Source organism: Saccopteryx bilineata, chromosome 3 (genome assembly GCF_036850765.1).
Source record: "Saccopteryx bilineata isolate mSacBil1 chromosome 3, mSacBil1_pri_phased_curated, whole genome shotgun sequence".
NCBI lineage: Eukaryota > Metazoa > Chordata > Mammalia > Chiroptera > Emballonuridae > Saccopteryx > Saccopteryx bilineata.
In genome coordinates this window covers 201,632,389-201,704,477 of record NC_089492.1, presented here as the reverse complement: position 1 = coordinate 201,704,477, position 72,089 = coordinate 201,632,389, and positions in this window count along the sequence as shown.

Genomic DNA, 72,089 nt, shown 5'->3' with positions numbered 1-72,089 from the left:
GAGGGTCCACAACTAAACCTAGTCTCCCATTTCCACACCAGTGGTGAGGATGGTCCAAGAGGAAGAAAAACAGGAGTGCTTGCCTAGATCTCAATCCAGTGGATGCTCTTCCAACACTCACTTCAAAATGACAGCGTATTGGAGACAACAGTCTGTCCATCACGGTAAGCAATCATCCTCAACAACATGCTGTCCTAGGATGTTTTGTGCTCACACGGGATTGGCTCAGGAAAGCACACACAGTGCCCTGTGTGGGCCCTCACCACCACCAGGACTCTGTGGTCTTGGGCCCGTGCCATCCTCCCAGCCTGGGAGTGAACGTGTGTTCAGGGCTAGACGGCAGATACAGCAAAGCTCAGCTGCAAGGAGAGGTCTCTCCACTCAAAGGTTTCCTTTCAGTTAAGGAGCACAGGTTATGGGTCCCTTACCTGATGAAGACCTGTGAGTCCCTGAGAGGAACTTCATTACATTTCTTCAGGCTCCTGTGTTTTGGGAGTGGCGCGCTAGGTGTGTTTGCCAGGCATGGATGTCCTCTCAGCCTCCTGAGAGTATCTGCAGAGGGTGTACCCAGGGTCTGGCCCTGGTTTGTGTACACATTCTTGGGTGATCTTCCAAATGTTAGGAGGTAGGCCAATGGAGGCTGGGAGACACTGAGGAACTGGCCTGAGACCACATAAGCAGAGGCAGCAAAAACCCAGATCTGCTTCACTTCCTACCACTCTTCTCAGCCTCAGGAACAGGTGTCCCAGGAGTCACAGACAAAGACTGGAGAGGACTGAGTGGACAGTGTAAGGGGTCAGGTCAGTAGAGGAGGTCAGGTCACTGACTGTGGACTGAGTTTCATCTAACATCTGCAGAACCTGTGACATCTAGACAATTCTTTGCAAGACCAGACAAGACACAAGGAACCAGGGATGGCAGGGGCCTGTGAAACATCCGGCACCCTCACCCGCCTTTGAAGATTTCCGAAGTCATTGGGTTCCAGCAGATTCCTATTTTCTCATCTCCACTTGCAACACCAGGCCAGCTCCATGGATACTTAACTTCCAGGCGTTCCTTTGGGCTCCCACGAAGAGTTCACGCTCTGAGAACTTTGAAAGGCGGAATGCTAAGAAAACTTAAGAGCAGCAACAAAGACACCTTTGAGAGCCCAATCTTTTAAGTTCGAATGGCTTTGATTTTGTTTGTTTGTTTGTTTGTTTGTTTATGACCGTGTGGACTGTTTCCTTGCATTGATCCTGAGATTAGACCACCAGGTCCCCAGCCCTCAGTCTCACTGACAAGAAAATACCCAGCGTAGGCCCTGGCCGGTTGGCTCAGCGGTAGAGCGTCAGCCTGGCGTGCGGGGGACCCGGGTTCGATTCCCGGCCAGGGCACATAGGAGAAGCGCCCATTTGCTTCTCCACCCCCACCCCTCCTTCCTCTCTGTCTCTCTCTTCCCCTCCTGCAGCCAAGGCTCCATTGGAGCAAAGATGGCCCGGGCACTGGGGATGGCTCCTTGGCCTCTGCCCCAGGCGCTAGAGTGGCTCTGGTCGCGGCAGAGCGACGCCCTGGAGGGGCAGAGCATCGCCCCCTGGTGGGCAGAGCGTCGCCCCTGGTGGGCGTGCTGGGTGGATCCCGGTCGGGCGCATGCGGGAGTCTGTCTGATTGTCTCTCCCCGTTTCCAGCTTCAGGGAAAAAAAAATTAATAAAAAAAAAGGAAATACCCAGCGTAGATGGCCTCTCATCAGGCAGATGACCCAAGTGATGCAGGCCTATAAATAACCATTAACTGTCCCTGTGGGAAAGGCCTGTTTCCCCCTGAGAATGCAAGTCCCAGCATGAAGTGAATAACAGATTGTGATCCTTCCTGTCAAGTGAAGGGTCTTGTTCTACCGGTTTGAAAGAGGATTCATTGTTCAGGCTCCCTTTTCAACTCCAGTAACAGGACAGCTCCGAGGAGGGTGAGTTCAGCAAAGGCGACGTGTGGGTTCATTAGAAGCACCTGGGACAAGCCTGTTCTGCGGAACCACGGGAGACACCTCAGGAAGTTTAGATTCCTCGGTGGTTGGGGGTCACTTGGATTGAGATTAAAAACCTCTTATTCATGGCTTAGTTTGCTGTTCATGTGGTTAATTCATACACTCATGTGACACAGATTACACTTGAAATCACACCATCATCATTTCCCTTCCCTGTGCCTTTTGCTTTTCCAAGGACCTGAAGCCACTTCTGACGTCCTGGATGCCCTTTTAAAAAGAGTCATTAAAAAACACTTGGCACTTCCTTCACGGAGACAGGCCGCAACTAGTCTGCATAGCTCCTGAGTTAATATGAGAGCCACTGCACACTCAGAGTGCATCCGAATGAGTTTCTAGAGCCAAGGCCGTGGCGTGTTTTCTTTGCCTGAGGTGTGCAGTGACAGCAGGAGCCTGTACTGGGCTCTGTCTCTGTGGGCTGCTGCTGTCTGCTCTCCAGGCTGGGGAAGACGAACCAGGTGAGCACGTCCCCTGCCTCAGTAGGTGCAGAGCAGGCTGTGTCCTCCACATGGGAAGGACGCTATCTGCTCATCTGCACAACCAGTGGAGCAACGACTAGCAGGGGCGCCGAGACCCGTGGCCTCGAGTGAGCCACTCCAGCTCCCTGGGCCTCAATCTTTGTATGTCTAAGATGAGGACACGAGGCTCCCTGCCTGCTCACTGCTCAGCAAGGAGAGTGAGATGAATTTATGGGGAAGTGTTTTGAGTGGAGATTGCCATCACTGAGGAGTGTGCACAAGCAGTCACCGCCTGGTCATGCAGGTGCAAACACTCTTCTGTTTGGCAGGAATTATCTCTCCTTTGAGAAAATTTAAAAGTCTGATGGTGACTGCAAGGATGTTGGCTATAGAGCCCACACTGCTGCCTTTGCCCCGCAGTGGCTGTTATCTTCAGTGTGGGTGCAGTAGGGGCTCCTGATTGGTGGTAGGCCCCCTCAAAAGCAGATTTCTTTCACAGGACTTCTTTGTCACGTTCACAGACTCAGCAGACCTCACTAACGACGGCTGTGCTCAGGGGTGGGCTGGGTGAGCACGAAGGTGGCCCACCTAGAGGGCTGCTAGGTGCCAGTGCTGGCCCAGTTACCACAGCAGCCTGGAAGGGAGGCCCCGCTCGTGGTCCCACCATGCAGATGAGGAAATGGTGGCCTCCAGCAAGTATGGACCTTCTTGAGGTCAGAGGGTCAAGGAAAGTGGCTGAGCCCAACATTTGGAGTGCAGAGGTCAAACTATTAACTTCCAGGGACTTGACACCCAGGGAAGCCCCTGGGCTCTGTGCTATGAGCAGAGTGTGCAGGTCCCTGCCTACTTTTAGCTTTGCCCTTTCCCATGGAGGGAGGAGGCGAGTGTTACCAGGACTGCGTGCTGCACAGAGGACCGCACTGTGTTGTCTGGTTTGCACAGGTGAGTCTGGAGCTTTCTCACCCCGCTCTATCCCAGAGAGTCGTGACTGCCCAGGCAGCACGGCGAGGTAACCTCCCTTTTTGTGCCCAGGGCATGCGGGGTATACAGGGGATAAACACTGTGTGGCCATCAGCCAAACAGAGTCGGTGTTTGTGGCCGAGTTCCTCCTCTGTGGCCCTGGCACTCCCCAAAGTCCTCTTGTGTTAGCAGAACCCTGTATATTCCAGGGACCAATAAGGAAAACTATGCCAATGAATCTGAGTATGTGACATTTAAAGGCACCTTTTCGAGGTGTTTCATTATGCATTTCACTACCTAACAGTCTGAATGCCATGTTTTCTCATGCCAAGCACTCCAAAATGATGCCAAAGTATTTAAGATTATGCTGGTATTAAAATAAAAAATACGGCCCTGGCCGGTTGGCTCAGCGGTAGAGCGTCAGCCTGGCGTGCGGGGGACACGGGTTCGATTCCCGGCCAAGGCACACAGGAGAAGCGCCCATTTGCTTCTCCACCCCCATCCCCTCCTTCCTCTCTGTCTCTCTCTTCCCCTCCCGCAGCCAAGGCTCCATTGGAGCAAAGATGGCCTGGGCGCTGGGGATGGCTCCTTGGCCTCTGCCCCAGGTGCTAGAGTGGCTCTGGGCGCGGCAGAGCGACGCCCCGGATGGGCAGAGCATCGCCCCCTGGAGGGGCAGAGCATCGCCCCCTGGTGGGCAGAGCATCGCCCCTGGTGGGCGTGCCGGGTGGATCCCGGTCGGGCGCATGCGGGAGTCTGTCTGACTGTCTCTCCCCGTTTCCAGGTTCATAAAAATACAAATAAAATAAAATAAAATAAAATAAAATAAAATAAAATAAAATAAAATAAAATAAAAAATACATGTAAAGCCTAGAAACTTGTTAATTAGAAAGAGTTATTAAATTCTTAATAACTCTTCAAAATGTCTTCAAATTTTAAGGGAAACGAATTTGAGGTCTGGGTAGAATGAATACAGTTTGGTTTATTTGGACTGCCAGTGTTTTAAGTGTCAACCACCAGGAATGCCAGGAAAAACATTGAAAAATAAAAATACAGCTAATAAAGCAATTAAAATATATTCATTTTAAATATCATGGATCTCAAATGGATAAACAAAAGAGGCATACAATGGGATACTACTCAGCTAAAAGGAAGGGAATTCTGACACATGCTGCTCCATGGATGAACCTTGAAGATATCATGCTAAGTTAAAAAAGCCAGACACGAATGGACATACATTGTATGATGACACTTACATGAAGTCCTAAGAGCAGTCAGATGCAGAGAGACAGAAATTCAGAAGCCAGGGGTGCTGAGGCTGGCAGGGAGCAGGTAGGGAGGCAGAGAGAGAGAGAGAGAGAGAGAAAGACAGAGACAGATATGAAGGGAGAGAGATGAGAAGCATTAACTGTAGTTACAGCACCTTAGTTGTTCATTGATTACTTTCTCATATGAGCCTTGACCAGGGTACTCCAGCCAAGCCAGTGAGCCCTTGCTCAAGCCAGCGACCTCGGGGTTTCAAACCTGGGTCCTCAGCATCCCAGGTGACGCTCTATCCATTGCACCACCACTGGTCAGGCTTGAAGTATATGTATTGAAGATATTAAGGGAGAGTCACCATTCTCTACAGAACCTTAGGCCCTGACCGCTGTCACTGTCTGAGAGTGGGGCCGTGCTTTGGTCTCTAGTGCCCAGGCTAAATGGTGAAAATAATGCAAGTAAGGCCGACAGGCTGCACTCTGGGCCTGGGTCTTAGTTTCCCTTTAAGAAGTTTTATGAAAAAAAAAAAAAAAGAAAAAAAAGAAGTTTTATGTTAGTTTCTGATTAAATGGGAATGATTCTGTTTTAGCTACAAATTCGTTTATTTCTTGGAATTGTCTTTTAGGGCCCTTCTTTTTGCTGTGAGACATTTTCCTTATGCCGGCCTTGGGCATTCTTGAGGTCTCCATCCTTGCTCAGAAAGTACGCCATCTGTTTTCAGCCTACATGCAGCATGGCCATCCCAGGACTGAAAGTGCCCAACTCCACAGAACTTTTCCTTAGGAAACCAGCTCGGAACTGAAAGTCTCTCAACTTTGGTGCTTGACGCTTATGAAAAAAAGCCACATTTTAAATAATGCTTCTTAACTAAATGTTGTGTGATTTAAGTTGGAGGTTTGTACTGTCAGCAATAAATGATTCAAAAGGGAAGAAGACCAAACATGTTAGGGGATGGACTGGTAGCGTGTTTTCAAAATGGCTCTTCTTGTCTTATCCTTATAGTATTAAAGCTGTGTAACATGGAAAATCTTTAAGGGACTAGTCTAAATTCAAACATGGGTTTACACTCATACAAAAGTGGCAGCGTGGCTCTGGCTGGTTGGCTCAGTGGTAGAGCATCAGCCCGACATGTGGAAGTTCCGGGTTCGATTCCTGGTTAGGGCACACAGGAGAAGCGCCCATATGCTTCTCCACTCTTCCCCCTCTCCTTTCTCTCTATCTCTCTCTTCCCCTCCTGCAGCCAAGGCTCCATTGTAGCAAAGTTGGCCCGGGCGCTGGGGATGGCTCCATGGCCTCTGCCTCAGGCACTAGAATAGCTCCGGTTGAAACCGAGCAATGCCCCAGATGGGCAGAACATCACCCCCTGGTGGGCATCTGGGTGGATCCCAGTTGGGTGCATGCAGGAGTCTGTCTCTCTGCCTCCTGGCTTCTCACTTCAGAAAAATTAAAAACAAACCAAAAAAAATGGCAGCATGGACCCGGACAATGGATTCTCAAAGGCAGAGTGGCCAGGGTTTCCTGCTTACACTGTGTCCTTCATCAGACCAAAACTCTAGATGAGTACCTTTCCTTACATCCTGTGAGTCCCCAATTTTGACTCAAGACTCTGACCCTTGCTTTAGTTGAAAGCCCTCCATGAAATGGACCATTTATTTATTTATTTATTTAGTGAGAGGAGGGGAGGCCGAGAGACAGACTTGCGAATGAGCCCTGACTGGATCAACCAGGCAAGCCTACAAGGGGGCCATGCTCTGCCCATCTGGGGCATTGCTCTGTTGCTCAGCAACCAAACCACTTTTTTTTTTAGCGCCTGAGGCAGAGCCATGGAGCCATCCTCAGTGCCCAAGGCCAACTCCTTCAAACCAATTCTAGCCATGGCTGTGTGAGGAGAAGATGGGGGTAAGGGGTGAAGCAGGTGATTGCTTCTCCTGTGTGCCCTGACTGGGACTCAAACCCGGATCATCCAAATGCTGGGCCAATGCTCTATCACTGAGCCAAAGGCAAGGGCCAAGAAAATAAACCATTTCTTTAAAAAAAACTTTCAGTTCCTCAGGAGAGAGTCAGAAAGTAACATTCAGGAAGGGAAATACAAAGTGAGTAGGCAGTATGCCCTCTGGAGTTGGAGAGGAGACCAGTGCCCCAGGGGTTCCCAAACCAGCTGGGACTTCCAAATAGCCAGAAAGTTTTGCAAAGTAGAGTCTGTGGGTCCTGGCTCAGTAGGTCAGGTATGCAGTCCTGTGAATCAGTCTGTTCATGAAGGTTTGCAGGTAAGTCGCTCTCCTTCTTGACCACGTATGGGTCCTCTGAAAGGGGCAGCAAGCCAGGCCTATGTAAATTTAATTTAAAAAGAAATTTGGCCCTTCCTGGGTAGTTCAGTTGTCTAAATAATCATCCTATGTGCCAAGGTTGTGGGTTTGATCCCTAGTCAGGGTACATACAAGAATCAACCAATGTTGCCTGGTGGATCCCTGTCGGGTGCATGCAGGAATTTATCTCTCTGCCTCCTTGCTTCTCACTTCAGAAAAAAAAAAAAAGAATCAACTAATGAGCCTGACCAGGTGGTGGAACAGTGGATAGAGCATCAGCCTAGGATGCTGAGGATAAGGTTTGAAACCCTGAGGTCACCAGTTTGAGTGAAGGATCAGTTTAGTGAGTGTGGGCTCACCAGCTTGAGTGCAGGGTCACTGGCTTGAGTATGGGATCATAGACATGACCCTAAGGTCACTGGTTTGAGCAAGGGGTCACTGGCTCAGCTGGAGCCCACCAGCCAAAGTACATTTGAGAAGCAATAAATGGACAACTGAAGTGAAGTAACTATGAGCTGATACTTCTCATCTCTCTCCTCCTTTTCTCCCTTCTTGCTTCTCTCTCTCTCTCTCTAAATATCAATATATAAAAACTAAAAATAAATAAAAAATAAAAGAAACTTGGCATGTCTAAATAGGCATGTTTAATGTTAAGCCTTGTGGGTAGAGTAGATATAGAGCAAGGGGGGAGAGAGCAGTCTAGCTCTTGTCTGACTAGGGTTATAGGGCAGGTATGACTTGAAGAAGGTTTTGAAGAAGAGAGGGGTGAGACTTATGGATAAAAGATTAAAAGGCAATGGCGGGAAGATTTTCCAGAAGGAATGGAGAGCATGGATTTGAATGTAAGTAAAACAAATTATTACATAGGGCTTACTTAGCTTCAAGTCTTATATTAAATTTTTTTTTTTTAATTTCTAAAGAAAGTGAAAAGGAGAAAGAGAGACAAAGATGCAGAGAGAAAAATATCACTTTATTATTCCAATCATTCATGCCATTGTTGGTTGACTCTTGTATGTGCCCTGACCAGGGATCAAACCCACAACTTCAGCATGTTGGGACAACACTCCAAACAACTGAGCCACCTGGCTAGGGCAGCTTCTAGTTTTGCATGGAGAGGAAGCAAGGAGCTGTGGGTTGAGGGTTAAAGTGGACCAATGGGGTTCACATGGCAAGGGACAGCAGACCATGTATCTGCTACAGGTTTCACAGACCTTACTTTATAATAGCAATGTCCTTCCCATCTTGTCCTTCCACCTGACCCTTCCTCTGAGTAAAAGACAACTCAAGCACACTGGTGGCTCCTAGTCTATGTGGGGTTTTCTCATGCCTTTTCTCTGTACTGCTTCTGGAAGCACTAATCATTCAGGGGTGAAGGAATCAGCCATTTTGGGAGGCTTGCCAACTGCTTGGTGTCTCTGAGGACACACCAGCCCCTTCTTCCTGGCAGTCCTCCACAGTCTGGTAAAATGCTCCTGGAGTACATTCTGGCTATGAGGAGCAGTCATGGTACAAAACGAGCCTTGGTGCTACCCAATATTCTCAGCTTTGAAATTCTGAGGTCTTGGAACTCTGCCTGTCTTTCTCCCCTCACTTTATGGTAGACGTTCAGATAGGCTCCAGGTTACTTCAGCACCAACAGGCTGGGCAGCTCTGTGTGACGCTGACAGCAGGCAGATCCTGGGAGGATACTTGTTGGGGGTACTTGGCATTGGCACAGAGCCTCTCATATGTGGAGGATGGGTAAAAACTTGTTGAACCTCTTGGGCGCTGATATGAGAAACATCCCAAGCACCAAACAATTCTTAAAAAGCTGGTTTTTAGGTCAAATAAACTAAAAATTTTAAATTTATTAATTTTTTTATAAATTAGAAAGTAAAACTGTTAGGAATATAAAATAGGCCAAGAGTATGGAAAGTCCTTTAAAAATTAAACATTAAACTGCCATATGACCCAGCAATTCCACTTTTGGGTATTTATCTACAGGAAATGAAAACACTAACTTGAAAATATAGCTACATCCCTGTGGTCACTACAGCATTATTTACAACAGCCAAGTCATGGAGATAAGCTAAATGTGCACCAACAGATGAATAGATAAAGAAAATGTGGTATATATATACAACTAGAACATTATTCAGCCGTAAGAGAGGAATCCTGCTACTTGCAACAATATGGGTGGACCCTGAGGTCATTATGCTCACCAAAGTGAATCAGATGAAGGAAGACAAAAGAGTGTGATTTTACTTATATATGGAACTCAGAAACATAGAACAGATTGGTGGATATCTGAGGCAGAGAATGGAGGGTAGGCAAAATGGATGAAAGGGTACAAACTGTAGCTTGATCAGGCGGCGGCGCAGTGGATAGAGGATCAACCTGGGATGCTGAGGACCCAGGTCGGAAAACCCAAGGTTGCTGGCTTGAGCGCAGGCTCACCAGCTTGAGTGCAGTGTCCCCCGCTTGAGCATGGGATCATAGACATGACCCTGTGGTTACTGGCTTGAGCCCAAAGGTTGCTGGCTTGAGCCCAAGGTCACTGACTTGAGCAAAGGGTCACTGGCAACTCTGAGTTGATGCTTCTCATCTCTCTCCCTTCCTGTCTGTCTGTCTCTCTCTCTCTCTCACTAAAAAGTTTGGGGGATCTAATGTATAGCATGGTGACTATAGTAAATAATACTGTATTTAATATTTGAAAATTACTAAGAGAAGAGATCTTAAAATTTCTTATCACACACAAAAAAGCAACTACTGGTGGTGATGAACTATAAATGGACTTTTTGTGGTGTTCACTTTGCAACATATACAAATATCAAATTGTTATATTGTACTTCTGAAATTAAGATAAAGTTGCTTGTCAATTATATCTCAAAAATACTTTTAAAAAAAAGTAAAATTGGCCTGACCAGACAGTGGCACAGTGGATAGAGCGTTGGACTGGGATGTTGAGGACCCAGGTTTGAAACCCCGAGGTCGCCAGCTTTAGCATGGGCTCATCTGGTTTGATGGCTCACCAGCTTGAGCCCAAGGTCGCTGACTTGAGCAAGGGGTCACTTGGTCTGCTGTAGCCTCCTGGTCAAGGCACATATGAGAAAGCAATCAATGAACAACTAAGGTACTGCAAGGAGGAATTGATGCTTCTCATCTCTCTCCCTTCCTGTCTGTCTCTCCCTATCTCTCCTCTCTGTCTCTATCTTTGTCTCTGTCACAAAAAAGTAAAATTGTCTTGGGGTAAATTATTCCCAAAAGATACTATTTAAAGTAGAGCTCTCTGCTACATTTCTTTCATGTACTATGTATTTCTTTATATTCATCAATGTAAAAAGTAGCAAAACTCATTACTGGAGATACTCAAGGATTTCTCTCTTTCTCTCTCTCTCTCTCTCTCTCTCTCTCTCTCTCACACACACACACACACACACACACACACACTCATTGGAATGCTCAGTGTCTGGAAGAAAGAATTAAGAATTTCTTTTTCTTGCTTTTTTCTTCATATTTTTCTGTATTGCCTGATATTTTTTTTTCTATAAGCATAGGCTATTTTGAAAATAAAATAATTATTCTAAAGAAAAAAGTGCCCTGGCAGATAGTGCAGTAGCTAGAGTGTCATCCCAGAGTGCCAAGGTCACTGGTTTGAACCTGAGGGAGTCAGCTCAATCCCAAGGTCATTAGCTCAGTCCTGAGGCCTTTGGTTTGAGTCCCATTAGGGCTTAATCCTGAGGGCACTGGCTTGACCCCAAGGTGGCACACATGAGAAGCAGTAAATGAGTGCAAAACTATGTAGAACAATGAATGAATGCTTCTCTCTTTCTATCTTTTCCTTCCTCTCTCTCTCTCAAAAAATAAAATAAATAAAAAGCAATGGTTTTGGTATTTATACAAACAGAATGGCTGATGATTTTTCTTTTCTGTTAAGGAGAGAACATGGCTACTGTGAGCCTGGCCATCCCATCCTTAGAGATAGCTATGTTTGGCCAGGGGCCTGCAGCCCATCAGTCTGGAATGACATTGCTTGATGAATCCAGTTACTCCATGTGAACATCATCTTCCTGCTGCTATCAATCTTCAGAAACTAGCCATAAAAATAACAGTGTGGCCTGACCTGTGGTGGCGCAGTGGATAAAGCGTCGACCTGGAAGTGCTGAGGTCACCGGTTCAAAACCCTGGGCTTGCCTGGTCAAGGCACATATGGGAGTTGATGCTTCCTGCTCCTCCCCCCTTCTCTTTCTCTCTCCTTTCTAAAATGAATAAAAAATTAAAAAAAAAATAATAACAGTGCATGATCTGTGATTAATTTTACCATGAAAACTGTTTTCTTCTTCTTCTAACATTGATGATAAGATTCTTATACTTGCACATACAAAAGAATCGTTTGTGAATCCATACATAGAAGGGACATAAAAATGAGACTCAGAGACATGAACAAGAATGTGATGGCAACAGGGGCGGGAGGTTGGGGGAGGAGGGAAGGGGTGAAGAAGGAGAGAGGGGTTAGGGGAGGGGAGGGGCACAAAGAAAACCAGATAGAAGGTGACAGAAGACAATTTAACTTTGGGGGAGGGGTATACAGCACAATCAAATGTCAAAATAATCTAGAGATATTTTCTCTCAACATATGTACCCTGATTTATCAATGTCACTGCATTAAATTAAAAAAAAAAAAAAAAAAGAATCATTTGCAGTTTGAGGACTGGTTTGGGGCTGCCAGAACTAATCACACCAACCAGAGAGCCCATCTGGGTGATGTCCACCCTGCCCCTCCAGCCCTCTATGCCATATGGAAAACGGATGTTCTGATTTGTTCCCAAACTCTAGAGCAGGAGTCCCCAAACTACGGCCCGCGGGCCACATGTGGCCCCCTAAGACCATTTATCCGGCCCCCGCCGCACTTCCGGAAGGGGCACCTCTTTTATTGGTGGTCAGTGAGAGGAGCATAGTTCCCATTGAAATACTGGTCAGCCCTGGCCGGTTGGCTCAGCAGTAGAGCGTCGGCCTAGCATGCGGAGGACCCGGGTTCAATTCCCGGCCAGGGCACACAGGAGAAGCGCCCATTTGCTTCTCCACCCCTTCGCCGTGCTTTCCTCTCTGTCTCTCTCTTCCCCTCCCGCAGCCAAGGCTCCATTGGAGCAAAGATGGCCCGGGCGCTGGGGATGGCTCTGTGGCCTCTGCCTCAGGCGCTGGAGTGGCTCTGGTAGCAACATGGCGACACCCAGGATGGGCAGAGCATCGCCCCCTGGTGGGCAGAGCGTCGCCCCATGGTGGGCGTGCTGGGTGGATCCCGGTCGGGTGCATGCGGGAGTCTGTCTGACTGTCTCTCCCTGTTTCCAGCTTCAGAAAAATGAAAAAAAAAAAAAAAAGAAATACTGGTCAGTTGATTGATTTAAATTTACTTATTCTTTATTTTAAATATTGTATTTGTTCCCATTTTGGTTTTTTTACTTTAAAATAAGATCTGTGCAGTGTGTATAGGAATTTGTTCATTGTTTTTTTTATAGTCTGGCCCTCCAATGGTCTGAGGGACAGTGAACTGCCCCCCTGTGTAAAAAGTTTGGGGACCCCTGCTCTAGAGAGTAATTTGGCAGAAATAATGCACTTGGCCCATGATTTATCACAGGCTTCATGCTGCTTCCCAATAGATGTTTGACTGGAGGTGACCTCAGAATAATGTCTTTTTCAAATTAAAGATTCTGTGAACTCATTGAAGCCAATGCCTTCATTTCCTGAGGTTTTTGAAGGAAATGGTGTGTCTGGGACAGGTGGAGCCTGTCTCCTTGGAAGGGTGAAGATCGGCTGCAGCAGTCTGAAAACAAATCATAGATTTGTTCATTGAGCTATATTCATTGAGCTCTGCCTGGGCCCTGGTGCCATGAGGAGACAGCACTCTTGGTACAATTTATGAGCACAGGAAGGGGCTGAATGCAGCATCCATTGGAAAATACCCAACCCTACAAGGCAGAGCGAACAAAGCCCTCTAAGATGTATGTTTCTTTTATAAAGGTTGAAGCCAATTAAGAGCTGGTGAGCCCAGCCAGGGCCAGATTACTAGGGAAGTGCAAGTGACCATTTATTCTTTCATGTTCCAATGTAGTACAGCTAAAGGTACAATAGTGTGACTTCCTACTGCATGCTACCAGCACTCTGCATCTATGCTTTGATGGGACATGCTGCTATCTGTCCTCACCCGAGCTCTGTTGGAGCTTTCCTTCAGCTCTCTTTGAGTCCCTGCCCCTACCCTCTTTTATTTTCCCTGAGGAACTCTCTGAACTGGAGATTTAAGTGCAAGGTATTTATTAGGGAAAGCTTTGGGAATCAACGCTATGGGCTTGAGAAACTGGGCTGCAGTGGAGTCCCAGCAACGATCCCCAAGAGGCTGGGTGCCCTGCAGAGCTGTCCTGAATTAGAGCAAGGGGACGAGAACTTAATGCCCCACATCAGCCAAGCATGGGATGTAGGCTGCTCCCTGGAGGGGGTGTGGGTATGTCCTCAGGTGAGGCAGCATTCTCCACCTGAGGGCAGTTGTGGAGGGAGGGGTGCGGGGGGCTCAGCTGTGAGCCATCTGCCATCCAGCATTCTGGCACCTGGAAGCATACCACAGACTCTGCTTTGTGCCGTTTTCCTGTGCTTCCTCACCAGGTTGATAACCACCTAACTTGGGCAGTTCCTAGCCCCCTGAAAGGTTCTGTGTAGCCTGGAACTCTCTCTCAGGGGACTCTTGTCATGGGGGAGGCCCCTCTTTCCCATTCTTCTGGTTATACTAGTTCAGTCACCCTATAAGAGCCATGTGTTATCTCAACACCCATGTCTCCATATGTCCAGGCTAGTGGAATCTAGTTCTGATAACCGTACCATAGTACATTCCTAGAGAAACTCTCAACTTAGCAGGTGATTGCAGAGAGCTGAATTGTCAGTAATTTCTGTGATCTGGCCAGCACTGTGTTGGGATTAACACAAGAATACAAACCAGAAAGGGGAGGATGGACAATCGTATGAGTACTTAAATGCATGTCTGAAACCTTTTGCTTTAAATGCTATCTATAATCTTATTTATAACCACAAATATTTATATATACACACATGTGCACATAGATAGAAGTAATATGGTTTAGAGGAAAGTGCCCTGAACTGGTGACGTGCCAACAGCAATCAAGGCTGAGATGAATGGGGAGGCTGTGCCATTGGACCCTTAAGGACACCTACTATATTAGGCCACTTTACCAAGCCTTTTAGATGTAGCAGCTCAAACTAATACATAGAAACAAACACAGAAAGGCAGTCAAAATTAGGAGACCAAGAAACATGTCCCAAATGAAAGAACAGAACACGATTCTAGAAGAAGAACTAAACAAAATGGAGAAAAGCAATCTTCCAGATGCAGCATTTAAAACATCAGTTATACAGATGCTCAACGATCTCAGTGAGAACATCAACAACATAAAAAAGAACAAGTAAAAAATGAAGTATACAATAGCTGGAATGAATACTTTACAGGGAACCAACAGTAGAATAGAGGAAGCCAAGAATCAAAACAGCAGTTTGGAATATAAGGAAACAAAAAACAGCAACTCAAACAGCAAAAAGAAAATAAAAACCGCCCCCCCACCCAAAATGAAGACAATGTAAGGAGCCTCTGGGACAACTTCAACACAAACATTCACATCATGAGGGTGCTGGAAGGAGAAGAGAAAGAACAAGAAATTGAAAACCTATTTGAAAAAAAAAAACAACAGAAAACTTCACTAACCTGGTGAAGGAAATAGACATACAAGACCAAGAAGTGCAGAGTCCAAACAAGATGAACCCAAAGAGGCCCACACTAAGACACATCATAATTAAAATGCAGAAGTTTAAAAACAAAGACAGAGTCTTAATATCAGCAAGAGAAAAGCAATTAGTTATGTACTAGGGAGCTTCCATAAGACTATCAGCTGATTTCTCAACAGAAATTTGCAGGCCAGAAGGAATTGGCAAGAAATATTCAGAGTGATGAAAAGCAAGAACCTATAACCAAGATTACTCTACCTAGCATACCTATCATTTAGAATCAAAGGACAGATAAAGAGCTTCCCAGCCCTGGCCGGTTGGTTCAGCAGTAGAGCATCGGCCTGGCGTGCGGGGGACCCGGGTTCGATTCCCGGCCAGGGCACATAGGAGAAGCGCCCATTTGCTTCTCCACCCCCACCCCCTCCTTCCTCTCTGTCTCTCTCTTCCCCTCCCACAGCCAAGGCTCCATTGGAGCAAAGATGGCCTGGGCGCTGGGGATGGCTCCTTGGCCTCTGCCCCAGGCGCTAGAGTGGCTCTGGTCACAGCAGAGCGACGCCCTGGAGGGGCAGAGTGATGCCCCCAGACAAGAAAAAGCTAAAGGAGTTCATCACCAGCAAACCAGTATTACATGTAAAGGGTCTTCTTTAAGAAGAAGAAAAGGAAAAGAAAAGAAATAAAAAATATGCGCAAAAATGGCAATAAATACATATGTATAAACAATTTAATCTAAAAAAATCCAAAATAAATAAGCAGAACAGAAACAGACTAATAGACATAGAGACCATTTTGATGGTTGCCAGATGAGAGGATGGTTGGGGGGATGGGTGAAAAGGTGAAGGGATTAAGAAACAGAATAGTCATAGGAATGTAAAGCACAGTGTTGTGGACCGTTAATGGCAGGAAGCCATTATAGATTCAAGGCTTAGCAAAAAAGGCTAAGTTCTCCCCCCTCCATCTCCATATTTGGCTTTGATGCTGAGTATTTGCACCCACTCCACTTCCTTCCTTGGGTTGCAGGAAGCAATATACATGCCCTTCCTCTGACTCTTTGTTTGTTTCAGATGTTTGTAAATTTCACTAATGTGTCCTATGTAAATTTCACTAACATATCCTGTTTTTGCCTTGGGAGAGTTCCTGTCTTAGCCTTTGATGTGCAACTTTGTATCAGGGTCCTTGATTTGCATAGGTCTATATAATAAAGCGAACTGGGGCTATGAGGCACTCAGATACTGCCAGGCAGTTTGAGGAGTCCTCCCAGTCCCATCAGCTCCAAATAACAGTGCAGAATTAAGGAAACACACTTTGTCAAAACAAAACCGATCGGCTCCAAATAACGGTGCGGAATTAAGGAAACACACTTTGTCAGAACAAAACCGATGGGACCGGGAGGACTCCTCAAACTGCCTGGCAGTATCTGAGTGCCTCATAGGCCCAGTTCACTTTATTATATAGACCTATGCAAATCAAGGACCCTGATACAAAGTTGCACATCAAAGGCTAAGACAGAAACTCTCCCAAGGCGAAAACAGGATACATTAGTGAAATTTACAAACATCTGAAACAAACAAAGAGTCAGAGGAAGGGCATGTATATTGTTTCCTGCAACCCAAGGAAGGAAGTGGAGTGGGTGCAAATACTCAACATCAAAGCCAAATATGGAGATGGAGGGGGGAGAACTTAGCCTTTTGCTAAGCCTTGAATCTATAATGGCTTCCTGCCATTAACGGTCCACAACAGCACAGCATGGGAATATAGTCAATAATATTGTAATAACTATGTATGGTGTCAGATGGGTGTGAGATTTATCAGGGTAATCACTTAGTAAATTATGTAATGTCTAATCCTTGGGGCATACACCTGAAACTAATATATTATTGTATGTCAACTGTAATTAGAAGATAATAAGTGATTTTATAAAAACAAAAGAAAGAGGAAGAAGAGACTCCAGGAGTGCGTGAGCACAGAGGAAAGGCCGTGTGAGGATGCAGTGAGAAGTAGTGGTCGCCTACCTAGTAAGAGAGCTGTCGTGAAAACACCGTCCCTGCTGGCACTTTGCTCTTAGACTTCCAATCTCTAGAATGGAAAATAGATTTCTGTTGTTGAAGCCAAAACCAAACCAAACCAAACCAAACCAAAACCATTATGGTAGCCCAGACTACACAGGAGGGTTTTCTATGTTATGAATTCTGTGTCCTGGACCATTCTCTCTTCAGAATGAGGATCCTGTTTCAGAACTAGGAGGATGAGGGTGGTATGCCAGGTAGAGGGTTATATATCAAGACCTATGATATATGAGCTGTAATTTTCCCCATCTTAAGGTGTTTATTATTTAAATGGTTCATTACTTAAAAAGAATTTCAGACTTTCTGAAGCCAGCCCTCCCTCTCTCTTCCAAGCTTGGAGACCTGTCTAACTTTGGATAGGTGTGGCTTCTACCCAGCGCCACAGCCACCAGCCTGGAAAAGGACTACCCACCAATTCTTCTCCAACTCTTCTTGGCAAAATTGTGAAACATGTGCTTAGCCCCTCCATCTTGGTCATTCCCCCCACTCCCAGACCTGTGGGAGTTCCCAGGCCCCGGAACCCACTATCTGCTTTCCTTCACACATTTCCTCAGTTATCTTTATTCAACCAGCTGTAAGTGAAAAGAAAATTTTATACAGAAATTCATACCAGGTTGTGAGTGACTGTCACATCTCCCTGACAGAAGCACTCACAACTAATTTTAATAATAGCATTTTAAGGGATGAATGATAAGCACAGGACCCTGAAGTCAGATATCCTGGATTCAAATTCTGGCTTAATCATTTTTACTCTGGGTAAGTAATTTAATTATCTCTGTGCTTTGGTTATCTTATTAGTAAAATTATGGTAATAATAAAATCCATCTCAGAATGCAAGGACTAAGTGAGATGGTATGTATCAAGTGCTCAGATAAGTGTTTAGTGCATAGGAAATGCTAATGAATGTAAGCTGTTTTTCAATTTTAGAAACTTTTTCCAATTATGGAGAAATAAAAAAGAAAAAGGAAATAAAAAACCATAAACCACCATTTAGATGCACTTTCTTTTAGTCTTTTACTTGTACAGGTATGGGTGTGTTTTATAATGAAAAAGGATAGCAGTGTGTATGCTACTTGTGCTTTCCCTTTTTCCTTTCTGTAGCGTTAATCTTTCTTAAACTGCAATCTTTTTTCTTTTTTTAAGTGAGAGGAGGGGAGATAGGCTCCCGCATGCACCCAACTGGGATCCACCTCAGGAACCCCCCTCTGAGGTTGATTCTTGAATCAACCAAGCTATCCTCAGCAACTGGGGCCATGCTCAAATCAATTGAGCCACTGACTGCGAGAGGGGAAAGCGAGAGAGGAGAGGGAGGTGGGAGAGAAGCAGATGATTGCTCCTCCTGTGTGCCTTGACCGGGGATCAAACCCAAGACATCCACATGCTGGGCCAATGCTCTATCCACAGGCCAGGGCCAAACTGCGAGCTTTTTTTTTTTTTTTTTTTTTAATTAATTAATTAATTTATTTATTCATTTTAGAGGAGAGAGAGAGAGATTGAAAGAGAGAGAGAGAGAGAGAGAAGGGGGGAGGAGCAGGAAGCTTCAACTCCCATATGTGCCTTGACCGGGCAAGCCCAGGGTTTTGAACCGACAACCTCAGCATTCCAGGTCAACACTTTATCCACTGCGCCACCACAGGTCAGGCAAACTGCGAGCTTTTTAACAGATTCAAACTATTTCATTATATGGCTGGATCATAATTAAATCAACTAATCTCAGACCTGAAGGTTAGTTCACTATTTTCACTATTACACTGTGCAATAAACGTCCGTTCCTTCCTTTCCTTCTCCCTTCCCTCCCTCCTTCCTTCCTTCCTTCCTTCCTTCCTTCCTTCCTTCCTTCCTTCCTTCCTTCCTTCCTTCCTTTCTTCCTTCCTTCCTTCCTTCCTTTTTGAGAGAGAGAAAGGGAGAGAGGAGAGAGAGAGAAAGAGAGAGAAGCATCAACTCATTATTTCATGTAATTGTGCACCCATTTATTGCTTCTCATACATGCCCTGACCAAAGCTTGAACTTGCAAACTCGAGGGTGAGTTGGCACCCTCGGGATCAAGCTGGCAACCCAAGGATTAAACTGGCAACTTCAGAGCTCTGGGATGACACTTCATCCATTGTGAAGGCCAACAATGACCATCTTTATATCTGTTTGGTGATATCCTGCTTATAAATTCCAAAAAATATAATTATGAAGTTCAGGGGCATAAGACTGTTAAGACTTGATGTATAAAGAATGACACCTATAGGCCCTGCCGATTGGCTCAGTGGTTTTGAATACTGATGTTCCTTATGCAATTCAAATCACCTCATGTCTTCTGCCTGCTGTCTGCCCACAGCATACCAAGTTATTCAGATGGGAAGGAAGGTTCTGGCCTTTGTCAGTCCTGCATAGTCAAGACACTACATGTGGCATAATGCCAACGGTCATGTGGGCTCTTTCTGGTTAGTTGGTTTGTGTGGGGAAAACAGCTGTGTTAGGCTTGCTAGCTAATTTACTGCTGCAAGCACTCTGCTTGATTAGTGTGTGAGTGCATGGCAGTGCAACGTGTGGATAGTCTATGTAAGGCTATGGGTGCTTGTGCTCAGAGCAGATTACAGATGGTGGATTGTCTGCTCGCCACTGTGAGGGGCCTGAGAAGTGGTTTTCCCCTGCCTGTTTGCTCATCTGCTGTTACAAGACTTTATTAAATGGAAATGGCCCAATGCTTTCCAGCTCTGCAGTTTTTCTACCATCTGCCTGAATCCAATGTGGACCTGCCTGGCCTCAATTACTAGTATTACAGTTAGTTACCTGGTTGGCTGGTGAATGTTTCCCTTATAAGATTCCTGATTGTAGGCAGCCTCTCCAACCTGCTTAGCTACATCTTCATCACCAGAATTTATAGAAAATCTCTGGCTTATGGTTTGTTTTGTATTTTCCTCCTCATCCTGGATGTCTGTGGTTAGGATTTCAGGCTGTGAAGCTCAACAGAAAAAGTAATGACTTTTTAACTGTGTGACTTTGCACAAGTTTCTGCAATTTCCTCAGACCTCAGTTCCTTCAACCATGATGGAAGTAACTGGCTCGGCTGCCATGCAAAGTTGGTTCCAGCGCTCATACTTGAGATTTCCATACCTTTCCTGGTGGAATCCCAGGGAGCTGTTTCCCACTGACTTCAGGAAACAGATAGAAGCCGACATTCTTTTGTTCTTAGCTAGAGGTGATCCCTTTTAAACTCCCACTCGGAAGCCAAAGGTTTTAGTCACCAGGTTTTAGTCTTGGGCAGGCCAGCTGATGTTGCCTATCTGAGTCTATATCATCAACTCTGTGGATTTCCCTTATAACAGTCCTTCAAGCAGAAGGCTCTAAATCTAGGACCCCAGCTTTGTTTCCTGACCCCAGTTGGCTACATGGTTCTATCAGGTTCTATCTGCCCTCCTGGTGTCTTCCCCATGATGAGGGTCTCAGATCCAGATATAAACTTTGGCTGTTTCATGCACCTGAATAAACTTCAGCTAGGTGAAGAGAGACAGGTGGTGCCTTCAACTGCATTTAAAGCCTAGTTGATGGGGCATTACCAACCACTCGATGTCCAGGCCCTGTTTCTTTCACCAGACCTATGAGGGAAGGCCAGTGGAGGGAAGACCTCATCAGCCCTCCTCTGCAGTGTGCCCCAGTAAACCAAAGGGGAGGATGCTGTTTTTTCCTTCTGCTCCTCTAATTGCAGCAGCTGGTGCCCAGCCTCTTCTGCATTAAGCTAAATATTATGTCTTTGTAACATTTTTGATCTTCATTAATTATAGCTCAGAAAGCTGTCAAAAGCAACCTGTCTCTTTAATATAAACAAGATTAATTGCATGGTTCCTACAGAAAATGAACTACCAACAGTTTAAGAAAAAAAATGTTTGTCTTTAAGCAGCCTTTGGATGAGGGAAAAAAAGAGAAAAAATGAAAGAAAGAGAGAAAACTGTTACAGGAAGTGCTGGGGCTGCCAAATTACTGTGCCCGTGAGCCTCACCTTCATTATCAAACCAGCCCAGTGCCTGCACCCTGCACTTTCATCCTCCTCCAGGCTCAGGGGAAAGAAAGGCGGGATTAAAAAATAAAAAAATAAAAAATAAAAGGCACTTTTATACAAAGAGGTGTCTCTGAAGTCTGGAATGCACGCTGGCTGTTTGAAGACAAGATTTATACCTGACACCTTCCCTTAAGCTCATTGTTGAGACTCGTCTGTTTTCAAAATCAACCGCAGACTAGCTGCTTGAAGTACTTCATTTTATAACGACCACATAATCTAAGATAAACACACAAGGGATTGCTATCACTTTCATTAAAAACCATGAGCTATTCCTTCCTTCAGCAGGTAAAGCAAAACAAAAACAGGCAAATGCACTTATAGTGGGCTGAGGTTAAAAGGTGTGTGTGTGGGGGGAGCTTGCTCGGGGTAGGGGGTGGAGGCAGAGGGCAGGAGGGGCAACTGGAGGGCAAGTTGCAGTCACCTCCCTGCTCTAAAACAGTGCACTTAGAAATGGCAAAGCCGAGAGCTGGGCACTGGTTTATCCTAGTACTCACCCCTACGGGTGATGGCTTGTCTCGCTCTCAGGCCTCTGCAGGCTGGTTTGCTCAAAAGACCTAACAGCCCCAACAGTGAGGCTTCTGATAGTTTAGGATGCTATGACCTCAAAGCCAATCAGAAAAGTCAGTGGGGAGAATGGGCTCTCCAGGCCCATGGCCAACTGAAAAAAGACACTGGATTTGGGCCAGGATGATGACAGAGTTAATGACAGAATCTAAGGGCTTTAGCTACCTAATGAAATACCATTGTCCTATGGCTACTCACATCCAGAGGTTGCTTAAAGCCAAACTTTTTTTTGTTGTTAAACTGCTGAGGCAATGGGAATTGGCACCCACATAGAATGGGATACTGCTCTCAAGGCTGCGCTTAGAAAATGGACAAGCCGGAGAATAATTTGTGTCAACACCTAGCTCGCTGTGGCTTCCCATGAACTCCTGACTCTGAAAACATATTGAAATTGTGCCTAATAAGTGTGTCTATGGAGGGTGGGGCGAGTCAGAGGGAGCAAAGGCTCTAGTGAAGCAACAAGGTCTCCGCAGGTGAAGCCTGGGTAGAGGGGCCAGCGACGCTCGTGCAGCCTCGTGTCACAGGTTAGAAGACTCTCATGGCCTGGTAAGCACAATAGCAAGTGACCTGGAATGGGCAGTTTGCTTTCCCAGAGAGCAAGGCATATGGAAAAGAATAAAAGTTTCCCAGCACTGTGATGCAGAGGACATGGTAGGCCAGATGCCTGGAGGTGATTCTAAAACCCTGAAGGCAAATTGTCTTTCAGGTAGTGTTGAGAAAAAGTCCAGGGAGGTGAGGCATGAAGGGAGGGGGGAGCCAGCGTTGGCTTGGAGAAGTTTAAGTGTCATGTTCCCAAGTGAGGGGAGCCCATAGAGTGCTGGTCCATTCTGGGGTCCTCCTGGACTTCCCATGAACAAGATATGGTATAACTCTCAATGGTTTGTTCTTCTGTGATGTTCAAAGGCTGTGACAAATAAATCCAGTTGTAAGGATTCCCAGAAACCGTGGTTTCCACGGCAGTGACTGGGCTGAGAGGGAAGTTGGGTCTCACACTCCCTTGGGGCCTCCAGCCAGGCTGGCACCCAGATGTGGGTGCACCCTGAGAAATCAGTGCCGGGTGCTCAATGAGTGGCTGCTAAGGCCATTGGACAGTCATAGTGGGAAGTCAGCGTCAGAGATGATGGGCTGCCTGCCCTGTGGTGGCGCAGTGGATAAAGCATCCACTTGGAATGCTGAGGTCGCTGGTTCAAAACACTGGGCTTGCCTGGTCAAGGCACATACAGGAAGCAACTAAGTTGATGCTTCCTGTTTCTCCCCCCACTTTCTCTCTGTCTCTCTCTCTCTCCCCTCTCTCTAAAAATCAATAAATAAAATATAAGGAAAAAATAATGACGGGCTGCAGTTTTCCTCTGAGTTCATCTGCATGACTAGAGCCCGATGTTTGCTGGTGTATTCAGCATCTTGGCACAAAACACTTAAGAAAACTAGGAAGAGGTGTGTTCTGAGACACTAACCTTTCCACTGGTTTCTCACAGTGGAACCTGAGCCTCCTTTTAAAACACACATACACATAAGCACAGCCATCTCTTTCTGCAATGAGAGATTTACAAAAAACACTTAATCCTCTCCATGTGATGTTTTCTACTCTAGGCCACGTCACACAGGGCTGTATTATGTATTCCACTCCAGTAAGAAATGTTCATCTTCATCCCCTAAGTCGATTTCACAATACACTAGTGGGTGGCAGCTGGAGAAACTCTTTTTCTGGGGAGGGAGGACCAGTGCCCCCAATTAGCAGCCAGGGCTGAAGGCAGCTCCCAGCTCACGCAGGGTCTGACAGAGTGCCAAGGAGGTGGGCAGTCAGGAGGGTGAACCATCACCCTGGCTCAGCTGAGCATCTCAGGCAGCAGCGAGGTCTCTCCGGGCTACCATGTCTCGTAAACGAGAGTGCTGCAATTGACAACGCACAGGGTTCTAATTCTGTTTTTAGGGCCTAATTTGATACTTGGAAACCAGGTAATCAGAACCTTAGCATTTTTAACGGAGAACTGTCAAGGTGATCTTGAAGGTGAGTGCTTTTATGGAGCTACCACTACACTCCTCCAAAATACTGGATATAAGACATTTTCAAAACCAGACTACCAAGGCTGAGTATTGTCTAGAACTTTTGGAAGAATGAGGAGCATGAGGGATTAATGTGGAGTGCACACTTTCGTCTTCACTACCCTCTCACTAAACAGAAACCTGGAGGATGACCTCATCAATCAGCCTCAGTCATGGACTCTTGCTCCTATTTTCTGACCATAAAACAGTACACAGTAATTGCAGAAAGTTCTCAAATATATAAAAATACAAACAAACAAAAACCCAAAAATTACTGTAGTCCTACTATTCAGAATGTTATTTAGATTTTGATATATTTCTTTCCATTATACACACACATACACATATATATATCATTAAGAATCATATTATATGTAGACTTTTGTATCCTGTTTTGCTTAAGAACATAATAAACATCTCCCTTTGTCATGAAATATTCTGTAGAAACATGGCTACACCATGCAGATGTGCCATCAGTATTTAATTTGTTCCCTAGGAGTAGACATTCAAGTTTATTCCAATATCTCTCACTATTATTAATATCACAATGTACTTAAATTTCATAGTGTAAGGAACTTAAACTCTTCTCTTAGAATAAATTGTTAGTAGCAGAATTGTTGGGTCAAAGATCCACAGGTGCAGGGTAGGTAGGCCCCCTGGCAGGCCCTCCCTCGGTGCCTGTCCTAGCTGGCATGGGACAGAGCCTGAAGGAGGGCCACCACTTCAGAATCCTGTCTGATGAGCATGATTTGTAATGACAGAACAAACACGGAACTGCAATTTTTGGTTACAGAGATTCTGAAGAGCACAGATACTTTTATTAAATGACTATCCACTGGCAAAAGATGCTACCATTGCTTTCTTTTCTGAAGCTCTGTGGTCAAAATGAACTCAACGGCATGCAAGGGGCTCTGGGCCCAGCTCAGTCTTAGGTGGTGAGGATTTAGTGGGTCTCACGGAGGAGGGCACATGTGAGTTGAGTCTCCTGACCTGCTGCTGCACCTCTCTGCAGCCCAGGGTGTGGGGCTCATTGCTACACAGCAGTAGTCCCTGCACTGGTAGGACGGGGGGATGGACCTGTGCCAGTCATGGCCAGGTCAACACTTACTTTTCCGAGTTGATATCGGTAAGAAAGCCCCAGCTATGTTCAGGGGAACCAAAGAGAGAAAGGCAGCTGGGAGATGTGTCATAAGCCATTCCTCTCAACATCCTCTCTCAGCACGTGGCAGTGTGGGTGAGACCTTGGAGACTGTCTCTAAGCACAGAAGGGAAATCTACAAAGACATCCACATGGAAATATGAAGTCTGCCAGAAGCCAGCATGTGAGACACTTCCAGCTGTCCTACCTGGCCTTTCCGTGGCATATCCTGAAACTGTGACAGGGTGTGGCCCTCCCTGGCAAGTCACTCACTCCTTCATAGCAGCTCACACACATTAACTGACATTATTTCTCATAAAAACCTCATGAAATAGCTGGGGTTTGTTGTGTCTGTCTTACAGATAAATCAAGAGTTAAGGAGGTTAGATCAATTGTTTAAGTTCTCACAACCAATAAATGATAAAAAAGGAACTCAAACCAAAAGCTTCTCACTCAAGGCCAACATTCTTCCCAGCATCTGTCTCACCACATGATGTTAGCATGCCTACTTCTCAAGACCCAACACATTGCCATTTTGTCCAAGAGACCGAGCAGACTCACACAGAGTTAAATGCATCGGTTAAGACCCTGGCCGGTTGGCTCAGCGGTAGAGCGTCAGCCTGGCGTGCGGGGGACCGATTCCCGGCCAGGGCACATAGGAGAAGCGCCCATTTGCTTCTCCACCCCCACCCCTCCTTCCTCTCTGTCTCTCTCTTCCCCTCCCGCAGCCAAGGCTCCATTGGAGCAAAGATGGCCCGGGTGCTGGGGATGGCTCCTTGGCCTCTGCCCCAGGTGCTAGAGTGGCTCTGGTCACAACAGAGCGATGCCCTGGAGGGGCGGAGCATTACCCCTGGTGGGCGTGCCGGGTGCATCCCGGTCGGACGCATGCAGGAGTCTGTCTGACTGTCTCTCCCCGTTCCCAGCTTCAGAAAAATACAAAAAAAAAAAAAAAAAAAAAAAAAAAAAAAGCATCGGTTAAAAGAATCCTCACTCTTACCTGACCAGGAGGTGGCGCAGTAGATAGAGACAACCTGTAATGCTGAGGACCCAGATTCCAAACCCAGTTGCTGACTTGAGTATGGGGGCTATCCAACTTAAGTGTGAGCTCACCAGCTTGAGCATGGGGTCGCCGGCTTGACTGTGGCATCATAGACATGACCCCCTGGTCGCTGGTTTGAGTCCAGAGGTTTCTGGCTTGAGCAAGGGCTCATTGTCTTGACTGTAGCCCCCTGGTCAGGGCACATATGAGAAAGCAATCAATGAACAACTAAGGTGCTGCAACGAAAAATTGATGCTTCTTATCTCTCTTTGTTTCTCTCTTTCTCTCTCTCTCACACTCACTTAGAAAAAAAAATCCTCACTCTTGCCCTGGCCAAATAGCTCAGTTGGGTACAAAATTATCTCAAAGTGTGAAGTTTGCCGGTTCAATTACCGGTCAGGGCACATACAGGAACAGATCTATGTTCCTCTCTGTCTCTCTCTCCATTCCTCTCTCTCTAAAATCAATAAAATAAACATTAAAAAAATTCTCACTCTTTAATGGTTATGTTAAAGATCTACAAATGATCCTAGTGTTGCTCTGGGATAACTGAAGACAGGCACACAGAGATGCCAAGGAAGGGTTTGCAAAAGTATCTTACCTCTCGCTGATAATTTTGACAGCAATAGTCCGCTGAACAGAATAAAGCCCTGTGGCCTGGCATGTCAGTTAAGATCAATCACTGTCGCGTACAGGTCTAGTGCCCAGGCACTTCAAAGGCTATACGCCCTGCTGTGCTTCCTGACCTGAATCACTTGAGCCATGTGCCTGAGCTCAATAACAGAGATGCTTTATCGTTTTGGAAAACTGCATTATGAAGTTTTACACTGTATATTCTTACTTAAAATTCTGAGGAAATGTAAAATGATTACTGTAAGCAAAAAAGATCTTTATGGACTCCAAATCTAATAAAATTGAAATTTATGGGAGCAATAAGAAAAAAATCCAATTTGCTTTGAAAGACAGTTTGCAATCTGGTACCAGGGTGCCCAGAGCAGACATTAACTTCAGAATGATTTAAATTATAAGAATTACAAAAGAGCATTTTAAAAAAATTTACCTTTTTGTTTTGAGATAATTGTAGATTCACATGCAATTGTGAGAAATAATAGAGAGAGTTTTCATGGCCCTTTTATCCCCGTGGTCTCATCTTGCAAAATTATAGTACATTGTCCCCCACAGTCAGTGTCTGTCTTCATACAGTCAAGATCCAGTCACAAGAGGACTTTCAGGGACTCTGTTTTTCTGCACTCTATCATCCGCAAGAGCCAACTGCCATTTCAGCAGAAGAATGTGCAAGGATCTCTTTTGGATGTTATGACCAGTTGGGAGCAATCCCCACACTGAGGGACTTGTAGGACTGCCCAGCCCTGACCTGCCACCTGCAAACGAGGGGTCCTTCTTCCTGTCACTTCTCCCATTCTCTGAAAGATATAAGAATGAAGAAAGGGGAGTTGGTAGAAAAGATGTCTATACTGTTGGACCAATGGTGAACTAAATGGCAAGAAGTGTTGAGCCCCCTCCTGACCTGTGGTGGCGTAGTGAATAAAACATCAACCTGTAATGCTAAAGTTGCTAGTTCGAAACTCTGGGCTTGCCTGGTCAAAGCAACTAGAATGAGTTGATGCTTCCTGCTCCCCCACCTCTTCTCTATCTCTCTCCTCTCTCTAAAACCAATAAAATAAAATCTTAAAAAAAAAGTGTCCAGCCCCAGCTCTAGTGCTGGCCAGTCCTACACTTCTTTGTTGGGTCATTTTCCTGAGAGGTGGAGTGTTTGATATTAATTAGCTTTAGCCCTGATGGGATGGCTCAGTTGGTTGGAGCATTGTCCAATGTGCACAGGGTTGTGGGTTCGATCCCCGGGAGGGGCACATGCGGGAGCAGATTAATGTTTCTATCTCTGTCTCTGTCTGTCTGTCTGTCTCTCTCTCTCTTCCCCTTTCCTCTCCTTCTAGAATCAATAAATTTAAAATTTTTAAATATTAATTAGATTAATAAATTTAAATGTAAAGACATATGGCTAATGGTTGCTACATTGAACAGAAGAATGTCATTCACAGCCCTCCCACCTCTCAAATGTTCTAATGAAAATATCTAGGTGTGTACCGATGGGCCAGCTCACCTCCCTGTGGGACAGGTGCTGAACCTTACTCCTGAGGAAACCAAGACTCAGAGACCCAGGATTTCCCGAGGTCCCACCAGCAAACCTGTGTGAGAGTGGGAAGCACACCCAGTCATGTGATTTCTAGACCAAACCACAGTCCTTTTGTTGATGCCACTGTTTGACAATAACCCCACCAACACTCAACTATGATGAAAAAGAATGAAACCATGGAACTGTTCCATCCTTTTCCTACCCTGAATATAAAACCAAAAATGCAGGCAATAAAAGTTCTTATTCTAACTAAGAGACAAGCAGCATTCTTCCCCTTTTGGAAAGAAAGCTATGGTAACAGTGGCTGAAACGAAGATAAATTTTTTGACAGCTAAGAGACTCATCTTGAAAGATGCAGGTTTCTGTGAGCAAAATGGAACAGCCAATAGCAAAATAATTCTAGGGGGGAAATGTTGAGAATATATTCATAAGAGAGCTTATAAAACACTAGCTTACTGCTCACCCAGCGATGGCACCGGCCCCATAGGTGGGCTTTTGCCAAGGGACTTTGTCCTTCCTCATCAAAGGAGGCTCCAGAGAACTGCAGACACACTGTGCTTGGAAGAAGTTCCACTAATCATGTAGCATGACAGAGGCACACTTAACATTACACTTAGAATAAAAAAAAAATCGTACATTCTTATTAAATCCTTTGAAGTTCAGCTTAATTTTAAACATATCTTTAATAGTCTAAGGCTCTTTACGTTCAGCAACACAACCTACCTATTTTATACTAACTTCCTGAATATGTACTCATAGTTAATATTCTCTCAAACATTTAAAAATTGTCCAACAAATCAGAACGTGTGTTCGTGTATATGGGGAAGGGACTCTGGGTCCAGAGTGTCACAGTTATATCTCTCAGTGGTTAGAAACGCCCAGTTGTCCCCAGAGATACGTCTTCTAGCAAGAGAAAGGAACTGCAAACACAGGAAGATCCTTGGACGGTTTTCACACATAAAGAATTTTTCTCCTGCATGCCACAGGCTTTGGAGGGTTTGGGTATTTTCCCCTTACCTTTGGGAGTCTGTGCACGTCTTTCATTCTCCTTTGAGTGACTGTTAGAGTTAGAAGTCTCCTTTGGCCTTCCCTAGGGTTATGGTAAGTGAATGTTTGATGTAGGAGAGAGGCGTGGCGTTCTGTGTTATTGGCAGGTGAAGAGAGGGGGGCCTGAGGTTTGATCCCATCACAGATGAAATCCAATATTGGAGTCTTTCATGTCTCACATCACACTTTCCTGACCCCTCCTTACATTTGCCCCACCCCTCCACCCATGCACCTTTTCCTTCTGTAGCCCTTCAACCCTTGGGCAAAGATATATTTCCTGAAAACTGGAAAAACCAGGCACCAGCAACCACAGATCAGTGTTAATTAAATTAGGTTATAAAATCCAGGCCCAGTTCCCTTATCTGTGAGTGACACCTTCTCCTCCCCAACCAGGCTACTGATACAGATAATTAAAGCATCTGGCATCACCCTGCTCCTGGCTGGAGCACAGCTCTTCATTAGCATATCAAAGCATTTTGATCAGACTGCTTTTGAAGCATTCCTCCTCTCCTGGCCTATGTTTGTCTTTCATGGTCTCAGTTGTTCAAGTTCAAGAGCTCAAAATGTATATCCCGTAGCATTTTGTTACCTGCTCAGGTTCTGTCTTTGTGATTTCCGTTGTTACTATATTCATTGGATCACCTTCACAATGCACATGTTGGCTGCGGGTAAAGGACTTGTTGTGAGTGGCCTCAAGGCACTGGGGACGTGAAGTAAGGTGGAGACTGGTCACAGGCTGGGCCATGGACAGTTGCCCATGTGGTGTCCTTATGGACCCACAGCGTGGTGATGTGGACATTGCACTGGCCCCTTCCTTAAGACCACGCCAGATACCTGTTCCAACAGAGTGTACTGATCCCACTGCAACACACAGTAAGGTGACCACTTGGCCCTTGGGTACCTCGGCCATGTACTTGATTACCAGGCTGCGGAGGAATGGACTTGGGCTGCGGGGAGCCTGGACAGGGCGCTCGAACTCACTTGTGCTCTGCCACCTGGGGATGCCCCAGACCTGGCCTGGAGGGACGACTGGCCTCCCTGTAACAGGGCCTCTGGCTGGGGGAGCCAGGTGACAAAATAGAGCCACAGTGGGGAGAAAGGCAGGTGCGGAGAGCAGGGTCCCCTCCACCAGGGTGACCCCTGACACCTGCCAATCTTGTGTTTTTTGAGACATAGTCTCTGAGATCATCAGCTGTGGGTTTACATTTCACTGAGAAAACCAGGAAAAAATTAGAGAATATCAAAGGCCAGAATTTTCTCTGCCTGCACGTCCTTCCTCCACAAGGACAGGTGGCTGGGAATGTGGTCTGAGGAGTCAGTCGGCAGTGGAGGAGGGAAGAGGAAGGCCTGCGGCTCCCAGGCCTTCAAAGTCGGTGTTTACCTGCTTCTTGCTTGCCTTTTCATCTTCTTTTTTTTTTTTTATCATTATTATCAAAGAGGCTTATAACAGTCTGTGTGCAATAAGCAACTTCCTGACTTTTTCTGCCAAAAACAGGGTAGCTATAAAACTTGAAAAGAACTGTGTGCTGTCCGTGCATGGAAAGTGTGTCTTTGTAGGAAAATTTAAGGTGAGTTTGAGCCTTTAATTGCTTTAGTTTTGCTCCATGAACCAATTTCTTTCCCCCTCTCCCTCAGAGCTTCCGCTGACACAATTGAGTGGGTAAAACTAGACTGCGTATTTGTTTTTTGTTTGAGGGTTTCGTAGGTGGATATTTTAAAAGGAAAAGTGAGGAGAGCCCACCAAGATAAAACACCTCTTTGTTAAAATGTTCCCGAGAGCAGCGTCTCAGAGACAAGAGGTGGACAGCCCTGGGGAGTGGCAACTCAAAGACCTGGGAAGTCCAGCCCTGTGGAAACAGAGCCCCGTGCCCCAGGCCCGGGCTGGGGTCCATGCACACATGTGCATAGACACCTACAAACGATGTTCACTCAGAAGTAGATGATTATGATACAATTTGGCGAGGGTTACAACGGGGGAGGGGGGGGGAGATTCCATCTAAATTTATTTCTTTATTGCCTTTATTTCTTGGATTTTTTATTTAATACAGGAATTTTACCTGAGTCATTTAAAGACTGCTGTTTATTAAGTGCCAAAAAATGTGCATCGTCATTTCAGCGCTGAAAGGAATACAAAGGAAGTGAAAGATGAGTAAGCGTCAGTCCCTGGGGCCTTACCATCTGGTTGGAAAGAGTTGGAAACTTGTAAGAAACAACAACAAAAACGGAAATAGCAATGCCAGAAAGCTTGTGATCAAAAGCAAAAGAACAGTGGACAATCAGACAACCACTTACGGGGCGGGGGCACAGGGGTAGAGGACGGCAGGCAGAGAGGGCTTTGGGGAGCACCAGGGTTTGATCTGGGTTACAGGGACTGAACGGACTTCAAAGTAGGAGAGTTGCTATGGAGGGACAGCAAGCACCAAGTCTTGAGCCTCAGCTACTGGCTGTGCGAAGAGTCTGACTAAGTGAACTTGTGCTGCTGTGTGAAAGATGACAGGCAGGCTGGGCAAGGTGTGGTCATATTAGAGGGCACCTTAAAGGGTCAGCCTTTAGGGAGTTCATCCTAGTACCCCACTAGGCACTAGTTAGAGCTACTTACCCCCCTACTCCACCCTATACCCCCTGAGTCAGAATCTGCATTTTCTCAGGACCTCAGGCTGTGATCCTGAGATTAGAATCTGGGGAGCACTTGTTTAGGATGTGAGGAGCCAAGAGGTATGCGTAAGCAGTGACAGGATGAAGGAAACATTTCAGGGACACTGAACTGTTTGTGGTATACAAAGTAAGAGTGAAGAGAACCTGGAAGCCAGGAGTCCAACAAAGAGTCTGTTTCAGTAGCTGAGCCATAAAGTCAGGATGGTCTTGCCGTCACCTTGGATGTCCTGAGCAGAGGAGAAGGCAGTGTGTGGGGACACCTGATGGGCCCTCAGGAACCAGGGGGCCGGGCGGTGGATAGAGTGTGGTCAGCCCACACAGAGCAATGAGTCTGTGTGGGAGGTTGCAAATGGTAAAACCCTTTGCAATTTGAGGCTTATCAAAAGGCTCAGTTCTCCCTCCTACCACCTACATATTGGCTAAGAAGCTGAGCATTTGCACGCATCCCATCCCCCCCCCACTTCACTTCCTTGCTTAAGTTGCTAGAAGCAATTTACATGCCCTTCCTCTCACCCCTTGTTTGTTCTGATGTTGGTTGATTTCAGTTATGCAGGGTGGAGGGTTTCTGCACTTGGGGGAATTCTTGGGTTGCCTTGGAGATGTGTGACTTTGTATCAGAGACTTCCTTATTTGCATATGGCTATATTATAAAGTAAACTGGGTGCTATTTTGCCCTGTTCTTGCCATCAGCTTGCAGAAGCCTCCTGATCCCATTCTATTTCTCTTAATAAGTCTATTTTCTTCATTCTGCATCATTCTCACCCAGGACCTGGAATTACTAGCTGCGCTGGTTCGCGGCAAGCCTGGGGCAGAGAACTGCCAGGGAGGAGGGCAGATTCTGTTGAGAACCAAGGCTCTTGGAATCAATCTATTTCTCTCCATACAGGGGACATAGAGAGGACCCAGCAGAGTAATCAGCAAAACCATAAGAGAGAAAGAAGAGAAACTAAAACAGTAGTTACTTGTAGCTTCCTCTAAAAGAAATCTTGGGAGAATTTTCAAAAACTTAAAATTTATCACCATTGAATAAGTTCAGAAAACACACTTTGTTAGTGGTACCAGTAAAAAAGCAGGCTCATCCAACAGCAGGAGTTTCATCCTGGGAATATATTATAAGACTGAACAAAAATGGATAGTGGGTTTGCTAGTACTTTTCTTTCCCTGTGAAAATAATTACTGTTGAGCGAAACTAACTCGTGAAGGATGTCCCAAGATCATAAAAGGACCCAGACTTTTGCTCCATCCTACTGTGTTGGTGATAGGATGGAAGAGAACCACACTTGTGGTGTCACCACAGTGCAGGTGGGAATCAGTAGGTAACCTGGAGGCCCTTGGCCACCTCACGCCTCAATTCCTGGAGCTTATTGTCTGGGCCACACATTGTGTATGTAGGTCTTGGGCTGCTGTTTGCAGTTTCATGCTTATGTCTTTCCTCTCCCACAAGATTCTTTGCTCTTTGAAGATGGGAATTATCTTTGTATTTCTGCACCTTTCTCCCAGCAACTAAAACTTGCTATTCCAAGTGCACCCCAGGAATGCTTTGCATTATGAGAGAATTCCTTAGACATATGAAATCTGGGGACTCACTCATGTCCTCCAGCATCAAATCTGCAATTTAACCAGATCCCCCAGATTAGTTATGCGCCCATCAAAGTTCAAGACGGGATGTGAGGGCGATCTGGCTGCAACATCTGTCACCCCATTGATCGCCAGGGTTGATTCGGCTGATCTGGCTGGCTAGGCTGGTGTCCCCCTCCTCCCTCACCGCTCCATGTGCGTCCCTCCCAAAGCTGCGCGCTCGGTCGAAGAGGACGACCTTCCCCGCTAGAGGAGAGGACCGTTCTTCGGTCAAAGGTATACGAGTAGCTGCGCTCCCCTGCTAGAACCTCCAAACAAGTCTCAAAGTTCAAGACGATGACTCCAGACCAATAGTCCTCAATCTTGCCAGAGCACTAGCAAAATTGGGGGAGTTTTTAACTACTATATCATTCCTGGGGCTCTATCCCAGACCAATGAAAACTGGATTTCTTGGGTGGGTTTCAGGCACCGGTTTTTTAAAGAAGCCCTCTAGGTTTCCCGATGTGAGGCCAGGAATTTAGAGGAGAGCTAGATACCAAGTAAGAAGTGCATACATGTTTAGTGCATAACTGCAGAGAATAAATGAGTGACAGGGCATGAGGGCTGAGGGGAGGCTCCTAGATGTCTGGTCGACTCTCAGGTTCCAGGAGGAGAAACAGGGCCAGAGGCAGATTTAACGGCAGGTGCACCAGGCGTGTGCCTTGGGCCCCAACTTCAAAAGGGTCCTGCAAAACCCCAACTTTACACTTTTTTCTAATGACCCCAAGTTTGGTTTCATTTGTGCAATTTTAACATTAATAGTACTAATATTTTTTATTTATTTAAAAATATGCTTAACATGTATTTTTATTTTCCTTGTCTGTCTCTCTCTTTAAGGGGCCCAATATTTTCTTCTGCACTGGGGTCTCAACAGACCTTAATCTGCCTCTGGAAGGGACACTAGGGAATTGAACTGGTTTGCCCAAGGTCACACAGAAGTCAAAGAACTGCCTGACCAGGCTGCGGTGCAGTGGATAGAGCATTGGCCTGGCACACAGGGGACCCAGGTTTAAAACTCTGAGGTTGCTAGCTTGAGCGTGGGTTCACCAGCTTGAGTGTGGGGTTGCTAGCTTGAGCATGGGATCATAGACATGATCCCATGGTTGTTGGCTTGAGCCCAAAGGTCACTGACTTGAGCCCAAGGTTGCTGGCTTGAACAAAGGGTCACTGGCTTGACTAGAACACCCTGGTCAAGGCACATATGAGAAAGCAATCAATGAAGAACTAAGGTGCCACAACTATGAGTTGATGCTTCTCATCTCTTTCCCTTCCTGTCTGTCTGTCCCTCTCTCTCTAAAAAGAAAAAGAAAGAAAAAGAAGTTAAAGAAAGCTAATGACAAATCGGGTGTGGTGCTTTGAAACACGAGACAACTCCTTTGACAATGTGACAGAAATTTAAAATGTTACATAAATTCTTTGACATGACCAAGGTTGAACCTAATTCTCCTCCCAGTGAGCGTGGGTTGGTCTTAGGGACTGACTCACTTGTAACAAAGAGAGAAAGAGCAGAGTGACTGTGGGCGCTGCAGAGACTAGGTCGTGAAGGGTCTGGGGCCTCCTGTCCTCACCCACCACTCATCTGCCATGCTGGGGGGCCTGTGGAGGTCTTGCGGGTGAGGAGCTGAGCCTGCCAGCAGCCACAAGGGTGAGCCTTCTTCTAGCCCCAGGGACGCCTTCAAATAATGCAGCCTTGGCCTACTGTAACTTCTTGAGACTGTGAGCCAGATGACTGATCTGAGCCAACCCCTGATCCTAATTGTCATTGAATACAGGTCTATCTTGAGTTGCTGAGTTTTGGGGTCACTTGTTATGCAACAGGGTGTTTTACCTTTGAGTCCTCTGTTATTTCAGCCACACCCCTGTGAGACATCTAGGTGGCACCAAGCCCTATGTTGTGGACTTTAAATAGACATGCTAACCCCGGTTTTGGAAGTTTAGGATTTAATGCAGATAATGACAATAAGATCAAAGCACAGAGGGCGCAGGGACTGGGGTAGTGTGGTCACCCAGCCCACACACACGCAGTCATGCTGTGGCCCTCTCTCCTTTCCTGCAGCCCCTCAGGCGTCCGCCCAGCCCTCCTGGCTGGCTTCCAAGCCAACATTCCAACCACTGGCCTTTTCAGCCTTGCCAGGTTATGGGAGTGTGGGGCAGGGCCAGATCAGGCTGAGGCAGCCCAGCAGAGGAGGGACTGAAACCGTGATTTGGAGCAGGCTGTCTGGCCCTGAACGCCCATGCTGGCGAGCCCAGGGTCTGCACAAGACTGATGAATTTCCCCCCAGCTGTTTGTCTTGTAGCTGTGGCTGTGATGGACTAGAGTGAGAACTTGTCTGGCTAATTTGAAAAGCAAACAACATGCAGTTGATTGGTTGATGGCCAACGGCCCAGAAAGTTGCTGCTGAGACCCATACGGAGGCAACGAAGGTGGCCTCCCACAAGGCTGCTGCCAAAGGTGGTGCTCTGCCTGTGCCTCCCCTTCCATCTGGGCTCACCTGCATCACCTGGCCAGCTAGATCTAACCCTTGGCCTTCTTGACTTTCTTCTAGAGCTTTCTGAGCTGGGCACACCCAGAATAGTCACTTGCACCCCAGGTCCAAAGTATTTCCTCTGAGGGTGCTTTGCCTTTTGTGAAGACAGGCCATCAGAAGCTGGATGGTTCCTCAAGGGCTGGGGATGGCAGCCAGCAGCCCTGTACCCTAGCACTCAATCCTGAGGGAGATCCAGGGGTCTGAGCTGAACACAGCCCATTTTCTCATGAGTAAGGGTGACATGGGCTCCTAGCAGTGAGTGATGGCCTTGCCTCTCTGCTTTGTGCTGGAGCAGTCACCACCTGCAAGCAGAGGCTCCTGGAACTCATTGTGCCTGCCAAGGTGGCAGCTGCCTCTGGGGAAGGAAAGGAGAGCCTGTTCAGAGCCCAGGGCTGCAACAGAAGCCACTTCTTGCTCCACAATGCAGTTCCACACACTCCCAACCCTGGAGGCTGGCTTAGAGTCACAGCTTAGCTTTCATATCAGGGTAAGAAAAACACATCAGGATTCTAAAAGTCCCTTTAACATTTGGCTTTCTTGGATACCTTACTGGCCTTGGTTTTTATGTGAATAATTTAACAATTTTGGGGGGTTCAGCCTGACCAAGTGGTGGTACAGTGGATAGAGCATTGACCTAAGACTCTGAGGACCCATGTTCAAAAGCCTGAGGTTGCCTGACCAGGCAGTGGCGCAGTGGATAGAGAGTCAGACTGGGATGTGGAAGGACCCAGGTTCGAGACCCCGAGGTCACCAGCTTGAGCGTGGGCTCATCTGGTTTGAGCAAAAGCTCACCAGCTTAGACCCAAGGTCGCTGACTTGAGCAAGGGGTTACTCAGTCTGCTGAAGGCCTGCAGTCAAGGCACATATGAGAAAGCAATCAATGAACAACTAAGGTGTCGCAATGTGCAACAAAAAATTAATGATTGGTGCTTCTCATCTCTCCATTCCTGTCTGTCTCTGACTCTCTCTCTCTGTCTCTATAAAAAAATTTTTTTAAAAAGCCTGAGTTTGCCAGGTTGAGTGTGGGCTCATTTGGCTTGAACACAGGGTTACCGGCTTGAGTGTGAGATCATAGACATGACTCCACGGTTGTTGGCTTGAGGGGTGAGGAGTCACTGGCTCAGCTGGAGCCCCCCGGTCAAGGCACATATGAGAAAACAATCAATAAATGACTAAAGTGCCACAACAACGAGTTGGCGCTACTCATCTCTCTCCTTACTGTCTCTATCTCACTAAATTAAAAAAAAAAAAAAAAGCCTTTGGTAGAGTTCTGGTCAAGATGGCAGAGTAGGTGAACACTGTGCTTACCTCTCCCCATGACCACATCAAAATTACAATTAAATTGGCCCTGGCTGGGTAGCTCAGTTGGTTAGAGCGTCTTTCCAACATGCCAAGGTTGTGGGTTTGATCTCCAGTCAGAGAACATACAGAAATTAACCAATGGCAGCATGAATAAATGGAACTACAAATCAATGTTTTCCTCTCTCTGTATCTCTCTCTCTCTCTCTCCTTTCTTGTCTCTCTAAATAAATAAAAAAAATTACAACTAAATTATAGAATAGTCAACCTGGAGAACCGCCTGAAGGCTAGTTGAACAGAAGTCCTATAACTAAGGATATAAAGAAAAAACTACATCAAGACTGGTAGGAGGGGTAGAGATGAGAAATGAACTGGCCTCACACCCATGTATGGTTGCTTCAGGGTGGGAAGCTTCCAGCCCCACACCAGGCTCCTCAGCTTGGAGTTCCAGAGCCAGGAAGAGGAGCCTTTACAACATCTGACTGTGAAAATCAGCAGGGATTCCATTCATCCGTGTGAGACAAGAGGCTGTAATAATCACTTTAAATATAAGTGCTTAAGTGCTCCAATCAAAAGACATAAGGTACCTGAATAATAAGAAAACAAGACCCAGCCCTGGCTGGTGGGCTCAGTGGATGGAGTGTCACATCTTGGGTTTGATCCCTGGTCAGGGCTCACACAAGAAGCGACTATCTGTTTCTCCCCCTCTCTTTCCCCCTTCTCTCTCTCTTCCCCTCTAGCAGCCGGTGGCTCAGTTGGTTTGAGCATTTGGCCCTGGGCACTTAGGATAGCTGTGTTGGTTGGAATGTTGGTCTCAAGTGCTGAGGATAGCTGGTTGATTCAAGCATTGGCCCCAGAAGGGCACTGATGGGTGAATCCCAGTTGGGGTGCATGTGGGAGTCTGTCTCACTATCTCCCCTCCTCTCACTTAAAAAAAGAAAAGAAAACAAGACCCATAAAATGCTGTCTACAAGAGACCTACTTCAGATCAAAATACACACACACACACACACACACACACACACACACACTGAAATGAAAGGATAGAAAATGATATGTTGCTTGACCCGTAGTGACGCAGTGAATAAAGCATTGACCTGGAATGCTGAGGTTGCCAGTTCGAATCCCTGGGCTTGCCTGGTCAAGGCACACTTGACCACAGTAGTTGCAACTACTACGAAAAGATGTTTCCGGCTTCTCTCCCCTTCTTTCTCACTCTCTCTCTCTCTTCTACAAAAATCAATAAATAAAATCTAAAAACTAAAAATTAAAGAAAATGGTATATCATAAAAACAGAAGCAAAAAAAGGTGGGGTAGTAATACTTATATCAGACAAAACAGATTTTTTTTTTTCTGAAGCTGGAAACGGGGAGAGACAGTCAGACAGACTTCCGCATGCGCCTGACCGGGATCCACCCGGCACACCCACCAGGGGGCGATGCTCTGCCCATCCAGGGCGTCGCTCCGTCGCGACCAGAGCCACTCCAGCACGCGGGGCAGAGGCCAAGGAGCCATCCCCAGCGCCTAGGCCATCCCTGCTCCAATGGAGCCTCGGCTGCGGGAGGGGAAGAGAGAGACAGAGAGGAAGGAGAGGGGGAGGGGTGGAGAAGCAGATGGGCGCTTCTCCTGTGTGCCCTGGCCGGGAATCGAACCCGGGACTTCTGCACGCCAGGCCGACGCTCTACTACTGAGCCAACCGGCCAGGGCCCAGACAAAATAGATTTTAAAACAAAGGTTATAACAAGAGACAAAGAAGGATATTATAAGCCATCAAGGAAGCAATCCAAGAAGAGGCTATACCCCTGGTAAATATTTATGCACCCAACACAGGGACATCCAAACATGTAAAACACATACTGATGGACATAAAGGGAAAGTTGACATGTAATACAGTCATAGTGGGGGGATTTTAATACCCTATTGACATCACTGAATAAAACTTCCAGAGAGAAAATCAACAAGAAATCAGGAGCCTTAAATGACATATTAGCCAGATGGATTTAATTGATATCTTCAGAGCATTTCACCTCAAAGCAGCAGGATATCTATTCTTTTCAAGTGCACATGGAATATTTTCCAGGATAGGCCACATATTAGGTCAAAAAACAGATCTCAAAAATTTAAGAAAACTGAAATCATATGAAGCATCTTCTCTAACCAATGATATAATACCAGAAATCAATTATAAGAAAAATACTGAAGAACATACAAACACATGAAAACTAAATAACATGTTACTAAAAAATGAATGGGTTAACAATGAGATTAAGGAAGAAATAAAAAGATATCTTGAATAAGTAAAAATAAAAATATAGCCTGACCTGTGGTGGCACAGTGGCTAAAGTATTGACCTGGAATGCTGATGTTGCTGGTTTGAAACCCTGGGCTTGCCTGGTGAAGGCACATATGAGAGTTGGTGCTTCCTGCTCCTCCCTCCTTCTCTCCCTCTCTCTCCTTTCTAAAAAATGAATAAATAAAATCTTAAAAAAAAAAGAAAATAAAATACAACAGCCCTAAATCTATGAGAAACAATGAAAGCAGTCCTAAGGAAGGAATCAGTAGCAATACAGTACTGCCTCCAGAAACAAGGAAAAATCTCAAATAAACAATCTAACCTTACACTTAAAGAATATTGAAAAAGAACATGAAATAAGGCCCAAAGTGAGTAGAAATAAGGAAATAATAAAGATCAGAGAGGAAATAAAGTCTAAAAATATATAATAATACAAAAGATAAGTGAAACCAAGAGCTGGTTCTTTGCAAAGATACACAAGATTAATAGACCTTTAACCAGACTCATTAAAAAACAAAGAGAAAAGACCCAAATAAAATCAGATGTGAGCCTGACCAGGCGGTGGCACAGTGAATAGAGCATCGGACTGGTATGCAGAGGACCCAGGTTCGAGACCCCAGGGTCGCCAGCTTGAGCGCGGGCTCATCTGGTTTAAGCAAAAATCCCACCAGCTTGAACCTAAGGTCACTGGCTCCAGCAGGGGGTTACTCAGTCTGCTGAAGGCCCGCAGTCAAGGCACATATGAGAGAACAATCAATGAACAACTAAGGTGTTGCAACGCGCAATAAAAACTAATGATTGATGCTTCTCGTCTCTCTCCATTCCTGTCTGTCTGTCCCTGTCTATCCCTTTCTCTGAATCATTCTCTGTCTCTGTAGAAAATAAATAAATAAATTTAAAAAAATCAGATGTGAAAGAGAAGTGACAACTGACACCACAGAAATACGAAGGGTTATAAGAAAATCTTATGAATAGTTGTTTTCAATGAATTCAACAACATGGAAGAAATGAATCAATTTCTAGAAACATGTACAATCTTCCAAGACTAAATCAAGATAAATAGAAAATATGAACAGACCAATTTCCTCTAAAAAATCAAATCGGTAATTAAAAGTCTCCCTATAAACAAAAGTCCTGGACTTGACATTTCACAGTTAAATTTTACCAAACATTCAAAGAATACTTAACACTTACCCTTCCCAGACAAGAGGTGGAAAGTCCCATTTTATGAGGCCAGCATTTATCCTGATTCCAAAACCAGATAAAGACATTACAAAAAAATAAAATATATAGGTAATTAATATATAGGTAAAATAATATTTCTGATTAACATAGATGAAAAAATCCTCAACAAATTATTAGCAAACCAAATTCAGCAATATATCAAATGGATCATAGACCATAATCAAGTGGATTTATTCCTGGGATGCAAGATTGGTTCAATATCTGTAAATTAAGTAAAGTGATACATCACATAAACAAAATGAATAAAAAACTTAATAATCCTATCAATAGATGTAGAAAAAGCATTTGACAAAATCCAGGACCCATTTATGATCAAAACTCTCAGCAAACTGAGAATAAAGAGATCATTCCTCAACCTAACAAAGGCCATATATAACAAACCGGCAGTTGACATCACATTCAATGGGGAAAAATCTCAAAGCAATTTCCTTAAGATTGGGAACAAGACAGGGCTGTCCACTTTCACCACTCTTATTCAACACAGGGCTGGAAACCCTAGCCACAGTAATCAGACAAGAATAAAAAAATAAAAAGCATCCAAATTGGAAAGGAAAAAGTAAAACTGTCATTATTTGCATATGACATGATTTTACCCAAAACCTGATGGATGAGAATGAGTGGGGAAAGGGCAGGAAAAGAAGCCAGTGAAGTGCGAAGATATCAGGTGGTAACAGGGAGCCTGTGGAAGCTGAGCAAGGCTGCTGAGACAAGGTTCAGAAGGAAAACCCTCTCCTGTCTCCCCTTTCACAGTTAGATTAATTGTGAAGTATGTAGACAGCAAAGACTGAAGACCCAGAGGAGGACTCCTGCAGGACTTATGCATCCGTAGTCAATAGGTAAAAGCCATTAGGTGTGTTCAGGAAGAAAAAGCTGTGGTTTCTTGTGCCCTGCTCTTCTCTGGAATGATTGGTCCCTTGAATAAAGTGTCTTCATCCTGACTGTCTGACATGAACTGTGTCCTGATGGGCCCCTTGCCATAACTAAGCTCTAACTTGTAGCATGTGGGAGGCGTCCCTGTGGGCATGTGGGGGCTCAGGGTAGGTGGAATGGGGACTGCAGCCCTGTTCCCTGGGACAGAGCCAAGATAACTGGCTTTTAAAGCTTGCCGTGAGTATGCAGATAACGTGGACACTTGCACTTAACAACGCCAGCCACTGTGCGGTTCCCAGGGCCAGGTATGTAGGTTGGGAGACAAGTCACTTGCTACTTTTTGTGTTCTTAACCTGAAACCCAACTCTGTCTATATCTCCTGGTTGTTCTTGAGCCTCTGCTCATTTCCTCCTCTTTCCTATTTGTTTCATGGGTTCTGGACAGATCTGTAGTGGAATGATCCCAGGAAGGCTCCTGGGGGGAGGGGGGGGAGCACATCCTGAGAACTTTGCAGGAGTGGGGAGGGTTTGATTTCCCTGTGAGGCTGTCAAGCACAAGAGGAAATGCCCTTCTCCCATTCTGGCAGGCATGTGCTGCTCCACAGAGTCATGTTTCTAAACAATGATATGCTGGTTACCCACCAAGTCTAGACTTACGTACATATGTTGGTATTTATGTTATAGTAGGTACATAATACATTATCTAGTGATCAATACTATACAGGATCCCTGACCAGGTAGTGCAGTTGGTTAAAGCATCATCTCCATACACTAAGGTTACAGGTTTGATCCCCAGTCAGGGCACCTATGAGAATCAACCAATGAATACATAACTAAGTGGAACAACAAATCGATGTTTCTTTCGCTCTCTCGCTTTGTCAAAATCAATTTAAAAATGTTAAAATGTCACACACAAGAGTTTTGGGGTGAGAACTGATTATTTTATGCAAAATGGGGCTAGGAAGGGATTTTGTGAGGTCACTTGTTAGCAGAGACTTGAGGGAATGAACCCAGGGATCCGTGCAAAGTTATTTTGGACAGAAAGAATAGCAGATGCAGCACCTTGCAGCTGTGTGAGGAGCAGCAGGAAGGCCAGTGTGGTCAGAATGTAGTAGGGGCCACTATGGGGTAGCAATAGACACCATACATGCTCCAGGGGCTCACAGACCCTGCTCTGTGTTCCTTGGTGTGGCTGTCCCTTCACTGCAGGGTCCCAGTGGTATTCTGGATCCTGGCCAAATTGATAGGTTGTCTGAAGGAAAGACAGAGATATCATATGGATTTCAATTCCGCAAAACCAAGTGAATTCTTGACCAGCAGAAGCCTAGCTGCCATGTTAGATTCAGTCCACGAATGCATGCAGAATACTGACAGGACTTACAGTGTACCCCTGTCTTGTCCTATGTGCTTCGCTGGCCTCATCGCACTGAAGTCCACACAATAATCCCATGGGGGGAGTACTATTATCCTTTCTCAGGTAACCGAGAGACTTTACCCAACAACAGCTGTTCAAAGTCCCATGAGTTCCACATGGAGGAGCCAGGACAGAGCCCACCTCCGACAGATGCTGGATGGATGTGGCCCCTTCACCCTGGCCCGGTCACAGGATCATTTCCCAAGCCATGCTGCCTCCTGTGGCCAAGCCCACTCTAATCCCACCTCAGCTGGACATATAGAGCCCAACACCAGACGAGAAGAAAGGACAGTGAAGTTGAAGCAGGTCTAGCTTGTTTTGGGTCTCTGATGCTGCCCCTGGGGGAAGAGCGGCTGCTGGACCTGCTCTTAATCTTGAGGGAACAGAGACACAAGGTTCTGCTTTCTGCCCTAGCTGCCAGCAACTGATCACCCCTACAATACCGGTGCAGGTTCTGCGGCCCAGGCAGCAGGGGCCTGCCAAAGAGCTGGGGAGCTCAGCCATGTTCAGGGTTTTAGACATCAGTCCAGGTAGAAACTGTGCTCACCACTGAAATGGTTATGGCATAGTGTTAAACTTCAATATAACTGTAACAGCCCATCTCATCCCAGATCTGATCCCTGAAGGAGCTCATGGAAAAAGATAGCAAGCTGATGACCATGAACCTGGGTTGAAATCCTGCCACTTACCAGGAAAAAGTACCTGAATAAATCGCCCCACCTTTCTGAGTCTTGTGAAATTGGGACGATGATGAGACTATTAAGCAGATTAAATGAAATGAAAATGTTTGAAGATAAAATATGTATCTAATAAGGGCTGGTTTATAGAGATTTCCACTGAGCACCGCTGTGGGAGGGCACATGCTCAGTGCTAGCCTAGAGGGTGTTTCCTACATAGGCGTGCTTCCATCCTCAGAGAGAGCCATTCAGATGATGGAGGACTAATAACACAGGCAGTGCGTGTGGTAAGTGCTGTTATTTTGTATGTCTCGTTTATGTGTGAATATGCAAGTATGTGTCCTATGTCTTCCTTTTGTCCTATAGGCATGAGAACTGGAACCAGGTCTTCTGTTTCTTTTAGGTCTTCTTACAAAGCCTGGAGCAAGATTTGGGCACAGGACCCTACTACAAATGCAGTGGCCTCTCTAAAGGTAACAAAGAAAACACCCTGGGACTCCTGAGACAAGGAGTCCTCAGGCCACCAAAATAAGCAAGAAGGGTGGCCCCTAAGCCCACTGTCCAGCCCACACTCCCGGCCTGTGTCCTCCCAACAGCCCTTGGGGCAGGCAGAGGGACACTCAGGTGACCACCGATGACATCTTGCATCTCAGGGGCCTTGCTTTCATGCTGCTGATCTGGCCAGAGGCCAACAGTCAGCTCCTTGAGAAAAGAGGAGACTGCATTTGTCAGTGTCTCAGTCCTGTTTCTTCTGTAAACACAAGAAGCACAACCTTCTACTGTTCTTAATTTTGCAATCTTCACAAAAATAAATATTTGCCTTCAAAAGCAACAACGGTGATAATCATCACACATAATATCCCCAAGCGCCATTTCCCTCACACACGCCAATCTCAGAAGTTAAATCAGAGGGCTGACTGTGTGTGGTCTGTTTGGATAATGATTTTTATGTGGAAACCTCATGTCGGGAATCAACGGGCAGCAATTTTGCAGAGTTTGGTCTCTTGGTTTTCAGAGTTGACTCAAAACCACCTGCCCCCAAGGCCCTGGAACATCCCATCGCAGCCTTGGTTCCCTCTGTCCTTAAAATTAGGAGCTAAACTGCTTAAATGAGTGCTACACAGGAGCGGAAAGATGTTTGCTCAGGTCACAGTGGTCACAGATGGGGCTGGTCTCTGCCAGAGGCCACTGCACACGTCACTGTGTTCTCATGTTTCAGGGGTGAATCTCTGTCTCCCAATCCCTTCAAGGATGAGCAAAAATTTAAAAACGGTTCTGCTGAATTTAAATGCTAGTTATCGGAAATTGTATTAGCCATAAAGGAAGTACATTAGCAGAAAAACCACATGCTGCCAGTCTAATTGAGCATTTTGTAAATGACTCGTGCTGTTTGCAAATGCTGGCTCTGCCCGCTGTCTCCCTCATTTACTTTCCAGGGAGGCTGGCTTTCTTAAGAGTCTGGAGCAGCTAGGACTACATCCCCACAGTGTCCATTCCGATTGACTTTCTTCATTAGCAACAGCCATTTCCGCCTGATCAGGCAGTGGTGCAGTGGATAGAGCATCAGACTGGGACTGGAGGACCCAGGTTTGGAACTCTGAGGTCATTGGCTTGAGCAAGGGGTTACTCAGTCTGCTGTGGCCCCTGGTCAAGGCACATATGAGAAAGCAATCAATGAACAACTAAGGTGCCGCAATGAAGAATTGATGCTTCTCATCTCTCTCCCTTCCTGTCTGTCTGTCTATCTGTCCCTCTCTCTGTTTCTCTCTGTCTTTGTCACACACACACAAAAAAAAAGAAAAAAAAAGAAAAAGAAAAAGGAACAGCCATTTCCAGACATTATGTATGAAGGACTAAATCTCAAAGAAAATGAATCTTGAAGAATCCTCTGAATGCTTTAAGAAAGTACAATACATTCCAATATTTTTAAGGATTAGGGTGTTTTTCCCCCTTGCCCAGAGGTAATGTTTGTTATGTGAGAACACAGAGCCTCAATCAAAATACTAAACCGTAAAACTGTTTACCAAGCACACAAAACCAGCCAAACCAAGAGACATTTGCATGCCGTCCGCCCATCCCATGGTCTTGGGCCTTCCCACACAGTGTAGGAGCCCGGCCAGATGCCAGATGCCAAGCTCCTCTTGTCACTGCACTGCCCTGGGCTTCTCAGAGACACAGTCCCTCCCTCTGGGCTGACTTTCCGCCTGACAGCTCGTCATGGTCTTACAACTTGGAAGGAAGCTGAACTTGCCAGGTGCTGGCAGGCACATGCTGGGGGGCGGGGGGAGGGAGGTGCAGTGGTCACAAGGGCTGTGTGCCATGGACAAGAATAGCTCTGGCATGCCAAACGGTGTGAAGTTGATCTCTAAATTGGGTCTCCACTGGCACACGCAGAAGAGGAGGTACCACACCACCCACCCAACTCCGTCTCTCTCCCAACACCAGAAAGTGCTTCTCCACCTCTCCAAGTGAGACACGGAGACGGAGTGGGGCTGATGAGGGGCTCTGGGCTGACCACTGAAAAGTGACTGAGACAACGTTTGACTCTACAGGAATGTTTAACATTTTCTTTCTAATTTGAGACTCTGACAAAGGTAAGCATGTGTTTCAAGTTGGAATCGTCAACATTTTTACCGGGAAAAAAAAATTGCCTCTTGTTAATTGCAAAATGAACAGATGTTGGATTGAGAGGGATTGTTCCACTGTCCCACCAGCCTCTGCTGCTCACCCCACTCTGTGCAGTAGCCCGACCAGGCCTGTCAGGAAGAGGCTGCCTGGAGAGCTGGTTCCCCGTGGGTGCCAGTGGTCTGTGTTCAAAACATAACAGTGTGAGTAGGCACTGATGGCTACTCACAGCACGGGGCACGCACAGTCATGGCTGAGCTTCTGCCTCGAGTTAATGAGTAGTTTAGTTTCATTTGCCCTCCACTGCCCTCAGTGGAAGCCCAGACTCTGCTCCGTGGCCTCCAGCCCAGCACACTCTGGCTCCTGGCTCTCCACTCTCATCTTCTCCTGCTCTTCCCATCTTCCCTCTGTGTAGCCCTTGCCATCCTGCTGGTGCTGGGGCTTCTCAGGTACACCCGACCCCGTGGCCTCTGCTTGGCTCTCTCCCACACTTCATGTAGGTTTCATTCAGATCTCATTTTCTCAGGAGAGTCTTTCCCTCCCTCCCCAAGCGTGTTCTCTCTGCTTGCCCTGCTCATTTGTTTCTCTGGGCACTGGGTTTTTCTGAAGTCACATTTGGATCTATGTAACAGGGCTTCGCTGCACGCCAGAGTGGACACTCTGTGAGGTCAGGGTGCGTTCTTTTACCTCACTGGGGCCACTGGATCCCTGTACCCACACATGGTCTGCATGGAGCAGAGGCACTAAAAAGACTTGTTGAGTGCATATGTATGAAATCCATACATGAATCCTACCTTCTCTCTCTGTACACGAAGTGTATGGAATAGGGAAATGAAAATATGACAGCATGGCACAGTGGATAAACCATTCGACCCAGGTTTGAAACCCCAAGGTTTCTGGCTTGAGGACAGGCTCATCTGGCTTGAGCACAGGGTTGCTGGCTTGAGCATGGGATCATAGACATGACCCCAAGGTCTATGGCTTGAGCCCAAAGGTCACTGGCTTGAGCAAGGGGTCACTGGCTCGGCTGGAGTCCCCCAGTCACAGCACATATGAGAAAGTAATCAATGAACAACTAACGTGCTGCAACTATGAGTTGATGCTTTTCTTCTCTCTCCCTTCCTATCTGACCCCTCTCAGTCTTTCTCTCTCGCTTAAAAAAAATATGTATGACAACATGGAGATTTCAAGAGAAAGGATCTGATAATAATGGTCTGATAGTTGTCAAAACTGTGACCTCTCATTTTTCATTTGCACTCTAGGTCTGTGTCTTTCTTCATAGCCTAAGAAAGGGCTTTATATCAGGATTAAAATGCTGTTGGCAGAATTATCTCCCTACGATTTTCAGGAGACTAATATCTTATTTCAGTGTTTGGGCTCACCTTTTAGTTACTTATATCCAGCCATTGTATGGTATCACTTAGCAGTATCAGTCTTAAGGGATCTAGAAATACCACAGCTAAGCTTAGCTCCCATGCACCCTGGGCTTTGCTGTTATTAGTAACGACAACATGATTGTGGCTGTTACTGCTCTGCTTCCTGATTCCACCAAGACACACAGCCAAGGCAGCTTCCTGCCATGTGTAGAGCACAGTCTGATTTACTAGCTGTTGAAGAGACTTGAGATAACAAGGCTTGTTGGTGGTGGAGCCGTAGCTGTCCATGCAAGTACCTGTCTCAACACCAGACTCCTCACCACGCACCTGCTTTCCACAGTGACCGATTTGTCAGGAATGGAAACAAAAGGCCTCCTGGTTAGTCCACTATGTTACTATGTGCATGGGCCTCGGACACTTCAAGAAGGCCTGGTCAGGGGGCAAGGGCCTCCAGCTTGGCCAGCTTATGTCTGTTCCACTGTGGCATCCTCAGGTAAGCAGGCTTTGAGAAGTAACCTGTCTCTGCACCTAGAGAGGGGAGCTTTGCTAACTGACCTAGGGCACTTTGGGGTTCAGGCAGCCCTTCATTCCCTCTGAGTGATCAGAACAACTGGTGACCTTTTTTCTGACACACATGATCTCATTCACTCATTAGACATGTTTTCATTGAGTGCCCACTGTGTGCGTGAGTGGACACTGGGACTTAAGGTATCCAGGATGGTAGGAGGTCCTTACGATAAAGTATCCAATGAATGGGCCACTTTCCTGCCCAGACCCAGGGTGGAGCTTTTCCTTAGCTTTGATCTATCAAATTCATAATCCTTGGGAAATGTTTTGTGACTACCTTAGAACAGATAGTGATAAAACAAAAGAAAAGAAAAGAAAAGAAAAGAAAGTACAGTTTCATCATAGTTGTTTGTACCGACAGAGGCCAAGGAGTGAGTTGTGATGCCTGAACCCCAAACGCCATTTGAAACTTTCTCTTAGCTAGTAGACTACTTGAAATGACCTGTATTCAACTATGTTTATGCTGGATACAAAAAGCAATTTCATGTTTTCTATCCCAATATTTCTTCTCTTACCCCACCTTTACTGAGGATGAAGTGGAGATTGTTTCCTCTTTAGTCCTTGCCTCTGATGAGGACGGGAGGCCACTACATAACATGGTGTCTGGGGAGACACAGCCCTGGGAAAGAGGGGAGCATTTACTCATTCAGCCCTCCTCTTACCCGGTGGTTGTCCTAGCACCTCCTCTGGTTGTCGTATCAGTCTGAGGCGAGAGACAAAGGTTGTTTCAGTCCTCCTAATTGCAAGTTACATGGCATGATGTCTGGGCAGTCTAGGTGTGTAATGCCTGTCAGCTATTATTGGTATCATAATCGTTATTAGCTATATGGCTTTGGACAAGTCACTTAACCTTGCTGAGTTTCATTGTCTTTATTTGGAAAAGAGGGAAGACATGCATGAAAAATGTGTGATGTGCAGTAGAAACAGAGGGTAGAGGTGAAGGGACTGGACATCAGCTCATCTTCCCTTGCTTTCCTTTTAACGAAAATAACAATTGGGGATTGGATAAAAAGTCCTACCCATGCTATGTAAACCCAAGGACAGCATGGTAGGCTGTGCTGGGTGGCACCCTCAGAGGTCTTTGTTTCCTAATTGATCTAATGTGCTAAGTGAGCTTAATGTACATTAATTAATGATACTATTTAGGGGGATTACCTAGACAGTGCCAAAACAGCATCAAAGGAAAGAGAAAGCAGGTGTCTCTGGGATCACTGAGGGAACCAGGGCTAGAGAGAAAGCTGCTAAGAAGACGAGACCTTGAGAGAACCCCAGAGGGATCCCACCTGAGGGGCTGAGCCGTTTAATCATCAGGCTGGCTTCCAAAGCACCATCCTGTTTACAGCTACTGTTTGAATTTCAGTTCTTCTTGAGTCTTTGAAGCTGGGTGTCTGGGCATTTCCTTGAGAGTGGATTCCATATTTTTGGAAACCACAAAACTCACTCACTTGAACGCAGGAAGGAGGCTCAGGTGACCTAGCTTCTATCTGTGGTCCTTCTGGATGCATGGAACTTTGCACCCCTGGTTAAGAGAGAGTGGACTCAGTTCTGTGCCCCGTGAAGTGGGTGGGGGGTACCAGGTCTGGCTTCACTTTCCTGAGCAAGCACAGGGCTGCTGCCTGTGGTGGGCACTGTGCTGAGGTCAGGGACATAGTGACACTTGAGAAAGAAGATTAAGCCCCTGATACTTTGGAGCCGCAAAATGTGTTGTCAACAAAATGAAAACCATCTTAGAAACCCAGTGGTGAGAAAATTAAACATTTCAGGAAAATCTAGATTTTTCTCCCAAAGACTGTGTTGTCAGTATTACCCTGCAAGAATGCTGTCACAAGTTAACACAGCACACAGCCTGGCTCACTCAAGGGTTGGGTAACATCAGGGCAGCAGCCCCAAGGGGCTGTCACTGGGGCACTGATCGTCTCCTCCGGTGGCAAAGAGCATGCATGGGCCATCATCAGAACCTGTGTGCATTCCCTAACTTGGGTGAGCAGGTCTCTGTTTGGTGGGCTCTTTCAAATGTACCTGTAGAGATGGTGAGCGGGTATGGCTTAGAAATCTTTGAGCACCAAGTCAGGTAAGAAATTATTCACTATCCTAGTTATCTGAATCGATTCTTTTTCTCCTTGATCCACACTGGCTTTTCACCTCTTTAATGTTTGAAATTAGCTGCAGTTTCCTTATTGGCTAGAAGTGTCTCAGAAGCACAACTTCAGAACCACAGGCAGTGGCTAGCTGCAGAGTAGAGGGGGCCTGGCCTTGAGGGTTCCCTCTGCTCTCCCTTCTGCATTCTCGTCACCTCAAGTCCCCACCAACGTTGACTGATCTCCCTGACTGGCAAGGCTCTTGTTGCTCTACCTGTCCCTCTCAAAGCCTCTCCTGCCGTCCTCTCGGTCCAGCTGCCCTTGCCCCTGGCCCCAACATTACTGTGCAGAGTGCTGGAAAATCAGAGCTCACCATTGCGTAGGTCCCAGACCCTCCACAGTCTGTCCCTACATTGAGAGGAGCTCCTGGCAGGGAATGAAAGCCTCAAGCATCAGAAACACACATCCACCCCCTCATCACCCCAATACAGAGGCTAAAACTGCACTTGAGACGTCTCTCAGGGCACTGCGGGACCTTGGGGGTGGGAAGCTGGTATACAGTGTGGCCTACCGGGCTGCAGGTCACCTTCCTCAGGACCAGGCTTGGGGTCCCTGAGGACACACTCTCACGCTCTCTGGGGACACCTATTGTCCTAGTGGCCACAGCTTGCAGCCTGCTAAGCACATACAGAGTTCGGCTCACTAACCAAGTCTCAAAATAAGGTTTCTGATGTTTTCCTGAAAACAAAGGAACAACTCAGGTCTCAGAATCAGCAGCACAGACGTACAGTAATTGGGAAAGCTTGTTCAAACACAGCCCAACTATGACACGCATTTCAAAAATGCACTACTCTGGTGGTTTTGCAGCCCATGACACCTCAGTCTCATTCACCGCTTACAAGTTCAGAAAACCAAGGAGAAGGACCAAGGCTTACCTGGACCCTGTTGGAGGGTCAGCGTGTAATCCAAGCAGAAGATGGTCTGTGAAGAAAGCCAGTCACAATCCTGTGTTGGGTCCCAGGTTTCACAGGTGGTCTCAGAAGCAGGTGATGGAGGCCAGCAGAGCCGCCAAGGGTGAGGCACCTCTCTGTTGTCAGCTCCTCTGTCCTTCTGTTCCAAAGGACTTTCCGGGAACCCTGCCCTGACTGTTCTCGTCCTGCCTGTGACTTGGGAAAAGGCAGAGGGGCTTTCCCTCACTGCAGACTCACCTGCACCATCTAGAGGGCTCTCCCAGCACTGAAGACACTGGCCCTGTGCTGCACAGGTTAGTCCCTTCTGCAGCCAGTTGGCCAGGACCCACTCCAGGCACTGACTCCCTGCCCTGAAAAAATAGTCAAGAAATCTGTAAAATTATTCATTTGTTTTCATGGAGGTGAATCTTGCTTCATTTAGAACAACCAGAGCCCTTGGGCACTGGCATGCTAAAAAGCTATGTTAGCATTAGAACACCACTAATGAAAGTGGTCACAGGCAGATCTAGCCACTCAGCTACTGGCACAGGCCTGCTCTCCCTCACCTCTCCTGCAGTTTTGGCATCACCTGGACAGCCTTTCCTCTCCTCTCTCCTGACACTCCACGCCATCACCATATTCCCTATGCAAATCCAGATAACCATATGAACTCCCCAATGAACTCCATTTATATATATATATAAATTAGATAATCAAGGAGATATTTAAAATATACATTTTGAAAGAATATTATTGCCTTTCACTATGAGTTCAGTTGATTCTTTCTCAAAAGTTAAATAATTACAAAAAAAACAAAACCCAACCCAACCTTTAAAAAAATGTAACTTCTCCTGTCCTTTCCTCCTTCAACTCCACTTATACCCAGAGAAACAGAATGGCTTCTATAGGCTAGATTTCCTATGCTTTCCTTTTGCAACTTATCATTTCGGTCCTGATACATACAATTTAATTCACACATGAGTCAGTAAATAGCTTTAGAGAGAGAGAAACACAAACATGTGAAACTCAGGTGAGGATCCTGATATACTGTTTCTGTCTCTAGAAAGGTTGAGCAGAACCATATTTACCCAACTTACTTGGCCAGTGTGGATGAATGATTGATCCATATAATGCAAGTTTCTAAAGGAGAATTTTATTTATTATTATTATTATTATTATTTTCCAAAGTGAGAAGCAGGGAAGAAGACAGACAGACTCCCACATGTGCCTGACTGGGATCCACCCGGCATGCCCACCAGGGGGCGATGCTCTGCCCATCTAGGCCGTTGCTCCATTGCAACTGGAGCCATTCCAGTGCCTGAGGTGAGGCCATGGCATCAACCTCAGCGCCTGGGCCAACTTTTGCTCCAATGGAGCCTTGGCTGCGGGAGGGAAAGAGAGAGATAGAGAAGGGGGGGAGTGGAGGGGAGAAGCAGATGGTTGCTTCTCCTGTGTGCCTTGACGGGGAATCAAACCCAGACTTCCACATGCCGAGCTGATGCTCTACCACTGAGCCAACCAGCCATGGCCTGTTTATTTACTTTAAATGAGAGGAGGGGAGATAGAGAGACAGATTTCTACATGTGCCCCAACCGGGATCCACCTGGCAATCCTAGTCTAGGACTGATGCTCCAATCAAGTGAGCTATCCTCAGTTCCTGGGGCTGATGCTTGAACCCATCAACCCACTAGCTGCAAGAGAAGAAGAGAAAGAGAAGGGGGAGAGGGAGGGGAAGAAGAGAAGCAGATAGTCACTTCTATGTGCCCTGACTGGGAATCGAACCTGGGACATCACATGCTGGGCTGACATTTTACCACTGAGTCAACCAGCCAGGACCTAATTGAAAATTTTAACTTGAATTTTCTTTCTTTTTTTTTTATAATTCTTTTATTTTTTACAATTTATTTATTTTTTACATTTTATTTATTCATTTTTTTAGAGAGAGGAGACACAGAGAGAGGAAAGAGATAGAAAGAACAGAGGCAGGAGCAGGAAGCATCAACTCCCATATGTGCCTTAACCAGGCAAGCCTGGGGTTTCAAACCAGTGACCTCAGCATTCCAGATTGACGCTTTTACCCACTGCGCCACCACAGGTCAGGCTTAACTTGAATTTTCATTTGGTTATTTATATTGCCCATGTTCAGCCCAAGTTGAGGGTTTTGATAAATTAAAATTACCAAAAGTATTAAAGTAGGAATTTAGAAAACAAAGAGAAAGTAAGTATTCTGAGCTAATCTTTTTTAGTGCACATAATTTAGACCTTTTGGCATGTTTATTTAGATAAGTAGATTTGAAGATGGAGATTGTTTTAGGTTTAGCTTTATTTTCTGGTGTAAATTAAAAGGTAATTTTAAATTTACCAAAGAGAGCTGACACTGATATTGCCCAAAGACAGGAAAAGAGACAGAAGAAACAACTGGTGTAGGCACAAAATATGCATGTTGTAGTAGTAGCCAAAGATGTCTTTTTCCCTCTTCTCTGAAAAATCCAGAACATTATGCCATTAAATAGTTGCAAATGGGCCCTGGCCAGTTGGCTTAGTGGATAAAGCATCAGCCCAGCATATGGACGTCCTGGGTTCGATCCTCAGTCAGGGCACACAGGAGAAGTGACCATCTGCTCCCCTCCCTCTCCCCCTTCTCTCTCTCTTTCCCTCCTGTAGCCAGTGGCTCAGTTGGTTTGAGTGTGGGCCCTAGGTGCTGAGAATAGCTTGGTTGATCCAAGCATTGAATTCATGTACTAGAGCATCAGCCTCAGGTGGATCCCCGTCAGGGTGCATGTGGAAGTCTGTCTCTATCTCTCTCCTCCTCTCACTTAAAAAAAAAAAAAAAAAAAAAAAAAAGAGAGAAAAGAAAAAAGAAACTTGTAGATGGTTATGCTTGAAATTTTCAGTCATTATATCCAAATAAAACTGAGTATACAAATTAATTCAGATGATATAGAGAAAGAATGAAACAGAGATTATTGCTTATCTCTACCATTTAAGGCTCCAGAGCTTTGAAGATGAGTGATTTTCTGTTTTGCGCATTTCTTAAGAGATTGAGGCTGAAATAGCAAAAAGGTTATCAATAGCATTTTAAAATAAAAATGTGAGTCGAGATTGCAGACCATGGTTGGATGAATGGGGTCTCTTGAAGTTGTGCAGGAGTGTAATTGAGACACATGCTCATGCTCTGAGCCCTGACTTGTCAGCCTTCCCCCTTCATTGCATGTGCACACATGCAGAGCCCACCAGAGGGACCCAGCCAAGCTCTCTCTGCAGCAGGGGAAGGGAGGCAGGCCCTGGTTCTCGGCTTCACTAAAGCACAACTTTGCAAATGGTCATGGAGATTCACTAGGACTCCCACACCTGTAGAAAACATACACAGATTAGTATAAATGAACTTCTTAGTAGATAAGATAATTTTCAGTAAGCAAAACTAGTTGTGAATGCAAAATTATTGTTTTTGAACTGAGGTTTTTTGAGTTCAAGGATGTGTGTGAAGCCAGTATACAGGCCACCATCACAGCCACCTGGCCCATGCAGGTTCGCATTAGATTCGGACAGATGGTAATGAAACAATGGAGCCAAGAACTGGTGGGCCATCATCTTTAATCCTAGCTTGCACCCGGCAGGCAAGTAAAAACACACACTGGGCTCCAAAACCCACTCATTCAGTGTTCACAAAGCTACTGACTTGTCTGAGTTTCCTAGATTCAAAGGTTTCTAGCTCACTAGACTTATTCACCTTTGTTCCCCATCTCCTTCCTTCTCCCTGCACGAACTCTGCACAAACTGGCTTCTCACTCAGCACTCCACCATCTTGGCTGCTTCTCCTGGTCTCCTCCACATGGCCTCTCTCTCTTTTCTCTCCTCTAATACTAATCTCAGGAACCGAGAGAGAGCAAGCTCCCCGGTCTACTCCACTCTATAGTGCAGAAATCATAACCTTTAATCCAATATACAAATAGGGAAGTCTCTAATACAAAGTCACTTATCTGAGGCATGATGGGATTGTACCACCCCATATCAAAAAGGGTGGGAAAGGCTTAGTCCTAAAACCAAGCCCCAGGCTACAAGGATCCTGCCCGCCCACAGCCCACCCCCAACACACATTAATATCACCTGAGCAACGGGCTTCCATGTGGGCAGCGCAATCTTTAACAAAGTGAGCATAATATATTTTATCTGCCCAACAATGTGAAACCCATGGGTATGAAGGGAAAACTATATTGAAAAACAATTCACATACAAGTGGACCTGCATAGTTCAAACCCTTGTTCTTTAAGAGTCAAGTGTACTTCTGTCAGCTAATAACTATAATATACACTTCTGGAGGTACTGTTAGGTTGCCGTAGAAGGGACGCACAATGTCTAATGAGTTTTATAAGAAATTTATTTGTGCATCTGCAAAACAGATGGGCTGAGTGGCATCAGCACTGAGTGTCTGGGCATTCAAGCCTTTCTTTATAAGGCTAGTGAGCAATGTTAGCGCCAGGAGCTTAGCCTTGAGAGGGAACTCTGGGGCAGGGTGATGGTTGATCAAGAAGCAACGATGTGCTTAGATAAGTGATGGGAGGAGAGCAAAGAAACTTTCTTGGAGCCAAATCACTTAAACTTTCTCCTGGCTAATTGAGGTTTTGATAAGGGGCCCCAGATCAACCAGAACCTAACACTAAGCAGACAGGGGAGTAGAGAACAGCTCAACTGTGTGGGTAGGGATTACCTACTGGTGACAGTGTCCTACTATCTAATTACTGTCTGAAGAAGTGACATTGGAACAAACACCATGATAACGCTCCCTTCTGGAAGCTGATCCCGACACTTAACAGTCTTTACCTAACAACTTGCCACAGCAAATTATAGTTCTGGTTGCCTACAATTTATTTCTGAGTTTCCTCCAAAACATTATATTGCTCAAATCATAGCATAGCTTATGAGTATTTGTTGTGATTTTTTTTTTTACACCCATGGTGGGTGCTCAGTGATACTAAGTTATTCAGACTAAAGTGACCACAGCTCTGTCTATGCAGTGGTGGGATTCAAATAATTTAACAGCCATTTCTCTGCCCTAATGACCGTTTTAAGTATAAAAAATTGATATACTGAAAGGTAATTTATTATTTCATGCATTTAATACTTCCATAGCTTCCTAAATGGGTGATAAAATAAACTTTAAAATCTATATTTCTATTGGTTCATTGTATCTTGGCTTCCTATTGGTTTCACCATTTGGGAAACACCAGTGCTCTCATAATATCTTGGGGGAATTTTGGGCATAACACAAAGCTGAAACAAATGACAGCTTGTCACTCCCTGGTTGTTTGCACTTTTTCTCTTTACATTATATGTTTGTGTTGGTACCAAAAAGATGAAAATTGATATTGATACTCTGGGAGGAAAGGCCAGGCTTTCCTATCAGGTATTCCTGTCCTGTCCCTCCTTTAGGGAGGGGAGGAAAAAGAATTTAAAAGTTTCTGGCTTTCAAGAACAATGGGTCATTCAGTTTTAAATCTAAAATAAAGGTTAACCTAGAAACTTCTTCTCTTTCAATAGGAGGCAGAATTTACATACCACCTTGCATTGACTGTAGTTCCTCCCCCTTCCTGGAATTTTGAGAGTAAAATACCTCTAGCCTAGTGAGGGAAGATGAACCCTGAATGATTTGTAAATGTCTTTGATTGTGTTATCTTGTAAGTCTTAATGTTTTTGTGTATCCCCTAAACAAATGTTGCCAACCTATACCATGATGTCATGCTCTCCCCCGCCCATGTGTGATCAAGGGTATATAAGCAGCCCTTGAACTATTTTTGGGACTGCACGATTTGGGCCTGATGCCTTGTGTCAGCCATATGTGGCCGACATATTAATAAATCTCCTCCTTTAATAAAAGTCTTCAAAATTTATCTGGACTGGGTTTCTCTGGACTCAATGAAGTGAGGTACAGTGCCTTTCAGAATCTGGGATGCGGTCCTTTATAACATAGGGGGGCTCCTCCAGGATCCGGTGTTTCACATCACCCGATAGAGACACCCCGAATTGAACGGACTCTCTGCTGAGCTTCCCGGCCCTGCTTGAATCCCGAGGAGAGGCGCACCAACTGAGACTTTTCAGGGCTCCCGGTCTTCCCGTGGGGTCTGGACCATTTCTTGGTAGACGCCTTCCAGTTCCCAAATTCAACAATTTGGATAATTCTGCAGAGAAATAAATGAGGTAAGTAAAGCAACTCTTTCTGCTTTGCTGAATTTTTCTGGCTTCTCTCTGAATGCTTGCTTTCACTTTTTCTGTCTGAGACTAGTACTGATCAAATTTGTTTGGGACTAAAATATAGGTAGGGCAGATTTGGAGGCTTTTGCTGATTTGGGACTCTGGGGATGTGGAACCTCGGTGGAGTAGGTAGGGCTTTCAAAACTGCTTTGTTGGTTGTAACTAGTCTATAATCTTTATGTTTTGAACTGGAATTGCCGTTAAACAGACCAAACATGGTCGTAAGTTCGTGCATGCTCTCCAAGACCGAGACGTCGGTAGGGAATTTTAGTGGTCCTGCCTTGGGTTCTAGTTGCGCTCTCAGTGAATGCCAGAAGTGGGGACATGTGTCTATCTCTAGGAAGGCTAATGGAGGTTAAGTCCGTTCAGGATTAGTCAGTCTCACATGGCACTGAATCAGTGGAGACTGAGCTAACCTGGATTGATTAATCTCAACCCAGGACTTCCAAGAGACGTCCCTGTGTTTGTCGAGATCTCAGTCTTTGCTTTAATGTTTCTGTCTCTAAAACCCCTGGATAAGAAATCTCTGGTGTCGAGACCCGTGTGCACCTGAGAGGCCACAAGGGGGAGGCTTCCCTCATCTGTGAGGCTTTGTCTTTGTTCATCAAATTATCCGGTATTATTTAATTGAAATAGGTGCACATTGTTTGTGTGTATAAGTCCTTTGTTTAATGTCTAAACGTGTCTGTTTTAAGGCCTGTTTGAGTCTTTTGTGTTAAAATTGGAAGTTTCTGACCAAAAAGCAATCTTAAGTAGCAAACTATTATTCTCTTTGTTCTCAAATTAGCTTCAGGGCGTCCTGTAGGATTGTTTCTTCTCTGGGTAAAAAAGAAAAAGAGCCTGACCTGTGGTGGCGCAGTGGATAAAGCATTGACCTGGAATGCTGAGGTCCCTGGTTCAAAACCCCGGGCTCGCCTGGTCAAGGCACATATGGGAGTTGATGCTTCCTGCTCCCCCACCTTCCCCCCCCTCCCCTCTCTAAAATGAATAAATAAAATCTTAAAAAAAAAAAAGATTTATATAAAAAAGAAAAAGAATCATTCTCTTCGGTTGGCTTCTTCCCCTTGTCTAGTGTAATAATTAATATTTCTATAGTAAAACACCCTTTTATTCTGGGTGCTAATTAATTATCTATCTTATCTTTATTTTTTTTTCCCTGAAGTTGGAAACGGGGAGGCAGTCAGACAGACTCCCGCATGTGCCTGACCTGGCATGCCCACCAGGGGGCGATGCTCTGCCCATCTGGGGTGTCGCTCTGTTGCAACCAGAGCCATTCTAGTGCCTGAGGCAGAGGCCATGGAGCCATCCTCAGCACCCAGGCCAACTTTGCTCCAATGGAGTCTCGGCTAAGGGAGGGGAAGAGAGAGAGACAGAGAGGAAGGGGGGGGGGGTGGAGAAGCAGATGGGCACTTCTCCTGTGTGCCCTGGCCGGGAATCAAACCTGGGACTCCTGCACACCAGGCTGATGCTCTACCACTGAGCCAACCGGCTAGGGCTATCTTATCTTTCTTGATAGTTGTTGGGCAGATAAAATATATTATGCTCACTTTGTTAAAGATGACGTTGCCCATGTGAGGCCATCGCCCAGGTGATATTAATGTGTGTTGGGGATCGTTGTAGCCTGGGGCTTGGTTTTGGGATTAAGCCTTTCCCACCCTTTTTGATGTGGGGTGGTACAATCCAATCATGCCTCAGAGAAGGGACTCTACTAGAGACATCCTATTTTGTATATTGGATTAGAGGTTGTGAAGCTACAATATAAAATGGGGGCAGAACAAAGTTTGGGCTCTTGGTTCCTGAGATTATCATTAGAAGAGAGAGCAGAGGAGAGCAGAGAAAGGCCACGTGGAGGAGGCCAGGAGAAGCAGCCAAGATGGTGGAGTGCTGAGTGAGATGCCAGTTTGTGTAGAGTTTGTATCTGGGATAAGGAAGGAGATGGGGAACAGAGGTGAATAAGTCTGGTGAGCTAGAAACCTTTGATTCTAGGAAACTCGGATAAGTCAGTGGCTTTGTGAGCACTGAATGTGACTGGGTTTTGGAGCCCAGTGTGTATTTTTACTTGCCCGCCAGGTGCAAGCTAGAATTAAAGACTATGGCCCATCAGTTTTTGGCTCCGCTGTTTCTTTACCGACTGTCCGAATCCAATGCGAACCTGCATGGGCCGGGCAGCTGTGATGCTGGCCCTGGCCCTGGCTTCTGGCTTTACAATAGTGCACTAAATCTTAGATTCTCCTGAAACAAGTTTCAGTTTTGTAATAAGTAATAGCAACCAGAAATTCTAATCCCCAGATAATAAGGACAGTCTGGAATATAGTAATTGGAAACCCAGGCTACCCTGATTAGTTTCTATACATTGATCAATGGCTAAATTTAACATTAGATCTGCCACAATGGCTAAAAGCCTGTTCAATACAGAAAGGGCACTATGTCTTCCTAGTCCGGCCTGACTTATATCTAGGACAGAAAGGGAATTCAAGAGAAAGAATTAAAACTCCACTAGAAAAGGGTCAATGTGCATATTGCAATAGGAAATACGACCAGGAAAGTGTTTCTCCAGCCTCTTGGGAAAAGGGATGGCAAGCAAGCGATTTAAATGAAGGAAGAGTAAAAAGCCAAGTGGGGATGTGCTGTGTGCAGATGGAGGGGGTGGGGCTGCAGTTGAGGAGAGGCAAATAAAGGTACACATGCCCCCTCCACTCTCTGTTGTTCTCCAGTCTCCTCAATTGTCCTGCACCAGAGCGGAAGGCAAACAGTAAACAGCAAACCAAGAGACAAGCCCTGCCGCCTCCAGGTCCACGGTGAGGTTAGGATTCAGCCTGCTGTGTTTGGAGTGACTGGAAAAGGCAATAAAGAAATTGTAAAAAAGAATTTTCAGGGAATTACAGAAAAATTTGGAAACCTCATATAGGCTAAAGCAACTCATAATTGGGAAAGTGATTTCGTGAAAATTGTATTTAGCTGCTCAAAGCAAGGCAGTTAGTTTACAGGTGGCAAATTGATTTGAGTCCTGCTTAGGAGAAGCCCCATTGTCTTGCTAAGGGGTTTGACTGCAGAAAAAAGAAAGGGAAAAGCAGCAAGCTCTCAGTTCTTGGAGTCTGCTTCTCCCTCAGGAGTCCACCCGCCCCTCATGATTGAAATTACTCTAAGTCAAAAGAAAGTTAATATCTCATTGCCAGCTGGGTAGTTTATACCAAGAATCCCTTATTGTATAAAAGTATTTTCCATGTTAAAATGTATATATTATTTTAAAGGTCTGTTTGTTAATTATTTGTTGTTCTATAGCCTTGTAATATAGGAATCTTAGTTTAAATATTAGGAATTGTTAATAATATCTTTTTATGTAATGTTAGTCATATATTGGAACTCCTGTGTTGTTGTGAGTTGGGGGCACAGAGAGAGAGATCAGCAGATGAAATTGTCAGTGAACTAGCAAAGGACCACCGCTCACTCAGGCAAATGGCGCTGAGTTTGCGCTGTGTCCTATTTTTTTTCACAAGATTTCAAAAAGCTTGTTTACTTAGAAATTGGCATAGCATCAAGCATAACCTTTAATTAGGAATACACGGAATACATCTGCATGATAGCTTAATAACAATATAATATCAAAAGGCATTAACTGCTATTGCTTTTATGGTTCCCACAACATTCCTTTCTTTTATCTCAAGGAATATCCTTGAAGGGAGCAGTAAAATCTTATGAGAATGTTTTACTGTGAAGAGAGTCTAACAGCTGCCTTCAGTCACGTAGACTTGTTTCAGTGACTCACCTTCGAATCACAAAACAATTCTCTTGGCAAAACATTCTTTTCTTGTTGGCTGTGTTCCCACCCAAGGTCATGCAATGGATTATTCCACTACACTCCTGCAAATCTATTTTATCATGCTTTTGTTAAAATTTCTTCTGAATGCTAATGTACTGAATTATTAAACAGTGAAGAGACTCTGGAATTCTATTTTATTTTATTTTTTTTTTAATTTTTTTTTTTTTTACTTATTCATTTTAGAGAGGAGAGGGAGAGAGAGAGAGAGAGAGAGAGAGAGAGAGAGAGAGAGGAGAGACAGAGAGAGAGAAGGGGGAGGAGCTGGAAGCATCAACTCCCATATGTGCCTTGACCAGGCAAGCCCAGGGTTTCGAACTGGCGACCTCAGCATTTCCAGGTCGACACTTTATCCACTGCGCCACCACAGGTCAGGCAAGACTCTGGAATTCTAAAGGAGACACCCGAACTTTTTTTCTTGAATTGATCCAGCTAATAATGTTGCCTTTATCTTTTCCCAAAAGTTTATGTAAACAGATAATGACCCTCAGTGAGATCTTCTGAGCATGGCTTTTAAGGTCTATAATGACCAAGGTAGTAACAGAAAAAGCAAAAAAAAGGCCCAAAAGAGGTCAGGAAATACCTGCTTTTGGCATACGCTCTTAAAGGCTCCGGCGCCCCAAAGGGCTTCATAGGATTCCATCAGGGCCCTGCTCCAGAGTGGAAAGGTCATTGAACTGAGGCCTGCCAGGCTTCTCGGCCCCACTGGAGAACAAGTCTTTGCTGTGGAAAGAGGGACACGTGAAAGTAAGCTGCCCCTTTGCTCCATGGAAGGAGGGTTCAGTTTCTTCTAGTCCTGCTCCAGCTACCTGTGACCTGACCTTGCCCAGCATAGTGGGATTTGCCACTGAAGGCTAAAAGGTGCCCAAGGCCGGCCATTGGCCCCATCTGATGACATCGTTCATGAGCCTAAGGTATTTCTTCCAAGTAGCAGGTAAACTGATCTCATTTCTTGTGAACACAAGGGCCATTTACTATGCCTTGCCTGAATATTTGAGTTTTATTTATCCCTCGAAGATCTCTACTGTGGGTATTGACAGTCTGATTTTATTGCTTTATTTAATGTATAGTGTCTCCTTTATTCCTCTTGTCTCAATGCCCCATGCCTATTGTAGGCTGGGACCTGCTCCTAATTCCTGCTAGAAGGAGTGATCATTAGGACTTAAACTCTAGCTGTAAAGTGCAGAATGTGACCACAACTTCAGTGCCTTATAGACTTTTCCTGAATATGTGTGACTCCTGCTCTTTAGGACATTTCTCAAACTGAAATATAAATCAGGTTATTTTTTTATTTTATTTTTTTTACAGAGACAGAGAGTGAGTCAGAGAGAGAGATAGACAGGGACAGACAGACAGGAATGGAGAGAGATGAGAAGCATCAATCATTAGTTTTTCATTTTACGTTGCAACACCTTAGTTGTTCATTGATTGCTTTCTCATATGTTCCTTGACCATGGACGTGCCTTCAGCAGACCTTGTAGCCCCTTGCTGGAGCCAGCGGCCTTGGGTTCAAGCTGGTGGGCTTTTGCTCAAACCAGATGAGCCCACGCTCAAGCTGGTGACCTCGGAGTCTCGAACCTGGGTCTTCTGCATCCCAGTCTGATGCTTTATCCACTGTGCCACCACCTGGTAAGGCAATCAGGTTACATTTGTAAATAATATAAAGCAGCAATAGTGTCAACATCGACTTAGTGAAATTACGTTAACATGTTAAGGACATTTGTGACTGTAAAAATTTTATTTTAAATCCTGTTATATTAGTTAGAATTTTATTTTTGTTTAATTATCTAGTAGGCTCTAGTCACTTTATTGTATATATTAAGACTCTTGTTATAGTATTTGTTAACGTTAGCTATTTGAATTTTATTGTTAATTGTATATTCTTCCAGTCTGCCTCAAAATCAGAACATAGTAATTCAAATGAATAGATGCCACCCAGAATCAGTGGGGTTTTGGGACCCTTTTTGCCAAAGGTTTATTCAAAACCAATTAGAAAAGATTTAAAAACAGAGAAGAAAGGAATTTTCTCAGGTAAATATTTAGAAATAGATTTTAATAAATTAATTGACAATTGTTAGGAAATTGCTATAAATGGTTCTTTCCAGGTTTAGCTTGCCCATTCTAATATTGGACCTGCATTCATGTCCACAGTCTCAAAGCTAGTAGGAAAGGAACTCAATATTAGTTAGAAGCTAATTTAAAGTTACATTGTACCCACAGGTACCCAAAGTTTCAGGGCAAGTAGATTACATGAATCAAATAATAAAAGAAACATAACCACTCTTTCCTAAGTACTTGCAGGATTTACAAGTTACTCAGCAAACTATTTGAAGACTCTCCAGGAGGCACTTCTAGCATTACATCACCCAAGGACTGACTTTCAGGTGGACGGGTCCACACACCCTGATCCTGACAACTCCCACTGCTACTAAGGTAGAAAAACGGCGGGCCCTACTCCAACCAGACACCGGAAGCTGGTTGGTCTACATACAGCAAATGTATGAAAAACTCATTAAAGCCTTCTTTTTATCAGACTCTTGGAAAAGGGAAACTAAGGTAAAACGAAAGCCAACTTAATTGTCATTAAAGGTTAAAATTTTTAAAATTAAGAGTTCTGACTAGAAAGGAATTGTATAGTTTTGATAATAGAAGGTGTAAAGCCAGGAGCCACCATTGTGGCCATTCACATGCAGGTTTGCATTGGATTCGAACAGATGGTAATGAAACAATGGAGCCAAGAACTGGTGGGCCATCATCTTTATCCTAGCTTGCACCTGGCAGGCAAGTAAAAACACACACTGGGCTCCAAAACCCACTCCTTCAGTGCTCACAAAGATACTGACTTTATCCGAGTTCTCCTAGAATCAAAGGTTTCTAGCTCACCAGCCTTATTCATTTCTGTTCCCCATCTCCTTCCTCTGTCTGCACAACTCTGCACTAACTGGCTTCTCTTTTAGCACTCTGCCATCTTGGCTGACTCTCCTCTCCTCCATGTGGCCTTACTCTGCTCTCCAACCTGCTCTCTGCTCTCATGCTAATCTCAGGAACTGAGAGTGCAAACTCCCACTCTGCCCCCATTTTATAGTGTAGAAATAAACACCTTTAATCCAATATACAAAATAAGGAAGGCTCTAATACAAAGTCACTTATCTGAGGCATGATGGGATTATACCACCCCACATCAAAAAGGGTGGGAAAGGCTTAGTCCTAAAACCAAGCCCCAGGCTGCAAGGATCCAGCCTGCCTCAGCCCATCCCCAACACACATTAATATCACCTGGGTGACAGGCTTCTCCGTGGGCAGCTCTATCTTTAATAAAGTGAGCATAATATATTTTATCTGCCCAACAGAAGATATATGGTATAGAAATACTTTTGAAACAAATAGGAAAAAGTAAGTTGTTATGAAAGCCAGTTATTTCTGGATAAGAAAGTTTATAAAAGTTGAAGGTTTATGTAAGGTGCAGAAGGTTTGTGCAAGTTTGTCGGGAGCCGATCAATGACTGCTGGCTGACAAGGTCACAGCAGGAGAAGACCCACAACTGCTGGCTGACAAGGTCACAGCAGAAGATCAAAAACTGCTGATTGACAAAGTCACAGCAGAGAAGACCAATGGCTGTGAGGTGACAAAGTCACTGCAGTGAAGACCAACAGCTGCGGGTTGACAAAGTCACCGCAAGGATAAGCACAACGATACTTCCCCCTTTAATCTTTTGAATTAGTCTGGCCTTATATCCCCCCTTTTCTGGGTGTGTGCTATTATTTGTGGCACAGGGATAATAGTACCGTGCTTTCCCTGTAGATTCATAGTGATTTCTTTGGAAATGAGACAGAGGGTGTGAGTTCCACAGAAAAGCCTGTAAGCCCCTTGAACTGGGCTCATAGACATAAGAGGCTGGCTATGATATCCCTTGTAAAGGGTTAAGTTTGTAGGAGAATTTCTTCTTAATCATGTTAGAAAGAATAGATTGTGACTTGTGAATGGGTAGAAGGCAGTGGCTGTGTGCAAAGCACCTTTCGGCCTTCACTTAATTCATCATTTTTCCTCCCTAGCCTTTTCATGTGATAGAGTAGAGAAACTTTCCTTTCTTCTGGCTTATTTGATCTGCAGATAGTGGTACACTCTAAGAAGAATATAGTTAGAATTTACTAGTGTGTGAATATAGTAAATAAATAAAATTTGACTAGACAATAGAATCTTAGGAAAGGAGTAATAGAATGGCCTGTTGCGTGGCCTGGGATGGGAATGCAGTCAGCAAGAAAAGAATGTTTTGCTAAGAGACTTGTTTTATGTCTAAAGGCAGTTACTGGGCTTTCTCAGTGAGACATTCTCATGAGATTTATATATTTTCCCAAGGTTTTTCGTTCAGATAATAAAGAGGAATATGGAAGAATCCATAGAAGCAATAGCAATTAATGCCTTCTGATATTATGTTGCTACTAAGCTATCTTGCAGGAGCAATCTATATATCTTTAAGCAAAAGTTACTCTTGATGTTATGACAATTTCTTAATAAGCAAGCCTTTTGAAGTCTTGTGAGAAAAATTAGGACACTGCATGAACTCAAGGCCATTTGCCTAAGCAAGCGGTGGTCCTTTGTTAGTCCTTAATGATTTCGTCTGCTAATCTCTCTCTGCGCCCTTGACTCACAACAACAGTAGAGTTATTAATTAGTACTAATCTTTTAGAAGTTTGTACCAATATTGTTATTGCTATTGTATAACTGTACTTTGAATAACTTACCACCTGATTTATAGTTTATAGATATGAATTAACTGTTATCTGGAAACATGTAACCATAGTGAAACAAAATACCATGTGATTGTAACTTAGTATGTGTGCATAAAAAGAAAGCTAGACCAGCATTTGGTAGAGATGCCTGGCAGTAAATGCTAACCGGAGAATAAAGAGAAAGAAAAGAATTCGGCTCTCTCACTCCATTTTCGCCGACGACGTCTCCTCCTGTGGGACCCCTGGATCCCCCCCGGGGCTGGACCCCGGCACAAGTTGAAGGAGGTTTGTACAGAGGAAAAAGAATTTGAACAGTCAGAAAACTGGTTTTCAAAGAATGTTTAATTAGTCACCTTAGCTAACAATCCTATTGTCTGCAGCGATTAGTTCTCTTACTTTAATATTGTCTCGTACCATGTTTAATCAATTTTATAGCAAGGTTTGTTCCTGTCTGTTAAATATCTGTTACATGTTATAAATTAATATCCCTAGACAGCAGCCTCATACTGTTCAGTAAATTAAGTCAATGATTTGACTTAGGAAATAGAACCAGTGGGGATTGTTGTAAGGTACCAAAAAGCTGAAAATTGATATTGATATTCTGGGAGGAAAGGTCAGGCTTTCCTATTCCTGTCCTGTCCCTCCTTTAGGGAGGGGAGGGAAAAGAATGTAAAAGTTTCTGGCTTGCAAGAACAATGGGTTATTCAGTTTTAAATCTAAAATAAAGGTTAACTTAGAAACTTCTTCTCTTTCAATAGGAGGCAGAATTTACATACCATCTTGCATTGACTGTAGTTCCTCCCTTTCCTGGAATCTTGAGGGTAAAATACCTCTAGGCTAATGAGGGAAGATGAACCCTGAAAGATTTGTAAATGTCTTTGATTGTGTTACCTTGAGAGTCTTAATGTTTCTGTGTATTCCCTAAACAAATGTTGCCAGCCTATACCATGATGTCATGCTCCCCCCACCCCCATATAAGGGTATATAAGCAGCCCCTGAACTATTTTTGGGACTGCACGATTTGGGCCTGATGCCTTGTGTCAGCCATATGCGGCCGGCATATTAATAAATCTCCTCCTTTAATAAAAGTCTTCAAAATTTATCTGGACTGGGTTTCTCTACTTGGGCTTGATGAAGTAAGGTACAGTGCCTTTCAGAATCTGGGGTGCAGTACTTTATAACATCTGTTTACTGAATTAACAAATGCAAGGGAATTAAAATGTGGTATTTCATCAAAGATATAATGAGTTTTATAAAATGAATAAATAAATATTACTAGAATAGTTCTGTCAAAATTTTTTCACCTATGGATGGAATGAACATCACTACAGGTGCTTAGAATACACTGTTGCACAGATGAACGTTAAAAAAGAATAAGGAATTTAAATTTGTGATTTCCACATTGGGCGGCTGCCCAGGCACTCACCTTACAGAGAATTACAAGTGCCAGTTTAACAACTGGTTCACCACACTGCCGAACCTGTGCGAACCAGCTGAATCCCACTGCCGTGTCAATGGCATGGAATTTGCAGTTTTAAATCTGTGCCAGAGCCAGAACAGAACTGGAATTGTTTTCAGAGAGACCTTGCCCCTCCCTCCGTGGGCTGAGGACAGCAGGCTGCTCAGGACCAGCCCAACCCAGCCCAGCTCCCTCCCTGTTCTCAGAAGATGTGTTGAGCTCTGCTCTGCTGGTGGTCACCATGTGGGTTCTGCCCTCCTGAGAGCATGGGCTACCTCAGACCTCCTGTTGTCCCTACTTCACACAGCTTTTCTGTAGGCAGAAAAGACAGGAAAATAAATATTTGTGATTTAAAGTTTCTAAATGTTGACTTAAAAGTGTGAATTCTGCCCAGAACTATAGTTTGCAAAGAGACACCCAAACTAGCAGAATGAAGTTAAGTGGTACAAAAGAGACAGGGTAGCGGATGGAGAATGAGAGAGCACATGAGGGTGGTGCTTTGGCTAATAAAGGGGGTCAGGACTGGCTGTTCTAAAAGGAAGAAGGGATTCCTGCAAAGTAGGAGGGAAAGGTGCAAAGGCCCCAGGGGGAAAGAGCCAGGTGTTCTGGGAACCCTTTAACCTAGGGAGACTGTGTGGTTGAAGAATAGGGAGTTGGTCTGAGTGAGTTGAACCAGGCTCTGGAAGGACAGTGGAGAGCACAAGGGCCAGGGAAAGGGGTTTGGATTTTATTGCAAGTATGTCATGGTTTAAAGATAAGGGAAACTGCTTGACCAGGTGGTGGTGCAGTGTGTAGAGAGTTGGCCTGGGGCGCTGAGGACCCAAGTTCGAAACTCTGAGGTCGCAGGCTTGAGCGCAGGCTCACCAGCTTGAGCACAGGGTTGCCAGTTTGAGTGTGGAATCTTAGACATGACCCCATAGTCACTGGCTTGAGCAAAGGGTCACTGGAGCACCCCTTCTCAAGGCATGTATGAGAAAGCAATAAATGAATAACAACTAAGGTGCTGCAATGAACAATTGATGCCTCTTATCGCTCTTCCTTCATGTCTGTCTGTCCCTGTCAGTCCCTCTCTCTCTCTCTTGCTAAAAAAGAAAAAAAAAAGATGATTGTTAAGCCAGGAACCACGGCCACCATCACAGCAGCCCGGCTCATGCAGGTTCGCATTGGATTCGGACAGTCGGTAAAGAAACAACGGAGCCACAAACTGGTGGGCCATAGTCTTTAATTCTAGCTTGCACCCGGCGGGCAAGTAAAAACACACACTGGGCTCCAAAACCCAATCACATTCAGTGCTCACAAAGCCACTGACTTATCCGAGTTTCCTAGAATCAAAGGATTCTAGCTCACCAGCCTTATTCTCCTCAGTTCCCCATCTCCTTCCTTCTCCAGCATCAAACTGCACAAACTGGCCTCTCACTCAATACTCTGCCATCTTGGCTGCTTCTCCTGGCCACATGGCCTCTTTCTGCTCTCTGCTCTGCTCCCTCTGCTCTCATGCTAATCATCCCAGGAACCAAGAGAGCAAACTCTCGTTCTGCCCCTATTTTATAGTGTAGCTTCACAACCTCTAATCCAATATACAAAATAGGGAAGTTGCTAATACAAAGTCACTTCTCTGAGGCATGATTGGATTGTACCACCCCACATCAAAAAGGGTGGGAAAGGCTTAATCCCAAAACCAAGCCCCAGGCTACAAGGATTCTCAACACACATTAATATCACCTGGGCTACGGCCTCACGTGGGCAGCGCCATTTTTAACAAAGTGAGCATAATACATTTTATCTGCCCAACAATGATGGAAACTGATTTTGGGAGAACAAGCCTCTACCACCAGCAAAGTAAGTAGGAGAATGAGTCTGGGGCAGTGTGTGCACTTGTTAGCCCTGGGTCTTCTCAAGTAGCCCCAGGCAGATAAGATGCTAAGTGAGCCATTAGCACACCTGGAAAATATGTCCCTGAGCAGAAAATAAGATGGGAAACTCCAGGTCAGAGGCAGAGTAGGGCAAATGAGTTGGGCTTCAACCGATTTCATCCCCTCTTTATCCCCTTGGAGAATGAGATTCTGCTTACTTTACTAAACTCTGCCAGACTCAATTCCCTGCTGCTAATTAAAGAAATAACAGTCTGGTTCCTCGTTACTCAGGATTCCTGCAGTGGACAGTTTGTTAAAAAGGCCATCTGTATTTGGAACATGGAGCTGTCAGCAGCGACTCTGGTCACAACAGAGAAACAGACCTGAGTATGGAGTGGAGGAAGGAAGCTCTGGGTCAGGATCAGATTGAAGGGGTGAGCCAGGACCCCAGTGCCCTCAGCAATCTCTGCTTCCCTTCCTCTGCTAGCCACACCCCCTCCATGACCTAAGCCAGGGGTAGTCGACCTTTTTATACCTACTGCCCACTTTTGTATCTCTGTTAGTAGTAAAAATTTCTAACGGCTCACTGGTTCCACAGTAATGGTGATTTACAAAGAAGGAAAGTAACTTTACTTTATAAAATTTATAAAGCAGAGTTATAGCAAGTTAAACCATATAATAATAATTACTTACCAAGTACTTATGTCAGATTTTTGCTAAGTTTGGCAGAATAAATCTTTATAAAACAACTTCCTATAGTTAAATCTATCTTTTTATTTATACTTTAGTTGCTCCACTACCGCCCACCATGAAAGCTGGAACGCCCACTAGTGGGCGGTAGGGACCAGGTTGACTACCACTGACCTAAGCAGTAAAACTATAATTGAAATTGATCCTCGCCCAGAATGACTTTGGAAGCTCCAACAGTGCAAAGGTTCAAAATACTAAATCTTTTTTATAACCGGTAAGATTGTCATTTAGCTCAACAGTATGGACTATAAAATCTACTTGCATTCTACCAGAAAAAAATTAAGGGGGGTGTAGAGCCAGTATCCAGAGCCACCATTAGAGCAGCCTGACCCATGCAGGTTCGCATTGGATTCGGACAGTCGGTAAAGAAACAATGGAGCCACAAACTGGTGGGCCATAGTCTTTAATCCTAGCTTGCACCCGGCGGGCAAGTAAAAACACGCACTGGGCTCCAAAACCCAATCACATTCAGTGCTCACAAAGCCACTGACTTATCCGAGTTTCCTAGAATCAAAGGTTTCTAGCTCACCAGCCTTATTCTCCTCAGTTCCCCATCTCTTTCCTTATCCCAGATACAAACTGTACAAACTGGCATCTCACTCAGCACTCCGCCATCTTGGCTGCTTTTCCTGGCCTCCTCCACGTGGCCTCCTTCCGCTGCTGGTTCTACTCTCTCTGCTCTCTCGTGCTAACCTCAGGAACCAAGAGCGCAAGCTCTAGCTCCATCCCCATTTTATAGTGTAGAAATCCAAACCCTTAATCCAATATACAAAATAGGGAAGTCTCTAATACAAAGTCACTTTCTGAGGCATGATTGGATTTTACCACCCCACAGCAAAAAGGGTAGGAAAGGCTTAATCCCAAAACCAAGCCCCAGGCTACAAGGGTTCTGCCTGCCTTTAGCCCACCCCAACACACATTAATATCACCTGAGCAACGGCCTCCTTGTGTTATCTTTAACAAAGTGAGCATAATACATTTTATCTGCCCAACAGGGGGGAATGGTTTGGAAATATGAAATATTGATGTTTTCATTGAAAAATCAACAAATTCATGCTTCTAATGGACAGGTTCATATTTTCACCATAATTGGCTTTGGGGTAATGGGGTTGGTGGTTCATGGAATCATTACTCTATTATCAGTGGATATGTGGAGCAAGGAAATGTGAGTCCATAGTCTAACCACTTATGAATGGAATTTTATCACATTTATCAGGATGTTTTGCAGGTTATCTATAAGGTAGAGAATTGGTCTATTTACAAGGGCTAATGTGTTTTCGAGGGACATTTAATTCTACAGAGTACATGGTCTTGTTATAAAGTACCATACTTCTGAAAGGCATTGTAGCTCACTCCATCAGGTTTAAGTAGAGACACCCAGTCCAGATGAGTTTTGAAGAGTTTTATTGAAGGAGAAGATTTGTTAAATATGCTGGCCGTGTATGGCTGACACGGGGCATAGCAAACCCAAAGTGTGCACCCCAAGTATATTTCAGAGGCTGGTTATATACCCTTTGACTACATACAGGTTTGGGGTGGCATGACAACATGACAAGATTAACATTTAATGAGATTTATGTCGCATTTAACGAGATTAACATTTGACAAGATTACAATAAGAAGATTAACATTTGTCTAGGGGCTTTACAAAGAACATTAAAACTTTCAAGGTAATACAATCAAAGACATTCACAAATCCTTTCAGTATCTATCTCTTCCTTTCCCTAGAGGTATATGTTAATCTCAGGTTTCAGGAAGGGAGGGAGAGCCAAAATTAGTATAGGGTGGTATGTAAATTTTGCCTCTTCTTAAAAGCAAAAGGGAGTTCTTCAGATAACCTTAATCCTTTCAGAGAACTTAAAACCAAATGACCCTAGTTGTCCTTGTAAGTCAGGAGATCTCTACATTGCTTTCCTCCATTTTCCAAGGAAAGAACAGGAAAGCCTGAGCTTTTCCTCCTAGAATATCAATATTAATTTTGCAACTTTTTGGTACCTTACAACAGTCTGTCCTTACTCTTTATCTAGTGCATGGATACAAACTCAAAAGTGGTGGTGGGCAAAAGAAAAGCAGAATGGAGACTGTAAAGCCAGCAGCCAGGGCCACTACTACAGCCGCCCGGCCCATACAGGTTCCCATTGGATTCAGACAGTCGGTAAAGAAACAATGGAGCCAAAAACT